Raw genomic sequence first — 72,089 nt, 5'->3', positions numbered from 1 at the left:
AGTCTAATAAAATACTAAAAGGATTTGTAACTTTGGAGTGCATCTTTGATGAACATGAAAAACTCAAGACTCACACCCATGTTTATAAGTAGAAACAAATTGAGAAAGTTAACCTTGGGAATGAGCATTCTCCCACGAAAGTTTTAATTGGAAAAAACATTCAAATAGAATTTAATCACAATTAATTTCTCTATTAAGGAAATATAGGCATGTGTTTACCTAGTCATATGATGATTTAAATGCATATAGAGAAAACTTGTTCCAACATGAAATACTTTTAAAACTAGATGCCAATTCTTTCAAGAAAAAGAAAAGACCAATAAACCCCATGCTAGCCCCTAAAATGAAATAACTAATTAAAATAATGGATGCTAGTATATTCAAACCCATATGATATTCCACATGGGTTTCTTATTTGGTTCATGTTAGAAAGAAGAATGGAGATATAAGATTGTGTGCTGATTTTAGACATCTGAATATATCATCATTAAAGGATAATCATTCTTTTCCAAAAATGGAGGTTTTATTGCAAAATTTTACTGGAAATGAACTCTTACCTATAATGGACAATTTTTTAGTTATAATCAAGTGGAAGTCAAAGAAATAGAACAATATAAAATGTTATTTATTACCCCATGGGAAATATATTTCTATGCCAGAATGTCATTTGGATTGACAAATGTTGGACCAAATTTTCAAAGAGCAATGGATGTCATATTCAAAGGACTTATTGATCACATCTTGGTGGTTTATCAGGATGACCTTATAAACTATTCAAAGAAAGCAGAAGATCATTGTAATCATTTGGATAAAAATCTTTAGGAGAGCCCTTGAATATGTGATATCACTTAATCCAAAAAACTGTCAATTTGGAGTCATGGAAGGAAAATTATTAGGACATATTGTATCCAAAGAAGGTGTAAGAATAGATCCCAATAGAGTTTCTACTATTGATAACATAAAAGTTCCTAAAACTATTACAGCTATTCAATCATTTTTTGGGAAAATTAAATTTTAAGGATATTGTATCAAATTTTGTAGAAATTATTAAACCCATGTTCAAGATTTAATGAAATGAGGGAATTTGATTTGGGATGATGAATCTTTATAGGCTTTGGCAAATATAAAGAAACCAATAATAGAATCCCCAATTCTTAAGGCATCGGATTTGAAGAAAACTCTTCAAATATTCTCATTTGCATCATACCATACAATTGTTGCAGTCATGCTCCAAAAAAATGAAGGACATGAACAACCAATTTCCTTTTTTAGTAGAAGTTTGCAAAGCTTGGAGTTGAACTATGACATCAATGAGAAACAAACATATGCTTTGGTAAAGGCAGTTAAATCTTTCAAACCATGCTTGGTAGGTGTTGATGCTATATAATATATCCCTAATTCTATAGTTAAAGATATCTTTAGATAGATGGAGACTACAAGAAGAAGATGCCAATGGATTAATTAAATCTAGGAATTAAAAATCAATATTCAAATAAAAAAGTTAGTAAGAGGTCAAGGATTAGCTAATCTCATGGTTGATTCTAATTTGGAAGCAACACAAATAAATCAAGTGGAAGAAGAATACTCTCAAGTAAGTTTGAAAGGATCCCTTGGTATTTTGGTATTGTATATAACCTGAGGTATATGAATTATCATGAGGGTTTGAATGAGAATTTGAAAAAAACTATAAAGTTGCAGGAAACAAATTACATCATTATCCAAGGATATATTTATTAGAAAAACAAAGATGATGTATTACATTTTTGCCTCGATACATGAAGTGGTCTGTGGAGAACATTTTTATGCCAAGACAATTGCTCACAAGATTCTATAAGTAGAATATTATTGGCTGCATCTTTTCAGTGACTACTATGCTTATATTAGAAAGTGTGAAGCATGCTAGACATTTTAAGAAAAATTGAGATACAATGGAGCTTTCCCTCTCAGAACCTTGCAAGCAAAAGAACCATTCCAAATGTGGGGCATTGACTTCATAGGTGAGTTTAATTATAAATCAAGCAATGGGCATAGTTTGATTTTAGCTACCAAAAATTATTTCACTAAATGGATAGAAGATATACCAACTAGATGATCCACTAGCATGGTTGTTATAGACTTTTTGATGAACAATATAATTACCATATTTGGAGTCCCTTAAAAGATTACTATTGATAATAGTATGTGCTTTAGATTAGAGGAGTTTTTAAAATTTTGTAGCAAATATGGTATATCTATCTCGTACTTTTCTCCTTCCCATCCTCAATAGAATGGCTATGTTGAATCTAGTAATAAGAGTATACTTAAGATTATCAAAAGGATGTTGGGTAGTAACAAAAGAGCCTAGAATTTAAAGTTTCATCTTATGGTATGGACAGATAGGATTACAAGAAAATAGACCACTTGATTCTCATCATTTGAACTTGTATATGAAAAAGAAGCTAGGCTTTTTGAGAATACCTTATTACTAGTCTACAAATTCATTAAGAAAGAGAAAATAGAGGACATTAACTTTATGGATGAAAGAAATAATGCATTGGTAGAATTAGACGAGAGCCAAAGAACAAAATAAGAGCGTAACATTGAGAAACAGAAAAGGGTAAAATATCTTCATGATAAAAGATCAATGGACATAAAATTTAATGTTGGTGATTGGGTACTAAGATAGAATGTAAAGGATCAAGATAAATGAAAGCATTAAAAATATGATGCTCTATGGTTGAGTCCTTTTATAATATCTATGAAGGTAGGAAAGTACTCATTATTTTTATAGGATATTGATGGGAACATACATGGGTTTCTTGTTCATAGCCAATATCTTAAACCCTTTTTCTTTTAATATGGCATGTTCATTATGTTAGAATGATTTAGAATAACTCAGGGGGGGGGGGGGGGGGGTGTGAATAAGTTATCCTCAGGTCTAGATGTACCAATTCAAATTTTAATTACTTCAAATACTTAAGATCTAATAATCAAGTAGCTCCCTCTCTATATGAAATAATCATAAACATAAAACTTGCAATCCATTGTCTCAGTAGTAACAAACTTTGCAGAATGTAAAAATTAACAATAAAACATCTCAAATAACATCCACATAAGTATGACACTAGGATTTGACATGAAAACCCAATTCAGAAAAAACCACCACCAGTAACATGCTACCAATTTTCACTCTTTTGAAGTGGTATCTGTGAGGAGCCAATCCTATTAAGAGTTACAAAATATATTGTTAAATGTGACTTTACTAAAGGATTTAATCATCTCATTAGAAGTGGCCTAGTTAGAGGGCTTTAGAACATTCTATTAGAATGTCACCTTGATTAAAGGATTTATAAATGAATGCTAGGTCAACCTTGATTAAACAATTTCAATATTGATACAATGGTTAAAAAGTAACAACAAGTTGTTCTGATAAATACAACTTACTTTGAAAATATAGATCACAATGTAGCACATATATTGATCCACTAACAGACCTCCATTGCCATCTCTATCTCTAATCTTCTTGGAAATCCTTGAAATGATCACACCTCACTTCTTCATAACTCTTCTCAGCATCCTGCTTAAGTTTTCCAGTCAATAAAATTAACAAGAATCTGTTGATATATGATTGAAAAGATTATTTGAGTTAGAAGTGTTTTCAATCATTGTTTTTTCACTGATGTCAAACATGCTATATGTTGGTAAGACAATTGCTTATATGTTTCAAGCACTATCACTTAGTTGATTGATGAAGAGGATTTGAGCAACAAGATGTAACAAAAGTACCTAGAGGAAAGGTTGAGTTATGATTATGTATTGAAGTGTAAGAATCAATTAAGATAGCGATAACATAATGTATCAATTATCTACTTGGGGTTACAAAATGTTTGGCTACACTTAGAAAGTTTAGATTAAAAAAGGTTGAACAAAGTTCATTAGCTTGACCAAGTTGATAGAAGGTGTTGAGAAAAGTTAGTGCAAGTCAAGCAAAAAGTCAATTGGAGCCGAGTGAAAGCGATTTCTAATGGATGACAAGAAAACTAATAGGTGTTGAGCAAGTTAGTAGATGTCGAGTGATTTTCAGTATGTACCAAACACCAATAAAATCTAGTTGATGCCGAGTGATTTTATAGTAGATGCTGATAACAGAGTATGTGCCGAGCATCAATAAATTGATAATACTGAGCTACTACATTATGAAAAAGATCAAAGGTTTTCCAAATAAAAGCTGACAAGTTTTTTTTCTTGGAACTTGTGAATTAGGAGGAAGATAAGATTGATAAGCTAGAGGCATAGAATTTTATGTAAACCATTTTGGAGGTAAATTCAAATGGATTCTCGGAGAAGTTTATAGAGAAGACAAGATATGGGGTAGATACATTGTATCCTACCTAATCCATCAAAAACTCTAATTTTTGAGATGGATATTGAGCAGGAAGAAGGCTTCTAATTCACTATATCTAGGGATGCCTAGTCATAAAGAAAAGGTTGAGAGGCCAGAGAGTTTTTGGATGTGAAAATCTGATAAGGTGAAGGAAGAAGGTTTGCTTCATCAAGTGACCTAAGTGAAGAAGTTTGCAATGGTGCGCTAAGCAATAACGCTAGAGAAGGATGAATGCTTGAAGGGTGAACAAGCTATCAAAATTGCAAAGATTAGAAGCCAAGCGGAGTTGATGATTGAATAGTGATCTATAATCTATAAGTAAGGTTGTAAGTTGTATCAAATCAAACTCCACTGTTACTCTCTAAAAATTGTATCAGATTAGGGTAAATCCTTTGTAGAAAAGTTGACTTAGCAGTCATTGGAAAATCCTTTAATAAGGTGGCATTCCAAGTGAATGGCCTAAAGTTCTCTAACAAGGCTCACTTTTAATAGGGTGATTGAAATCCATTAACCGGGTCACATTTAACAGTGTGTGTTATAACATTTAACAAGGTTGGTCTTTAACAGGGCATCACTTCAGAAGAGTAAGAAAGGAGTAGCATGTTACTAGTGGTTTTTTTCCAAATTGGGTTTCCACATTAAATCATTATGTCAAGTGTACTAATGGATGTGTTGTGTTTTATGTTTTACATTATTGGATGTTAGTTTAACAGTAACATATCAATTTTGGTTTACACACAATGAATGCGTACATGGTTAATAAAATTTTACGGGTTCACTGAATTGTAAAAGTTTTATTTGGACATCTGGACCTTGAATAATTGATTCAACCCCCCCCCCCCCTCCTCAGTTATTCTAAAGAATCCTAACAATTGGTATCAAAGCGCAATTGCTTAAGAGGATTATTTTCAAGGTACTAAAAGCATAAAGATCAAGATGTCAAAGAAAGAGGTACCCAAGTTGAACAAAGATAACTTTCCTACATGACAAAGCTTGATGAAGATACACCTTGGAGGACTTGGAGATTATGCATAAACTTGCATTACAGTAGAACATGTTGATCTAGTAGGAACCCTAATTGCGTAAGATTTGAAGAAAAAGAAAGAGCACAATCAAGCTATGTTGGAGATTGCCTCTGCCCTAAGCTATGCTAAGTTTGATGATATCAAAGACCTCAAAAGTGCAAAGAATATGTGGGATTTCTTAAACACCATGTATGGAGGAGACAAAAATGTTCAAAGAGCCAAGTCAGAGAACCTCATAGGTAAGTTTGATGACATGAGAATGGAAGAAGGTGAAAGCATTGCTTAATATTTTGCTAGAATAAAAGAGGTTATTAGTGTTATAAAATGTGCAACTGGTAAAATAAATGATGAAACTGTGATAAGTAAAGTCTTGAGAACATTGTTGCATGTGTATGCCATTAGAGTATCTGCAATTCAAGAGTTAAGATGTATACCAGGAAATGATCTAACCCTTGAAGGTATAGTGGGTAGACTCACTGCTTTTGAGTTATCTAATTTTAACAACTACAAACTAGAGAGTATTGAGTTAGCTTTCAAAGAAAAATTGTTACTGAAGAATTCTAAGAAAGTAAAGCCAAAGAAGTAGAAAAGAAAGATAAAGTATGCATCTAGTGATAGCAGTATAGATGAAGAAGAAATTGAACAATTAGAAGCATTGTTGGCTAGGAAATTCCACAGAGGAAAAGGTAAATTCAAAGGTAAGTTGCCTATAAATTGTTTTAATTGCAATGAATTTGGCCATAATTCAGCGAGATGTACACAAAAGAAGAACTTCAGAGAAGGGAACAAGTACAAAAATAGAAGAGAAGATGGTGGAAGAGACTATAGAGATAAAGGCAAGAAGTCATGTTACATTGCTAATGAAAATGATGATGATGTGGTCTATGTTGCAATGAAGGATGAATCAGATGAGGATGAAGCTACTGCATTTATGACTTGTGTGAACAAGAGTGACAAATAGATCATTGATAGTGGATGCTCACATCACATGACTGAAGACAAAATTAAGTTCATTACCTTAACTTGTTATGATGGAAATACTGTAAGATTTTGTAATGATGCACCATGTTCAATAAAAGGAAAAGGGTCTATTAAGCTTACATACAAGATCTTATGTGACAATGCTTATAATGTTGAAGGATTGAATTATAACTTGTTCTGTGTGTCACAATTGAATAATTTGGGGTGCAAAGTTGAGTTTGAAAAAAAATTAGCCAAGATATATGATACAAATAGAAATCTGATTGGAAAAGGTGATCAAACTAGGAGTAATATGTTCTATTTGAATATAGAAGATACTACTTTGTCTTATTGCAAAATTTGATGATGTATGACTTTGGCACAAGAGATTGTGTCATGTTAACTTTGATAATCTGATTAGTATAAGTAACATGAAAAGAGTTAGAGGTTTGCCTAAATTGAAGAAACCATAAAACATAATGTGCAAACAATGTCGGCTAGGCAAGATGACAAAGTCAAGCATTAAAAGTAAAGCTTACACCTCTAAGAAAATACTTGAAATTGTTCATACTAACTTGTGTGTACCTATTGAAGTGTAAAGCTAAAAAGGAGACAGGTATATAATGTTGCTTGCTTGTCATGCCTGACCACTACTTTGGTTTTTCTGCATATTAGGACTTTGTTGTTATAAGTTCCTTTCAGATGTTATGTTTTTATTTCTGTGGTTTTATTAATGTCCTTTGGACATATGATTATTGCTGGACAAACTTTTCTATTTTAGAAATACTCTATTTTGAGCTTTGGTAGAGGCACTTATGAATCTGACAAACTTTCTGTTGTATTTAGAATTAATGTCTGATGTTTCTAGTTTAACAATATTGCTGTGTATAGACTTCAGGTAAAATATGAGTGGTAAAACTATTGAAAAGTTTTTAAATTAAGCTCAGGTTTTATGGTTGTAGCTTTCATATTTTATTTCATGTTAGCATATTGTTTATGATTATCATGATTTATATTCAGTGTAATAGTATTAATGTTAATACGCTATATATTGGACATTTGCGGAGCTTTGGTATGATTTAATTGCGATTAATCCATTGGCATGTGTTGAATTTAATTTAGCTATGTTGCTTAAGGTTATGAGTTCATGTACTTGGTATTTTCCTAACCCTACGTTGGCATGTCATATATATATGTGTGTGTGTTGTTTATTTAAAAAGGGTCTATATATACCCTAAGTTTATTTTCTTAAATCAATTGCTATTAAAATGGGGTTTAAAAAAAAACCCGCAGTTGTTATAATATATGTGATTGTTATCTTAAGCATATATTATATTTACAAAAAGGTTTTATCATCCTAAAACCCTAATTGGTTTCGCATACAATATGCTTAAGAGATTTTGCATTGTTTTAAAACTAGGCCAAAATATGGCGGTGGCTATGAGGTAGCAGTATGCACTACACTATGTGAGTTGTAGATTCATTCATTGCATTTTAATGTGGCCTTAATAATATTGAAGGCCTTGGTCGGCCAATTCTGATGTGAATGGGATATTTTGCTGAGTATGGCCAAAAAATTTGGCCATTTTCCTCTGTTTTGTTATACACCTGTGAGCTGTTGCTAAAGTTTTGGCAACATGAAGGGTTTTGGTTGGAAGGAGATACTTTCTTATGAAGATGAGCATGGTTAAGCTGCTCACAGAAAGATTTTCTATTTCTTTTCTTTTAAGTTTCTTCTGCTATCTTCATTATCACAGTTGCATGCTAGTTGGTTGGTGTTCACAGTTGGGAAATGTGGTTTTGACTTGGCATTTGGGGCTTTCGCAATGAGCTTTATTGCAGAGCATTGTGTTGAGCATTTTGCATCTATCATATCTCACGTAGGGGTAATTTCTTACCCTACTCTCTCTCTATTTACAATTGCATTGTTATTTTGATAAGCATTGTTATTTCAATAAGCATGTTTGTAAATGGTTATCAGTTTTATATGATGTGTATTGACACTCAAGAATGGATATATGCAGAGCATGGCACTGTGTGCAATGCTTAGCCCTGTATATATCCACACTTGAATGTGAAGTATGGAGATATCATTTTGGGTTTTTCTATATATATATATTTGGGCTTTGCCCCAAACATGCATTTTTCTACGAGTTGAACCCGATCAGAAACACATGCTTGCGACAGTAACCATGCATGTGATTGTGTAAAACATATGGGTATTTGGCTTCCTTAGAGTCGAGCTCTGAGAGAACCCATATCTCAGAGTTCATGGGTATGCGTGGCTCGACCATAGTCACAAGCTTGCATTAGATTGCAGACTCATGACTGTGATCAAGGGCACAGTCACTCTGTTAAACATTTAACATGGACCAAGGGTTAAGCCATTATATTAAACAGTGCACTTGAAAACTAAGGCTCGGTCATTATATATTAAAAATAGTTTGAATGGAACTGGGGTTCGATTATTATACATTAAACAATTATCATGAACTAGAGCACGGTCATTATATCAAATAGTTTGCTTGAAATCAAGGCGGAGATATTGTGTTGAACTCTTAGCAAGATTTTGGGGTTTTGAGTTTGCAATGCACAACCAACCTTATAATGATTAGAAAGAGATTTATCTTTGTTTCTTGATAGGTTTTCGATGTGTAAAATATGAGCTTGTCTTATAAAAAAACATATACATGTAGTTGTGAAGTTGAGTTGAGCCTATAGTTATAGTTTTGGTATAACGGTCTTAAACAAGGTTTATATGGGTTGGTCGGAAATTCATCGGTGGTTTCACATCAGGTCACTTGTATGAATCTAGGTGCAAGCATTATGTCAAATAGTTAGAAGGAAACCTAAAACAAGGTTGGATTTTCATTTTGTCAGCATAGTTCTTATTACGATTATCGACATGGTGGAGGTTACATTAGAACAGTCAATACCTTGTTGATTGTGCATGATGTTTTGAATTCATATATAACTACATAAAGTTTTATTCGATATTTGTAACTTTAGTTATGTTGTTATCTAGAACTAGGAAGAGGCATTTTGTTAAACAGTTCTTGTAGATGAGTAAACTGGTATTTGGGGTTCTACGTGTGTCGCAGATTTAAATAGTAAGTGTGTTCATTTTGAATTAGAAATTGTAGTTGACAATATGGAAATTAGATATGTTGCGAGATTATAAGCAACTTTTATGTTGACTGTGGGTAGAACTTAAAATTTGGCAATTTGGGAATAAGTAGTTGAACAGACAACATCATTGTTAATGTTCTTCTATTTAAAACATTGACAGAGCTTGAACATTGTGGAGTCTGTCAGATATGATTAAATTTGTTTGGCTATGTTATGAAGCATTTCGATGGTATTTATATGATGTTTTTGAAATGAAGATTTTATGAATTAGAATCTATTATTCTAATGATGTTATTCAGTTCATTATTGAAATGGAAATTGTTTTCAATGGAAAAGATGGACTAATGATATATGTTTGATGAGAATTTTATATTGAACAAGAATATCATATACATTTTGATTTTTTATCTTGGTCATTTCGAAGTTAAATGTAGTTGATTATGTCAGCAGGAAATTGATTGTATAGTATTAAGATTAAGTATGTACCGTTAAGCTAAGATAACAGTTTAATTGTATTTGTGTGATCTTGATATTATAGGTTTTTTTTCTGTTGTTATAATTATCTAAATTTACCTTTGAAATTGGCTGAATAAGATGTGTTACAAATAGATGAAAGGATGTAGTATCATGTTGTATACTAATTTTATATCTGTTGCATGTACATTCTTTTGTAAATCTGTTTGATGTGTATTTTAAGAATAGCTGTGATGAACATATATCAGGGTGGCTGAATTTGGTTTATCCTATTCAGTTAATTAATTCAGTGATACTTTTAAAATGAATTGGGTGGGTTAATTACATATAAAAGATAATTGGCCTTACCTATGACTTAAACCAATAAGGTTAAGTACGGAGAACAAGGCAAATCTCTATTACGTTATTTCATGAGTACAATATAGAATCCCACTATGTGTTTTCTATGAGCTTACCATACATGTATGCAGTATTTCAGCACCATAGTGATGACACCTTAGTATATATATGATTCATTTACTGGTTATTCTTAGTGCAAGTTTAATTTTGCATTGTTAAGTAGATGTTTACTTCTTGCATATTAATTTTGGAATTGCACTATGTTAAGTGGATCAAATATCTACATTGTGGTTATGTATATATTTATTCTAACATGTATGCAGATGGATTACACTTTTCAACTCAGTGTGTACTGAGCCCTCCTTGTGTTATGTTGCATTTCTGTGTGTTTTCAGGTGCTTCAAGTTGATTAACAAGTAGCTAAGGATGACTATTGAAGTTACATCTAGAAATAGAATTTGCTACTTGTAGGGTCCATATGTTGGACATAGGTGTTTAAGAATGATATCATACTTATTATTGTATTGAACTCAATATGTATTAGCATTATAATGGAAATTTATTTTGATGATATCTTCTTTTATTTTGAGGTTTACAAATTGAGATTGGCTCAATCATTGTTCTTGTAGTTGTATTATGTTGAATAATAAAAATTTTTTTACGTACCTTGTACTTGTTCTTTGTTTCAAATTTATTTCTTATGTTTAGTGGTAGCATTACATTTGGTATCAGAGCCTAGTTAAAATAACCAGGACTCTTGGGTTATAGGGTTTAACCTGTCATCGATGCGTTATTAACAGTTAACTATTTTTAGGTTGCTATCATGCCTCCCGTCACTAGACGAGCTCGAGGACGCGGCATTCCTGAGGATAACTTTGCTGGCAGAGGTAGAGGTAGGGGCAGGGGCCGTGGTAGAGGTCCTACACACAAGAATATTTCTGGGGATGGTCAGTTTGATCAGAATGCTGAGGTTGGAAACAACCAGGATAACCAGGCAGATCAAGCTATGGTACTTCAGTGAATACTGGAACGTCTCGATAATATTGAGACTAACAACCAAATTCCTGGTGGGGGAGCGAATGTTAGGATACCTCTTGTGTAGAGTATTAACCTTCTTGTAGAGGATGATCCAATGGCAAGAGCTCAGCTCAAGGATCTTTCCAAGATGAAAGAGCCATTATTTTATGGTACGAAATAGGGTACAGCAGCAGAAGCTTGGCTGCTGAATATTGAGCGGTGCTTTATCTTACACCATTACTTGAGTAACGTGAAAGTAAGATGGACGGTTATGCATTTGAGGGGATTCAGTTCCTTGTGGTGGGAACAAGAGTTGGAGAAGCTTGGCATTGATATCTCTCTAGTTACTTAGAAGCTCTTTGTAGAGCATTTCAAGGAGAGGTTCATGTCTGAATATTGGCATCAGGCCCGTGCAGAGGAGTTCTTTCAGATTATGCAGTTTGGCTCTATAGTGGAAGCTTATGAACATAGGTTCTACGAGCTTAAATTTTTTTTTGGGTGGGCAAAAAATGATAAGGCCATGATACAACACTTCATCAAAGGGCTTATGCCCAAGATCGAGGAGGAAGTGAGAACTTTCAGACCTATGACTATGCAGTAAGCTTCGGAGTGAGCAAAGCTAATTGAGATGAAGTCTGGCTATCATGGGACTTCATACAAAACCAACATGAATCCACCTACCCCAAATGTTAGTAAGAATTAAAAGCCTCCACAGAGTAGTTCAAAATAAAGATTTTCAGGTGGGAGATTCAAGAAGAGGAAGTTTGATAAGAACTCCAAGGGTTAAGAGCAACCTAGACCATCTCAACCACCTCAAAGTGTGCAGAGTAATAATCTATCTCCTAGTCCTTTTGGTCAGAACATGGGATTCAGGAAATCTATTGAGTGTTATCATTGTGGACAGTTAGGTCATTACCAGTCTCAGTGCCCTAACTAGGACAAGCTGAAGGTTGGACCTAAGCTAGCTAGGTCTGAAGTGACAGTTGGTGATTCTGCCAGGAACCACAGTGTTTTTACTACCCTGGATCAGAAGCAGGCCAAACACTAGAACACGATTATTGAAGCTCAGGGTAATACTCAAGGTATGAAAGTATCTATCTTATTTGACTCTAGAGCTACAGACTCATTTATTTCTTCTGCTTTAGTTGCATATAGTGGAACTCCTGTGGTTAGGGCAAGGAATAGATGGCAAGTGGGGTTAGCGTCAGGTTCTAGGGTGAACGTTGATATTGTTGCTCTTGACTGTAAGATTTGAATGAAATCTTTTACTACTTCATCGAACCTTAGGGTTATACCTTTAGGATCGTATGACATAGTTTTGGGGATGGATTGGTTAGAACAACATCAAGCTATTATGGATTGCAAGGATAAGGCAATTAATTGTTTGGATGATTTTGGATCAGCTAGGTTTATTGCTGGAATCAAGAGACCCATCTCTTTGCAGACAATTTCTGCCAAACAATTGGCAAGGTGTGCTCGAAAAGGTTGCAGTTTATTTGCCATATCGATAAATGATGGAGAAGATTCCATAGTTAAAGGTTCTTCTCTCGATCATCCAGTCTTGCAGAGTTTCTCGAATGTTTTTGTTGAGAATATTCCTGGAATACCTCCGAGAAGAGAAATTGATTTTCGAATCGATTTAGTGCCAGGAATGCAACCAATTCCCAAAACTCCATACAGAATGACAGCTCAAGAGCTAGTTGAACTTAAATTTCAGTTGGAGGAGCTTTTGGAGAAAGGTTTGATTCCTCCTAGTGTATCACCATGGGGTGCTCCTTCTTAAATTAATGTCTGATGTTTCTAGTTTAATGATATTGCTGTGTATAGACTTCAGGTAAAATATGACTGATAAAACTATTGAAAAGTTTTTTAATTAAGCTCAGGTTTTATGGTTGTAGTTTTCATATTTTATTTCATGTCAACATATTGTTTATGATTATTATGATTTATATTTAGTGTAACAGTATTAATGTTAATACGCTATATATTGGACATTTGCGGAGCTTTGGTATGATTTAATTGCGATTAATCCATTGGCCTGTGTTGAATTTAATTTAGCTATGTTGCTTAAGGTTATGAGTTCATGTACTTGGTATTTTCCTAACCCTACGTTGGCATGTCATATATATATATATGTGTGTGTGTGTGTGTGTGTGTGTGTGTGTGTGTGTGTTGTTTATTTAAAAAGGGTCTATATATGCCCTAACTTTATTTTCTTAAATAAATTGCTATTAAAATGGGGTTTAAAAAAAACACGCGGTTGTTATAATATATGTGATTGTTATGTTAAGCATATATTATATTTACAAAAAGGTTTTATCATCCTAAAACACTAATGGGTTTCGCATACAATATGCTTAAGGGATTTTGCATTATTTTAAAACTAGGCCAAAATATGGCAGTGGCTATGACGTAGCCATATGCACGACACTATGTGAGTTGCAGATTTATTCATTGCATTTTAATGTGGCCTTAATAATTTTGAAGACCTTGGTTGGCCAGTTCTGATGTGAATGGGATATTTTGCTGATTATGGCCAGAAAATTTGGCCATTTTCCTCTGTTTTGTTATACACCTGTGAGATGTTGCTGAAGTTTTGGCAACATGAAGGGTTTTGGTTGGAAGGAGATACTTTCTTATGAAGATGAGCATGGTTAAGCTGCTGACAACAAGATTTTCTATTGCTTTTCTTTTAATTTTCTTCTGCTATCTTCATTATCACAGTTGCATGCTAGTTGGTCGGTGTTCACAGTTGGGAAGTGTGGTTTTGACTTGGCATTTGGGGCTTTGGCAACAAGCTTTATTGCAGAGAATTGTGTTGAGCATTTTCCATCTACTGTATCTCACGTAGGGGCAATTTTTTACCCTACTCTCTCTCTATTTATAATTGCATTGTTATTTCAATAAGCATGTTTGTAAATGGTTATCAGTTTTATATGATGTGTATTGACACTCAAGAATGGATATATGTAGAGCATGGCACTGTGTGCAATGCTTAGCCTTATATATATCCACACTTGAATGTGAAGTATGGAGATATCATTTTGGGTTTTGCTATATATATATTTGGGCATTGCCCCAAACATGCATTTTTCTACAAGTTGAACCCAGTCAGAAACACATGCTTTCGACAGTAAGCATGCATGTGATTGTGTAAAACATATGGGTATTTGGCTTCCTCAGAGATGAGCTTTGAGAGAACCCATATCTCAGAGTTCATGGGTATGCATGGCCCGACCATAGTTACGAGCTCGCATTAGATTGCAGACTGATGACTGTGATCAAGGGCACAATCACTTTGTTAAACATTTAACATGGACTGAGGGTTAAGTCATTATATTAAATAGTGCACTTAAAAACTAAGGCTTGGTCATTATATATTAAAAATAGTTTGAATGGAACTAGGGTTCGATTATTATACATTAAACAGTTATCATGAACTAGAGCACGGTCATTATATCAAACAGTTTTCTTGAAATCAAGGCATAGATATTGTGTTGAACTCTTAGCAAGATTTTGGGGTTTTGAGTTCGCAATGTACAACCAACCTTATAATGATTAGAAAGAGATTTATCTTTGTTTCTTGATAGGTTTTCTATGTGTAAAATCTGAGCTTGTCTTATAAAAAAAAAAAAATGTAGTTGTGAAGTTGAGTTGAGCCTACGGTTGAGTATGACATAGTTTTGGGGATGGATTGGTTAGAACAACATCAAGCTGTTATGGATTGCAAGGATAAGACAATTAATTGTTTGGATGATTTTGGATCAGCTAGCGTTATTGCTAGAATCAAGAGAAACATCTCTTTGCGAACAATTTTTGCCAAATAATTGGCAAGGTGTGCTTGAAAAGGCTGCAATTTATTTGCCATATCGGTAAACGACGTAGAAGATTTCGTAGTTAAAGGCTCTTCTCTCGATTATCCAGTCTTGCAGAGTTTCTCAAATGTTTTTGTTGAGAAGATTCCTAGAATACCTATGAGAAGAGAAATTGATTTTCGAATCGATTTAGTGCCATGAATGGAACCAATTTTCAAAACTCCGTGCAGAATGACAGCTCAAGAGCTGGTTGAACTTAAATTTTAGTTGGAGGAGCTTTTGGAGAAAGGTTTGATTCATCCTAGTGTATCACCATGGGGTGCTCCAGTAATCTTTTTCAAGAAGAAAGATGGCTCCTTAAGACTTTGCATAGATTATAGATAGTTAAACAAGGTCACTATTAAGAACAGGTATCCTTTGCCTAGAATTGATGACTTGTTTGACCAAGTCAAGGGTGCTTGAGTCTTTTCGAAGATTGATGTGAAATTCAGGTATCATCAACTTAGAATCTAGGAAGTTGATGTTCATAAGATAGCTTTTCGCACCAAGTATGGGCACTATGAATTCACAGTAGTACCCTTTGGGTTAACAAATGCACCTTCTGTCTTCATGAGCCTAATGAACAGTGTGTTTAGAACTTACCTAGACAGGTTCGTAGTGGTTTTTTTGGATGATATTTTGGTGTATTCTAACATTGTTGAGGAGCACAAGCAGCATTTAGAGCAGGTTTTGAAATGCCTTCGTAGGAACAGACTGTATGCCAATCCTAAGAAGTGTGAATTCTTCAAATCAGAGATTTGTTACTTAGGACATATCATTTGAGGGGATGGAATTTTTGTAGATCCATCCAAAATTCGGGCTATTGTAGATTGGCCAACACCTATGAATGTGTCTGAGGTTCGAGGTTTCATGGGCTTAGCAAGCTATTACCACAAATTTGTGTCAAACTTCTCCAGAATAGCACATCCTATCACATCTCTTCAGAGAAAAGGGAAGAGATTTGTGTGGATAGAGGAGTGCAAGGTAGCATTTCAGAAACTTAAGGAATGTTTAACCAGTGCACCAGTTCTTGCAGTCCCTGATTCAGCTAAGGAGTTCATGGTTTGCACTTATGCATCTTTGGATGGCATAGGGGCTATGTTGATGCAAGGACATGTTATAGCTTATGAGTCTAGAAAGCTAAAGAGTCATGAGGTGAATTACCCTACTCATGATCTCAAACTTGCTGCAATTATGCATGCTTTGACCAAGTGGCGGCATTTTCTTCTAGGTCAATGATTTGAGTTACATACTGATCATCGAAGCCTTCAATATCTTTTCACACAACCAGACCTCAACGCTAGGCAACGAAGATGGATGGAGTTCCTATATGAATATGACTTCGAGATTAGATATGTGCAAGGGAAGGAGAACGTGGTTGCTAATGCACTTAGCAGATGCACTTAGAAGTTGTAAGTATTGTAGTATACACTCTGAACCATGTGCAAGTAAAGAAAGGTACTCACTCAACACCTTTTGAACTATGGTATGGTCATCCACCTAATGTGAAATATTTTAAGATATTTAGAAGAAAATGCTATATTCTCAAAGATGTTAGGAGTGGAAAGTTTGATGCAGAGAGCAAAGAAGGTATATTCCTTAGTTACTCCACAAGAAGTAAAGCTAACAAGTGTTTGATTACTAACACGAACAAAATTGTGAAAAGTGAAAATGTGAATTTTGATTAGTTTACAGAAGCACATGAAGTTGAACCTACAAAAGAACTAGAAGACTACAAGATATTTGCATACTACTATGAAGGAATGCCTACTGAAGAAGATGCTACAATTCATGCAGCAAATTAGTAGCAAGTTTCAACAATTGCCGAGTCACATCCTGTGAATGTTAAGTTGCAAAATGAGGAGAATGCACAATCTAACTTTGAGATTGGCACACATGAAAAAGATGCTGATATACCTGACAGAGATGCACATAGTGATACTAAAGCTGAGAGACAAAATGCAACCACAAGAACGAAGCCTAGATTATCCAAATTTGTTAAAAGGCATCATCCTATAGATCAAATCATTGGAGACAAAGATATAAGGCTAATGCCAAGAAATAGATTGAGAGGTGAATTATATTTGCTAAGCATGAAGGAACCTAAGATAGTAAAAGATGCATTGGAAGATGATGATTGGTACAAGGCAATGGAAGAAAAAAATTAATAAATAGAAAAGAACAAGACTTGGAGCCTAGTTCCTAGACCAGAGGACAAGAATGTGATTGACACAAAATAGGTATTCAGGAACAAGCTAGATGAGAATGGTGAAGTAACAAGAAATAAAGAAAGACTAGTTTGTAAAGGGTATGCACAAGAAGAAGGAATTGACTATGGTGAAATATTTTTCCCTGTTGCAAGAATGGAATGAGTAATAATTTTGCTTGCTTATGCTGCCTACAAAGCTTTCAAAGTTTACTAGATAGATATCAAGTCTGCATTTTTGAATGGAATATTAGAAGAGAAGGTCTACATAGAATAGCTAGAGGGATTTGTGGATAAAAATAATAAGAATATGGTATGTAGACTACACAAAGCCCTATATGGATTGAAACAAGCACCAAGAGCATGGTATGAAAGACTTCATACTTATCTTGTTAAGATTGGATTTGAAAGAATAGATGATAACAACAATTTGTACATGAAGATAGATGAAGAAAAAGGTATACTATTATCTAAAATTTTTGTTAATGACATTATATTTGGAGGACAAGATGCATTGTGTAAAGATTTTGCAAATCAGATGAAGCAAGAGTTTGAGATGTCAATGTTTGGTGAGATCAAATTCTTCGTGGGACTATAAGTCTATCAAATGAAGTATGGTGTATATATTGCTTAGTCAAAATATGTCAAGGAGATATTGAAGACATTTAGACTAAAGGATTCAAAACTAGTAAGTACACTTATGGTAACAACACTAAAGCTATCAAAGAATGATGAATCAGCTGAGGTCAATCAAAAATTATACAGATCTATGATTAGAAAATTACAATATGTAGTATACAAAAAACCTAATATTGCATTAGCTATGGGAATAGTTGCTATATTCTCTACTAACCCTAGAGAGAATCACTTGATGGCAGTAAAGAAAATAATGAGATACTTGAAAGGAACATAAGAGTATGGTTTGTGCTATAAGAAGAATGAAAAGTTTGAGCTGAAAGCCTACATTGATGCTGATTGGACTAGAAATATTGATGATAGAAAAAGCACCAGTGGAGGAGCATTCTTCTTAGGCAAAAGACTTGTCACATGGACAAGCAAGAAGTAGAGTTGTACTTCACAATCTATTTCTGAAGCAAAGTATGTTGCCACTGCTATCAATTGCACAAACATTGTATGAATCAAATAGCTACTAAAGGGAATGAAGGAAGAGATCACTGAACTAGTGACACTTTATTGTGATAAAACAAATGCTATAAATATATCAAAGAATCTTTTTATGCATACAAAGACAAAGCACATTGAAATAAAGTATCCTTATGTAAGGGAGTTGGTTTAAGAGAAAGGGGTGAAGATGGAGTATATCAACACAGAGGACTAAATTTTTGATATCTTCACCAAAGCATTACCTAAGGATACTTACGAGTATCTAAGAGGTAAATTAGGGGTGATACCCCTATCAAAGGCATATAAAAAATAGAGGGAGTACCTTGCATCAAACAAGATGACATGCATTTCATACACATTGATGTAGTGGATCTTACTTTAGAAAATTTCCTAAAGTAATCACAAAACGGAAACTTCAAATTAGTCACAAGCAAGGTGACAGAGGGAGAAAATTAAAGAGCCTGCAAAATTCTATGTTTGCATATATTAAGATGCCAAGTGTTGAGTACATGTCTTTAGCATTGTTGTCAAAGAGGGAGAATGTTCAGTAAACTGATCAAGTGCATATTGATCAAGATGAAGATGATCAAAGCAAAAAATCAAGTTAGAGGGAGAAAGTAAGTATAGTTTAAAAGAAGAACAATGAAGTAAAGGTACATCATCAGAAGATCAATGGAAGCAAGAAAGAGGGAGAAAGAATAAAAATAAAAGAGGGAGATATTATGATATTTTGCTAATCAATGACAAAAGAGAATCAAATAAGTGAGATTTTATAACCTAAGAAGGAGTTTCTGATAGAGGGAGAAGTTTCATTAATAAGCTTTCCTTTTGGTATTGCCTTACTATTTTAACCTAGTTAGTTTATCATTTGATTGACCGGTTGATCAGTTTGGTTTGCCATCAATGCAAAAGAGGGAGATTGTTGATATATGATTGAAAAGATCATTTGAGTTAGAAGTGTTTTCAATCATTGTTTTGTCACTGATGTCAAACCTGCTATATGTTGGTAATACAATTTCTTATATGTTTCAAGCACTATCACTTAGTTGATTTATGAAGAGGATTTGATCAACAAGATGTAACAAAAGTACCTACAGGAAAGGTTGAGTTATGATTATGTATTGAACTATAAGAATCAATTAAGACAATGATAACATAATGTATTGATGATCTACTTGGGGTTAAAAAATATTTGGCTACACTTAGAAAGTTCAAATGAAAAAGGTTGAACAAAGTTCATTAGCTTCACCAGGTTGATAGAAGGTGCCGAGTAAAGTTAGTGCAAGTTGAGTAAAAAGTCAGTTGGAGCTGAGTGAGAGTAATTTTTAGTGGATGCCAAGAAAATTAATAGGTGTCAAGAAAGTTAGTAGATGATGAGCGATTTTTAGTATGTGCTGAGCACCAGTAAAATCCAGTTGATGCCAAGTGATTTTACAGTAAATGTTGAGTAACATAGTATGTGTCAAGCATTAGTAAATTGATAATGCTGAGTTGCTGCATTATGAAAAAGATCAAAGGTTCACCAAATAAAAGATGAAAAGTTTATTTTTTTAGAACTTTTGAATTAGGAGAAAGATAAGATTGATGAGCTTGGAACACAGAATCTTATGTAAATAGTTTTGGAGGTGAATTCAAATGGATTCTAGGAGAAGTTTCTAGAGAAGACAAGATATGGGGTAGATACATTATATCCTACCTAATCCATCAAAAACCCTAATTTTTGAGATGGATATAGAGCGGGAAGAAGAGTTCTAATTCTCTATATCTAGGGATGCATGTTCATGAAACAAAAATTGAGAGGTCAGAGAGTTTTTAGATGTGAAAACTTGACAAGGTGAAGGAAGAGGGTTTGCTTCATCAAGTGACCTAAGTGAAGAAGTTTGCAATGGAAAGCTAAGCAAGAAGGCTAGAGAAGGATTTATGTTTGAAGGGTGAACAAGCTGTCAGAACTACAAAGATTGGAAGCCAAGCAGAATTGAGGATTGAATAGTGATCTGTAATCCGCAAGTAAGGTTGTAAGTTATATCAGATCAACCTCTATTGTTACTCTCTAACAATTGTATCAGATTAGGGTAAATCTTTTGGAGAAAGGTTGACTTAGCAATCATTGGAAAATCCTTTAATAGGGTGGCATTCCAAGTGAATAGCCTAAAGTCCTCTAATAAGGCTCACTTTTAACAGGGTAATTGAAATTCCTTAACTGGGACACATTTAACAGTGTGTGTTGTTACCTTTAACAGGGTTGGCCTTTAATAGGGCATCACTTTAGAAGAGTGAGATAGGAGTAGCATGTTACTGGTGGTTTTTCCCAAATTGGGTTTTCACATTAAATCATTGCATCAAGTGTATTGATGGATGTGTTGTGTTTTATGTTTTATATTTCTGCATGTTATTTTAATAATAACATATTAGTTTTGGCTTACACACAATGAATGCATGCATGGTTAAGAAAGTTTTATGGGTTCACTAAATTGTAAAAGTTTTATTTGGACATCTAGACCTTGAATAACTAACTTAAACCCCCCCTGCCCCAGTTATTATAAAGAATCCCAACAAAATCTACTTGTTCACCTTCTTAAGGTTACCCTTATGACTCCTTAAATAGGAAATTCTAATATTTTACTACCTAAATACTAAAGTTGATCTTAGGGTTTGGTTAGATTCATCAAATCCTTCCATCTTTTCATTTCCTCCTTTCTTTTCTAGAAACTTCTCAAAACTTCTCTTTGAATCCATGCCTAGAATCTTCAAATACAATTTTTTATGTATTAAATGCTCTAGGTTATCCATCTTTATCTTCAACATGTCTTAAATACTCCAAGAATTCAATTATGTTAGCTGGAAATCAAGATTTCTTCACAAAATGTCAAATGTTGTCACTCCACCAACACAATCTTGTAACACTTGGTCATCACTAAATTACTCAGTCGATACTAAATGTTATGCTTGGCACACTTTCTGATACTTAGCTAATACTAATGCTCGATCGATACTATATTAAGTTTGACTTATAATGTCACTTGGTCAACACTAGCATCTCTCAACATATACTTCTAATTCCTTAATCTTCTACTCTTTTTCTTGGTCAAGCTTATGCATTTGGTCTTCCTTTGATCATTCTTTCTAAGCTTCAATACAACTATCTTATCCACTTAGGTTATGAATAAATAATCACATTATGTTGTTAATTTCTAACTAATTAAGTGTCCATTGTAGTTTAAATAACTCAACCTTTCCTCTAGGTCCTTTTGTTATCTCTTCTCTCAAATCCTCTTCATCAATCATCTTGATATGACACTCTACTTAGATATAAGTTTTCTTACTAATAAGGTTTAACATCAATGACAACATCAAATTTATTCCAGTTATAGTTCTAACAATCTCCCTCTTTGGAATTGATGGAAACACCTCTAGCTACCATGCAATCTAAAACATGTAATTGCTTCAAGAAAATCCCTTTTTGTTCAGTATCATATTTTCATTAATATCCTTAGTTTTATTCTAAGTTGCATCTTAGTTGGAGATATAAGAGGAGTAACTGAGAGGGGAGGGGTGAATCAGTTACTACAAAAAAAATCTCAGATCTCTTAGATGTCAGTACAAAATAATTATGTTAAAACTTTATTCTACCGATACTCGGCAAACAAAAAAATGTTGTAACTCGATAATTACTTAACATGAAAATCTTAAGATGTTATTTGTGATTATCATTACTTTAACTTAGTTGTAAGAACAAAAAAAAATAGCATGAACACATTTGACACTAAGATTTAACATAGAAGCCCAATTTGAGAAAAATCACCAATTGCAATTAGTTACTATTTTCACTCTTCTAAAGTGAGCTCTATTAGGAGCCAACCTTGTTAAAGGTTACAAAACACACTGTTAGGTGTGATCTTGTTAGAGGATTTAATCACCCTATTAGGAGTGGCCTTTTCAAAGGTCTTTAAACAATTCAATAGAACTGTCACCTTGTTTAAAGGAATTACAAATTTATATGCTACTTTAGTATGTTAGAAACACTAAATTAAAATAATCAAAAGCATTTGCATACTAATTTAACATAACTTCATGAGAGACAAATTGAAGTCCTCAAATGAGAATATGAGCCATGTATAGGCTGTCTCAATGAGGATGATCACTTGATGTAGAGGTGTGTCTAATATCTAACATGGCTTGATTATGTATGTATGCTCAAATGCTCAAATGGGCTTCAATGGAGGATTTTTGAAAGATTTTGGTGAATGGATTTGATGTAAAAATGGCTTCTCAAAATGGCATTATGACTTTACTTTCTAGATTGTGTTGTTTTTGCAAAGGGGAAGGATCCAATTTATAGGCAAGAGGCTTGAGGGATGGAGGGCTAAGATGGAAGAAAAGGAGAAAGCTTATGGAGGGTTTAGATTAAATGAGAGGAGAGCACATGGATTGTGCTTCCTTACAACCAATCAGAGAGTGACACATGTCATAGGGTCATTGGTTAGAACAAGAGGGGTTGAGGGGTCAACAAAGGAGGCTCAAAGCTCATAAAGACCCTCATAATGATTTGTAAGAGCAATGAATGAGCTTGTAAGAGTCATTTATGGCTTTGTGGGCTTCATAAAGTTTTATGGTTGGGATATTTGTGAGAGAGTTGAGATGTTTTGACTTAGGTTGCATTAAGAAAGTCTTAAGCTTGACTTAGGAATGTGCAAATGATTAAGGCTTGGATTAGGCTTGGGTTAAGATTAGATTAGGCTTGTTAGAGATAGGCAAGTGGATGGCATTTAATGAGGGTGGGTGAAGGAGGAGATATTTGTTGGCTTTGGCTTGGGTTAGCAAGTCTTAACTTATGTTTAGGGAATGTGACAAGGTTAGGGGGGGATTAGGATTAGGGTCAAAGATAAGGATTGACATCTTCTAGAAGGGTCTAGGCTTTGGATGAGGATGAAGACTTTCTAAAAGAGTCTAAAACTTCCTAGGATGAGGATAAAGACTTTCTAGAAGAGTCTAAAACTTCCTAGGATGAGGATAAATAAGGTTTTTAGGAAATAAATAAAGTTTTATGATATGGAAGATCATGGCAACCTTGAGGAGGGAGAAAAAAGATTGCTTGGAAAAGATACTTCAAGACCCAAAAGGGAAGATTCCAAATCAAAAGAAAGCAAAAATTCAAAAGAGAATCATTTTTCAATGAGATGGGTAGGATGAGGTACTAACGGACCAAGATTAGACAAGAGAAAACCTATATCCTACAAGGATCTATCGGAGAGCACCTAAGCTGATGGATCTGGATGAGTGATACGTCTGACAGGCTGAACTAAGAAGGATAACACTTTGGTGACAGGAGATCTAGCTAAAGGATGCATTGGAATAGCTAACCAAGATGTGCGATGTGTGCAAGATGTTGATCAAGGATAAAATGACACGAAAGCTAGATAGATACAATGGTACTAAGCTAAAGAGGTTGTACAAGCTGATGGACCAAGATATGGTACAAATGTACAAGTTGTTTTGAAAAAGATGGGATATACAAGCTATGATACAAGGTATGATACAAGCGTTGGATACAAGATTATTTACAAGTTGTACAGGAGCTCCGAATGACAAGATAGCAGGATGGCTTGAGTTGGTGCAAGATGCAGAAGCTAAGGATGAGGTGATAGCGAAAGATATGGATTTGGCAGGATGCATCCAATGATGATGATAAATGTGCGACCAAGGATGGGACAATGCTAAGGTTGGTGGTAGCTGAGCTGATAGATGGCGCTAGAGTGAATGGCTAATGAGAGGATGACATTGGATTTGCATGAGGATAGCCTAGAGAGAGATACCAATGACAAGGGAGGATGGAAAAGACAAGATCTCCAAGGAATACAGTGCCCCCAGTCAGAAGATGACATGCGGAAGGAGGTCTTACGATGGATGTGATAGGATTGAAGCTAGGATGGAAAAGCTGAAGGCGCTAGGGAGATGGATGATAGCTAGGATGATGGGGTGAGGTTGTAGAAGATAAGTGGATAATGGTAGATAAAAGCTGGAGGATGAAAGATAGGTGGATAAATTGGAAGATGGAGCTATATGGCAAGATGTGACCAAAAGCATGAGGATGATAGGCTAAGCTGGGGATGGCTAGATTACGCATGACGCTTGTTTGCCAAGTTTTCATCATGGTACTTGTCCACGATGCTTGAATTGCCAAGTTTTCACCAGTGGACGTGTTATTTTTCTTTATTTTTTTGACTTTTTGACTTTGGACTTAGCTGGAATGATTTTGGCTTTCTTCAACTATTTTTGGCTTTTTTTAGATTTTTCACTGGCTCTTGGAATGTTCAATTTTGTTGCTAGCTATTGGTACACCGGATGTGTGATTTATGCAATAGATCAGAGTAGATGGGATTGATGGTAGGAAATGGAGGGATGAAAAGGCTGGAAAGAAGCATGAGATGGGAATGCTTGCAGGATCAACATTGGCACATGTTGGGACAGGTGTGAAAAGAGCATATGGGGGATAGATGGTAGATGCGAGCTTGATGGAGGATTTGTGGAAGCGCGCTTGGGGATATAGGCACCCAAGATGTAGTTAGTAGATGGGGGACATGAGTCATTGGATGGGGGATTAGCAATGTCGGATGCCATTATGCATTGGGTTTCAACTTTTTTCTTTGGGATCCACATGGTTTTGGATTTTCTTTTCATAGGCTTTTGCATTGTTTTGCATTCTTTGATTGGATTTTGCCTTTTTGGAGTATGTCTTTTAGAATAGACATATGATTACCTAGGATGTGGATTTTTAGCTTTATGCATTTTGAAGTTGGCATTCACATTGATGTGGAAAGCTTTGGGAAGATGGTTAGGAGAAGCTTTGCGAGATGGAGAGGATAAGTAGGAGCTTATAGTGGGAGGATGATGGATGATAGGTAGAGAGATGTGCCTTTGTTGATCCTGAATAGGAATGAAAGGAGTGGGATTTTTATACTAGATGATAGGAGGATGGCTTATGGTAGATTTTGGTACATAGGGACCCAAAATGGATTTAGCGAATGAAGGGGGGATATGGTAGGTTGTTTTGGGTTGCAAAGATGGTGGGGGGGGATGACATAAGATTTTTTGAAGGAGTGATGGGAGGCTGGCATAGTGGGCCTAGAGATAGGCTTGGTTTGGGGGTGGCGTGTACCAACACTTTTAGATGGTGGGCCTTGGGATACATATCCAAGACCATGAAATCCTAGATTCTTTTGTGCAATAATAAGGTTTCTAATTCCTTGCTTTGTGGTCCTAAACCTTGACCTTGATAATGGCATCGATTGAGCATTTGAACGAGCTGAGAAAATTTTTTGCTTGTAGAAAATGATAGAAGTGCTTTATTAGATGTACTGCAACGGGGAGATACTGTTCTTAATTCTTTTGCTGAGAAGGGGGCACCATGGATGAATGTAAGTGAACCAAGAGGGTAGATTATAGATGGTTGAATAGCTTGGATAGGTGGTAATATGGAAGCATGGAGCGGAGGAGATGGTAGGATAGGATCTTGATTTAGCTGATGGGATGAAAAGAAATCCTGCAGTAGAGGAGGTATGGCTTGAGGTTTTGGAGATGGAGGGGATGGTGACTGCACTATGGATGGAAGACATGATACAATGATATATTCCTTTATGCTTTGGGGGATGTCAACATGCTTTTTGGCAGGATCTTGATAGGATTGGATTGGAGTGAATGGTGCGATAGGAGGTGAAGGGATGGATTCTTCAAAGGCAATGGATGGATAGATGGGAGATTTGATAGTGGAGATGGGTGAGTAGAAGATGGATGCATAAGGGTCATTACGAGAGATTTGGGAAATGCTTGGAGGTGATGTGGATAGGATTTGGAGGGATTTGACAGGTGGTGGGATTTTGATGCTTACAAAAAGTGGAAAGATTTTAAGCAATTTGATGGATGGTATGGGGATGATAGCTATGGGAGATGGAGGTGATATTATAGATGGGGAAGCTTCATCACTGACTACTTCACATGGTTGAATTAGATGACATGGATTATCGACTTTTGGAAGTGGTTTTTCTTGTATTTCCTCTAGGAGATTCCTGGGAGACTCGTGTGTCGAAGGTGGAGGTGGTGGATTGACAGGAATAGCTAGTGTGATGGGGGTGGAAGATTGGAAGCTTGGTTGATTGGGTGATGGAGGAGAAGCTGGGATATGAGATGGCATGACTAGATAGTTTGGAGGAATGCTTGGATTTTGGGGGATGGTTGGCAGAAGGCATCTAAGGCTCTGAAGATACCTGTCATAGTCAACAAGATTTTCATCATCATTGGAATAGGATGTAGTGGGAGAAAGGACAATGCGACCAAACTCATCATGATAGGGTTGGGATTTCATGTTTTGATGATGAGTTGGATGGGGATGGGGTCTTGCATATGGATGAACACAGAAGCTCATGGTTGGATTTGGATTAAGCATAGATTTTGGATTGGCTGATGAAAGATTTCCTAGGGAGAGTCAAAGCTGCATGACAGACCTAAGGAGGATTGGCTGGAGATTTTTGGCTTTCCTATGGATGGAAGACTTCAAGGGTATGCTGTCAAAAAGTGAGAGTTTTGCTTTCCTATGTGCAGGATTGGTGGCTTTTGGTTTCAACTTGAGGATAGACAAATGATCCTATAGGCATGACATGAGATTGACCACTTGTGGATCCCAACCTTTAGCTTAAGGTGATGACGGATGACAAGTGACAAGGCTAGATTACCCTAGACAAAGCTTTGTCAAAGGGATAACCTTGGGGAGATTGAGGGATTTGGATATATTGATTGGATAGCAAACTCTCGCAGAGTAACAACAATTCCTTAAAGGCTTGGGTGATTTTGGATTGGGTTGCTAGCTAGCTAGGAGGATGATTTGGATGGCCTTTGGATTTGGGATTGTTCTAAAGCAAAGAACTAGATAGATTCGGTTGCGGTGAGGGAGCTTGGATGATTTTTTGATGAGGCAGTGACTACGCTAAGTATGCCTTGAGCTGGGAGATTTTTTCTTTTCTAGAATTTTGACCAAAGTTGGCAAACATTCATTCAAAAGCTATGAACAAACAAGCAGACAAAATTTTGGAGCAAGAACGTCAAACACACCAACATCCTAGGAAGCTTTCTACAAAGATGAAATTTGGTTTAGCTAGGGAGTCCTCGATATACACAAGATATATGAGGCCCAAATCTGTAGATGAAACCAAAAAGAATGTCACACAGCCGAGAGGAGCGGTAACCCACTTCTCCTCTTCACTTCTCAAGGGTATAAAGTTCCTTGAGGCTTAGCCCAAGTGACAGAATTTTGATCCCAAGAGAGGTGTCTTTGGATTCACCTCCCGATCTTTATACTCTGCTGCAACGCTGGAGTTGAGGTCATCCCAAGGGGTGATGAAATCCCCAAGCAAGCCTCCTAAAAGCTAAGACAAGCTTTTGGATCCTAATCTTATGCACCCAAGATGGCCTCGAAAGACGACAAGGGGAGAGAAGACTTAGATGATCTTGGGCTAAAATACAGAGTTCTTTTCCAACTGACACTTTAAGTTTTCTGATTTAGTCCTTTTGAAAACACACATGATTTAAGATGCAAAGGTTAAATTCCAATTTGAAATGCGCCAACAAAGAGAAGTGATCGAAGAATGAATACACCAAGAAGATTTAGGGTCAACAAAAAGTAAACTCGCACGCCCGGAGGCCCTCCACGTCAAGTATCGATTGATTTTCTTTAAGGCATTCAAGATTGAGTGTGAGTTTGTTTTAAGCCCAAAATAAAGATGTGTGTAAAGCTCGATTTCAAGTGTGTGCCCAGAGGCCCTCCACATCAAGATTTGTTCAATTTTTATGCCCAAATGAAGTGTTAGCGAGATTAATGTGCATTCAAAAAAATTTCTATCTTAGAAAAACCAATAAAAACTCAAGTGGATGAAATTTTATTTTTGTGGAGCACTTAACACCTTCTTAGGTAGACCCATTCCCATATATGGTGCTGATATTGCAACCAATGGTTAGAATGATGGGTGATTAAAGAGGGTGAGTCCAACAACAAATTCACTCAAATTGTCTTTATTTGTTTTTATAACTTAGAAAGTTTCTAAAATGTGGATTCTTTTTATGCCCCAAAAGATGATTATTTGATCTATGGCATTCAAGATTGGATTTTTTGTTTTAATCATGCATTCATAAAAAATAAAAATAAATTGATTTTAATCCATGACACTCAAGAGTGATTTTAGCAACATGCATTCAAAAACAAGTGATTAAACATTCAAGTTTTTTCCTTTGAGCATTCAAGATTGAGATTTTGCGTGTTGTTTTAAGAACTTTGAAGTGCTTTGTTTGAACCTTAGATCATTCAAGATTGTTTTGGACTCAAAAGTGAAAATGACTCTTTGGACTTTGGTTTTCATTCAAGATTTTGTGTTCTAGTTTGCATGTTTTAAGCCTAAAAAAATGATATTCCTAGATTGTTTTGATACATGAAAAAATTTAGGAAACATTCAAGATTTTGCAACAAGACATTTGTTTGCAACAAATAACAAAGCTTTTAAGACAATTTTGGCAACCATTTAGGACTCTTAATTTTTATGAGATTTTTAAAAGAACTTTGAAATATTTGCAAATGAGGTTTATTTTATTCTTGATTGATGCTTTGAGTTTGATTTAGATTTTAGTGTGCACTTAGTGTTGATTTTGAACCTTTTGAAATGGAAACTTGAAGTTCTTTTTAAGCTTCCAAAAATGAAGTGTTCCTAACTTTGCATGAATGCATCTAAAACCTCTATGTTGCAATGATGCAAATGATTGGATTGATTTTTAGTTTTTTAATGGATTTAAGTATGATTTGGGGGTTCATTTTAAGCACTAAAAAAAGGTGTGTATGATTTTGCTTCCTTAAAAAAAAAGGCCAAGATCCCTCAAGAAGAAGAAGAAGAAGTAGACGAAATTAAAGAAGAATATAAACAAGAAGAGGAAGAAGAATTCTGCTATAAGCTTGAAAAATCTGCAAACACTATGAGATAGACTATGAGTTCCTTTGTCTTCTTCATGCTCATGTGGACCTACAAAACCAATTTATACAATCCTACCAATCACAAAAATAAGCAAAATTAGCCAAAATTAGCAAATGACATACAAAACTTGACTAAAAAAGCTAATGAAGATGACCCATGCGGGGTCCCACTGGGCGTGCCAGAATGTATATGCTACTTTAGTATGCTAGAAAAACTAAATTAAAACAATCAAAAGCATTTGCATACTAATTTAACGTAACTTTATGAGAGACAAAGTGAAGTCCTCAAATGAGAATATGAGCCATGGATAGGCTGTCTCAATGAGGATGATCACTTGATGTAGAGGTGTGTCTAATAGCTAAGATGGCTTGATTATGTATGTATGCTCAAATGTTCAAATGGGCTTCAATGAAAGATTTTTGATAGATTTTGGTGAATGGATTTGATGTAAAAATGGCTTCTCAAAACGGCATTATGGCTTTACTTTTTAAATTGTGTTGTTTTTGCAAAGGGGAAGGATCCAATTTATAGGCAAGAGGCTTGAGAGATGGAGGGCTAAGATGAAAGGAAAGGAGAAAGCTTATGGAGGGTTTAGATTGAATGAGAGGAGGGAAAATGGACTGTACTTCTTTACAACCAATTAGAGAGTGACACATGTCACAGGGTCATTAGTTAGAGCAAGAGGGGTTGAGGGGTCAACAAAGGAGGCTCAAAGCTCATAAAGACCCTCATAATGGCTTGTAAGAGCAATGAATGGGCTTGTAAGAGTCATTTATGACTTTGTGGGCTTCATAAAGTTTTATGGTTGGGATATTTGTGAGAGAGTTGAGATATTTTGACTTGGGTTGGATTAAAAAAGTCTTAAACTTGACTTAGAAATGTGCAAATGATTAAGACTTGGATTAGGCTTGGGTTAAGATTAGATTAGGCTTGTTAGAGATAGGCAAGTGGATGACATTTAATGAAGGTGGGTGAAGGAGGAGATATTTGTTGGCTTTGGCTTGGGTTAGCAAGTCTTAACCCATGTTTAGGGAATGTGACAAGGTTAGGGGGGGGATTAGGATTAGGGTCAAAGATAAGGATTGACATCTTCTAGAAGAGTCTAAGCTTTGGATGAGGATGAAGACTTTCTAGAAGAGTCTAAAACTTCTTAGGATGAGGATAAAGACTTTCTAGAAGAGTCTAGAACTTCTTAGGATGCGGATAAATAAGATTTTTAGGAAATAAATAGAGTTTTATTTATTTCAAAGGTTTGGATTGAGGAGATATTTATTAAAATAATTTTAATAAACATGAGGATTAATATTTAATCTTAATTAAATATTTTGAGTTGGGATTAGAGGTAGGAAATGATGGAATTAGCCTTTAATCAAAATTAAAGAAGGATTAGAAGATTTTGGAAGAGGTTAGTGGTCTTAAGGAAATTGGCCAAGTTTTGGGCAAAAAATAAATAAATAAATTATTTTAAAATTTTTGGTCAATTTATTAATTAAATAATTAATAAATAAGAAAATAATGTTTAAATAAGATTTAAACATTTTTGGGAGGGATTCCTTAATTAAATATTTTTAATTAAGATAAAGGGATTTAATAACATAAAAAATAAATAAATTAATTAATAAATGATGATGTCATCAGGAGCTTTTTCAGAAAATAAAAAATACTTTATTTTCTAAAGGATTTTTAGGTGTCTACAACAAATAGCTATTAAGCCAACTTTGTTAAGAGATTTAGATCATTGCTACAATGGTTGTAACAATGAGATGACCTGATTTGGATGCAACTAAATTACTAATTACAGATGTCAATTCTGGCTTGTACTTGATCCTTCTTGATCAAATGTATCCTTTCAGCTCCACAAGGATATTCTGCTAATCTTTTTTGATTCGCTTCCTCTTAGCATCATCAAATCACATATACACTCCTCACTTAAATCTCTTCAAATTCTCAACTTGACCTTTTATTTATAACTTTCATTTTGTCAAGTCAACTCATATACAACTTAGAATAATTAATATTCATCTTCTCAGTTGGCTAGAACTAATAAATAAATCAATTAAACTTAATATGCCAAAACAAGAAAATCCTTCGTTAGCCGACCCTTCTCGGTAGACACTAACTCAGAAATAATTTTCTTAGGTTAATTAAGTGAAGCTTGGTCAACACTGCATACTTGCAAAGTTTATTTGGTAACCAAATGAGCTTGGTTAACACTCATCTTCTGTAGAATTTCCTTTGACACCCGAGTGAACTAGGTAGATACTGTCTTCTGAATTAGGAAAACTCTGAATTTCTTAGTAGCCATAGAAAATTGTCTTCAATACTTGAGTGAGCTTGACATATACTGACCAATAATGATATGACATTTGTGTAATATCAAAAATAATAAAAATTAATCAATTGTATCTAACAATCTCCCTCTTTGGCATTGATGGCAACACAACATGTCATAATATAATGAAATTTATGGAGTAAGAATAAAATAAGGAATATATCCTTAGTTTCATTATGATTATCATCCATGAGAACTCCCTCTATCAGTGTGAACTCTTTCTACCTTTAGTTTTTCTCTCTATCAAAAAAACTTCTGTCTACAACAACTTCTTTTGATAGCAAACTCTGCCTTTGATATCAGACCAAGTTCAATCTCCCCTTTGACATCTTTTTACAATGACAACACACTTTTCCTTTTTTTTCAACAAAATTTCTACGAGAGATGATCGTATACTTCTCCCTCTTTGACAACACATGTCAAAGACAATGCTTAGTGAAAGTCAATGTGTGAGGCCTTGCCCCGACCCTTCATAGCCTTAGTTGTTACACTATTATTTTGATACTTATGACTCGATACGTCAAGACATTATTGAGTACTTGAACATATTATATTATTTCATGTTGTGTGATGTTTACTTTCAGATATTTGAGTTCGTCATTTAATGCTTTATGAATATATATGTTGACGAAATAAGTAAATGCAAGATTAACACTTTGATTAAGAGATTTTAATGATTAAGAATATGAGCAGGATGAGAGAAACCCTAATTGATTTATAGATGTATGTTTTAATTTATGTGATTCTCTAATATGTATATACATATGTGCATGTGATTTTATGGAAATATTGATGTGTGCAATGAGTGTGCAAGATATTTTAGCCGAAAAACCCGATGGAGGAACAGAACTGATCCCTAGGTGCCATTTGTGGAAACTTTGTTGTTCGTAACTTAATTCTATTATGAGATGTATGAATGTATCTTTTCCTGTTCCGTAAATGTTAATGTTCTTAACTGTGTTCTTATAGTGTCGCTTGACACTCGTGAATTTGCATATGCATTCCAACATGCTAGTTAGGGTTTACTGTTTAACATTTGGACCTAAGTCGGATTAAGTTAGTGTCTTTTTTGCTAATTTATTTCTTAATCGAGTTTAGTCACCCCTAATCCAAATTAGTGCTTAATCTGCATTTTGGAGTTGTTAGATGTTCCTAAATATTCCTAGCATTTGTTTGGTCCCTAATCTATTCCTAAGACCTTTAAAATATGAAATATTTATACCCAAAGGGTATGGGTATGGGTTGGGGGTATTTTTCACCCCCTAAGCCCCTTTTATTGACTTTTGAGGTTACTCAAAAAGTCTATTTTTGCCTTTGTGTGAAAATTGTAAGTGGTTACCATGAGTTGCATGACCTCAACTCCACCTAGTGGTTAACCTTAGGATTGGTAGAGTTAGAAACTTCTAGATTTGTAGGTGAGTGGGGGAACTTATTGTTTTTTTTTGGGTGGTTGAGTTTGGATATTATTTAGAGGCCCTTCTTGGAGTAGTTTTTGTTGTTACCCAATCTCTACTTTTAGAGAGGAGTCTTGGAAGATTTAAAGAAGGAAGGGAAAGCTCTTCTCAATTTGTTCATTTGCCATTACCTCTTTGTGAAGGTAGGAGTTCTTCATCTCCCTTGTTCAGATTCTTCATGCTTGTTTCATGCTTATGCTATTGTGTTGTTATTTGGATGCTTGTATGTATGTTGGGTATGTTGGGAAGGATTGAAACCATGTTTCTTGAATTCTTTTCTTGCTTGTTTCTATTTGAATTTCGAAGTTTTCTTGTATGGGTGTTTTGGCATTACTCACCCTTGGAGAGGGCAGAAGTGGCCAATTTCGAAAAATGTCTTTTTAATTGGACTCCAACAGTGTAGAGTCTCTTCTCAAGACAAGAAGAGGGAGAGAGGGTAGGGTGTTATGGGCCCCTACCTATCAGCACAAACCAAGTATGATTTTTGGCATGTAAGAATAGAAGAACAGAAGTTCTTGAGTTGAGCACCTGGTTTGGTGTTGTGTCTGACATCTCCTATTGGAAAAATCTACCTTTCCCTAGTTTTGATTCATTGTGAATCCTGTTGTGAAAACCTAGTATGAATATGCATGGTTGATTTGTCTCTTGGTCATGCTTGTTGACAATTGATCAGATTCTGTTCTCTCCACGATCTTAGCAAAGTATTGCAAAAAATTATATGGGTCCCTTGATAAGGGTCATGAAAGAAATTCCATTAAATTGTTGTAATTTTGGGATTGAAATCCTATGTTATTTGTATTTCAAAACTTTGTTGTAATGGCAACAACGCCAGGTTTTCTTCCTGGTTCTTTCCCGGCTGAGCCTTTGAATCAAGTTTGCCATTAAAATGGTGATTGAGTATTATTGTTTCTCATGAGATTTAATTTGTAATTTTTAGTTAATACGGATGCACATCAAAAATAGGATGAAAATGGGGTTGATTCAATTAGGCAAAATTTCAAGTTTTCTTATATGTTGAAAGCAAAAAAAATCATGTTATGAATGAAGATTCAATTTTCGTGATTATTGGAAATAAATCAATTTCAAAATTGTTGTTAAAATGGACTTTGCATTGTTTTCAATACTATTAAACTTTATGTTAAACCCATCAAAAATATAATACCCCTTTTGTTTAAAAAAAATAAAAAAATAGTTGCTTGAAAATCTATACTTAGCATAAAATAAGACTTCAAAAAAAAAATTGCCCAAAGAGTAAATACTCTTTGGTTTTTGTATGGGAAATAAATTTATTCTCCCTTTGATAATAGAGAATCTTTAAAGATTCTTCTAAATTATTCCTTGTTGAATAATATTAATAAATTAACAAATGAATGAATAAATCTAAAATTAATATAATCAACAAAACAAATATTTAACATGAAACCATCAAATATCTATATTCTACCAAAATAAATTTTTACATTAACTACTTCCTTCATGGGCGCCAGCTATTGAGATGGGCTTGAAAAGAATTTTTTTAACAAAGTCAAATAACATATGCCTTGGGGTGACGTCACCCCACCCACTTTCCTCTCCAACTTGGGCGCAGGACAACATTTATTGGGTTGGGCTTTGATAAGAAAGTTTCTTTATTTTGTTTGAAAAACAACAAATTCGACCTTCTTTCTTGGGTGCCAACTTGGGACTGCCCATGCATGGCAGGGAAGGGAGGGGGGACATACTGACATGAAGTACAGTTTAGGGCAGTGTGCCACTTTGGAAAGCACTAGAGTTGTGTTAGGGTATGGGGGTGGTTAGTATGGGTCTTAGGTTAGTGAATAGGGGTAAGTTAGTTTAGTTTGTTTGTTACGTAAGTTGTTAGTATATATTAATTTTATTTATTTATTTTGTGTTATGTTAGTATAGTAATGTTTATTAAAATAGGATGTTAGTTTTTAAGTTAGAATGTTAGTTACGTTTTTAGGTTAGTTTGTTTTGATATTTTAAAGTTTTTGTTTAAAAATTAGTTATTAATTATGTTTGTTTTGTTGTTATTTCTTTTAAAGATATTTGTTTTAATTTTTAAAATATATTTAGTAGTTTAGTTTAAGTTAATAAGGTTTTACTAATGAATTCTAGTTTAGATTTTGATTTATTCAACTTTCGTTATATTATTAATGTCATCATTATCTTAGAATGATTCTTAAATTTTTTAATGTATTTAGTTTTAGTAAGTATAATTAGTTTTAGTTTAGTTATGATTTATTAGTATTAAAGTATGTAGTTAATTTAGATTCTTATTAATATATTAGTGTTAGTATGTTTTATTGTGTTAAGTTTTAAATTTAAGATAGTTGAATTATTCAATGGTATTCATTTTAAGTGTTTAGATTGTAAGGTAAATTTGGAAATTAGTTTTAATTTAGTAGTAATTTTATACATTTAAAGTTTTAGTAAACTTATTGTGAGCTATTATCTTGTTTTATTTATGTGTACGGTTGGATGTGACACTTATTTTAATTAGTTCCTTGATTTAATATTTTTGAGTTAATTATACCCGCGTCCATTTAAATGGGCATTCAATTATTTTAGATGTATTGCGGTAAAATTAATGAAATATCGAAACAACTGTTGATATCAATTTAATAACGAGAGTACAAATCTTAACGATGTATTCCTCCACAAGATTATAAACTTAAGATGAAATGTAGAGAACCTTTACTTTAACTGTGATCACAAACATATCTACTTAATGAATTTTTAATTATTAACTTTAAAAAAAAAAAAATTGTATGTGTTTTTGCCCTCGTATTTTTGAGCATGACATTTTGGTATCAGAGCTCATGTTTCAACACTAGGAACCTAAAACCACTATGCTTATGATATAAATATAAGGTCAAGTTGAGATTCTAATGTATGTGAGAGAATGCAAGTGCATTGATTGATTGAGAAGGAAAGTGTGTGAGTGAACTTGAAGGAAGGTCAGATATCCTTGTGGAGCAGCAAAGTAATATTTAATCATCAAGATCTAGCATAAAGTAGAATAGAGATCTATAATCAAGAATTCAGTTGCATCTCATTCAGGTCATTTCATTGTTACTTTCTTACCATTGTAGCAGTGATTCCAAAATCTCTTAACAGAGTTGGTTTAACAGCCAGTTGTAAATCCTTTTACAAGATGACAATTCTATTGAATTGTTTTAAGACCTCTTCCAAGGCCACTCCTAATAGGGTGATTAAATCCTCTAACAAGGTCACACCTAACAGTGTGTTTTGTAACCTTTAACCAAGTTGACTCCTAATAGGGCTCACTTTAGAAGAGTGAAAATCAGTAACTAGTTATATTTGTGATTTTTTCCATATTGAGTTTTCACGTTAATTCCTAGTGTCTCATGTGTTCATGTTATTTCTTTTATGCTTTCAAGTTAATCACTATGAATATTTAAGATCAGTAATAAATAAATTACACTTCTTTTACCAAGTTACAATATTTTCTGTGTGTTTACCGAATGACAGTAGCAATCAATTTTATTGTTAATATCGAAGGGATCTGAAATATTCTTGTGGTAACTTATTCACCATCCCCCCCCCCCCCCCCTCTCAGTTACTCCATCTATATTTCCAATAATTGGTATTAGAGCTTTTGGTGCTTGCAGGAAAGGTTTCAAGGACGTAAGCTAAAGATCAGGATGTATTACAAGAGAGAAATTCCAAGGCTTAACAAAGATAACTTTTCAGCATGGCAAGGACTTGTCAGACTTCATCTGGCTTTCATTGGTGATTTAGAATTGAAATACCTTGATGAAGAATACACAACTCCCACTATTATACTATCTGTTGGAGACATTGCTGAGAAAAAGACTCATAACACCATGATGATAGATATTGCATTTGCTATAAGCTATGAAGAATTTGATGATATCAAGGACTGTAAAACCACCTTTGAAATGTGGAACAAGCTAAAGGACATCTATGGTGCTGATGAAAATGTGAGGAGAGCCAAAGCAAAAAACCTTAGAGGACAATTTGATCAAATGAGAATGAGAGAAGATGAAAACATTGTCAAATATGTTGAAAGGATCAACGCAAGTGTCAGTGCAATCAAAGCTTCTAGAGGAGAGATCAAGAAAGAAACTATTGTAAGTAAAGTTCTTAGAACATCGCTTCCTATCTATGCAATTAGAGTATCTGCTATTCAAGAAAGAAGGTGTGAGACAAATCATAAGATAACTTTGGATACCTTAGTAGGAAGATTGATAGCCTTTGAGCTAGATAACTATGACAATTATGTTCCAGCTTCTAAGAATATTGAATCTGCATTTGAGGCCAAGCTTTCACTTAAGGAAAAAGGCAAGAAAATAAAGGACACTTAGTCAAAAAGTGAAGAAGAATCAAAGGAAAGTTTTGACAGTGATCTTGAAGTTGTTGAAGCTCTACTTGCAAGGAATAATTCTAGAGGCAGAGAAAAATACAAAGGTGAAGTTTCCCTAATTTATTTTTTATGTGAAGAAATTGGTCATATTGCTGCCAAGTGCCCAAAAAAAGGAAGCAATGATGAGAAGAAAGGTCACAAGTGCAATGACAAGAAGGATTTCAAATTATCAAAGGACATAGGTAAGAAAACATGTTTTATGGCTAAAGATTCTAATAGCAGTGAAGATGAAATAGTTTACATTGCTATGAAAGATGAATATGATGATGATGAAGGAGATAAGATGGAACTTCTCTCTCATGTGAGCAAAAATGATACATGGATCATAGATAGTGGATGTTCACATCATATGACTAGTGACAAAACAAAGTTTGAATACTTTGAAGACTATGATGGTGGTAGTGTAAGGTTTGGAAACAATGAATCTTTTTGTATAAAAGGGAGAGGTCGAATCTCATTAACCAAAGAACTTGTATCTATTGGGTTGAAGGATTGAAACATAATCTGTTGAGTGTGGCACAACTAATCAACATTGGATTCAAGGTGGAATTCATGCATGGCAAGGCAAGACTGTTGGATGACAAAGAAAATGATTGGATCAAGCAAACAAACAAAAGGTAACATGTTTTATCTTGATCTTGGTGAGTGCTCATATTTTATTGCTCAAGTTGAAGAAAGTTGGTTATGGCACATAAGGTTATGTCATGTAAATTTTGATAATTCAAGAAAGTAAGAGGCATTCCTAGTTTGAAGAAATCAGATGTTGGTCTATGCAAGAATTGGGGAAAGACTAGTTTTAAAAGAAAAAACTATCAGTCTAAAGATATCTTGGAAATTGTGCATACTAATTTGTGTGGACCTATTGGAATAGAAAGCTATAGTGGAGAAAAAAATTTATTCTTTTTGTTGATGACTACTCTAGAATGATGATTGTTATGTATTTAAGAGAGAAGTCAGAAGTATCTGAGAAATTCAAATGGTATTTGGCAAGAGTAAAGAAGAAAATAGGGCAAATATTGAAATGTTTAAGGTTGGATAGAGGTGGTGAATTCATCTCCAATGAATTCAATGACTTTTGCATTGAAAGAGGAATCAAAAGACATGTATCAGCCCCTAGAACTCTCGAGCAAAATGGAATAGCTGAAAGGAGAAACAGACCTATCATGGATTGTGCAAGGACTCTAATGATTGAAAAGAACATTGGTATCAAATACTAGAAGGAAGCTATCAACACTACAGTTTATACCTTAAACTGAGTATAGTTGAAGAATGACTCATATAAAACTCCTTATGAGTTATGGTATGGCTATAAACCCAATGTAAGTTACCTAAAAGTATTTGGAAGTAAATGTTATATCTTGAAAGAATCTAGAAAAGAAAAATTTGATGTGAAAGGTGATGAAGGTATATTTTTAAGATATTCTTGCAAAAGTAAGACATATAGATGTTTGAATTTGTGTACTCACAAAATCAAGAAAGTGCACTTGTGAGAATTGATAAGTTTGTAGAAAGGACTAAAAAAAAAAGCAAAAAAGAACAAGAAGATTACAAGAAATTTTTTTACATCGAACTTGATACATTGCCAAACACATCTGTCAATAAGGAGACTTCTACTCTTAAGTCTTCCTTAGTCACCGAGTTGCAAGAAGTTCAAACTGAGTCACAGGGGCCCAAGTCACATTCTGAAGCTACTGAGACAATGCCTACCGAGTTTGAGCAACCAAAACTAATAGTTGAAGTTTAAGAGGATGATAATGCAATTCATTCAAAAGGCAAAGAACCTGTATTGGCCAAGTATGTCAGGAGGCATCATACACCAGATTAGATTATTGAAGATAAATTAGAAGGTAATATGACAAGAAGTAAGCTAAAAGGTACATGTTTATTTGCTAATTTTGAACCTAGAAATGTTAAAGATGCATTGGAAAATGAAAGTTGGATTGAGGCTATGAATGAAGAGATAGAGCAAATAGAGAAAAATAAAATTTGGACTCTTGTACCTAGGCCTAAAGATAAAAATGTGATTGGAACAAAATGAGTATTCATGAATAAGTTGAATGAAGATGGAAAGGTATCAAGAAAGAAAGCTAGATTGGTGTGTAAAGGATATTCTCAAGAAGAAGGCATTGATTATGGTGAAACTTTTGCTCCTCTTGCAAGATTGGAAGGTGTCGGGACTTTACTTGCATATGTAGCACATAAAGGATTTAAGGTATATTAGATGAATTTTAAATTTGCATTTCTCAATGGTATTCTTGATGAAGAAGTCTACATTGAACAACTAGAAGGTTTTGTTGATCCAAAAAAAAGGGACATGGTCTACAAATTGCACAAAGCATTGTATGGTCTGAAACAAGCTTCTAGAGCATGGTATGAGAGGTTACACAACTACCTTATACATATTGGTTTTAGAGAACTAATGATAACAATAGATTATACATCAAGGAAGGACCAAATAACAAGATTGTTTTGGTAGAAATATTTGTGGAAGATACTTTATTTACAGGGAATGATGAGCTATGCAAAGAATTTTTAGAGAAAATGAACAAAGAGTTTTAAATGTCTATGTTTGGTGAGATTAAGTTCTTTATTGGTATTTAGATACAGCAAAGCAAGAATGGTATCTACATCACTCAGTCTAAATATATCAAGGAGATACTAAAAAAGTATGGTATGGAAGATTCAAAACTAGTTGGAACCCCCATGTGTACTGGATTAAAGCTTACCAAAGATGATGACTCAAAAGAGGTAGATCAGACCTTATATAGATCAATGATTGGAAAATTACAGTATGTAGTTTATACAAGGCCTGATATTGCTCTTGATGTTGGTATAGTGGCAAGATTCTCTGCAAAACTTAGAGAAAATCATATGATGGCAATCAAAAAAATCTTGAGATACTTGAAAGGTACTGAAGATTATGACTTATGGTATAAACTCGAAGGAAATCTAGACTTAAAATTATTTACTAATGTTGACTGGGTAGGAAATATTGATGATAGAAAGAGTACAAGTGGTGGAGCATTCTTTCTTGGTAAAAGTTAGTATCTTGGACAAGCAAAAAATAAAATTGCACATCCCAAACTACAACAAAAGCAAAATATGTTACAACAACAGTGAACTATTCTAATATTGTTTGATTTAAATAATTGTTGGGAGGCATGAAGGTTGAGATCAAAGAACCAGTTGTCATGTTTTTTGATAATGCAAGTGCAATTAACATATCAAAGAATCCAGTGATGCATTCCAAAACTAAGCACATTGCTATAAAATACCACTTTGTCAGAGAATTGGTGCAGGATAAAGAAATCAAATTGAAATATGTCCATACAAAAGAACATATTGCAGACATATTTACCAAGCCATTACCTAAGGATGCATTCTTGTATCTAAGAGGTAAGTTAGGGGTCATTCCCCTATCTGAAGCTCACTAAAATAAAGTTTTAGTGATGCATCAACAGGAACCAAGTTGAAGATCTATCAGTTGATGCAGCATAGTCAAAGAGAACATTGCATATGAATTAGTACTCAAGGTATATTGATACTCATTTGGTATGTGTTGTCAAAGAGGGAGAATTTACTGTCATATCTTTCTGAAATTTGTTTTGAGGAAGAAGCTATGTAATTCCTTCATAGAGGGAGATTACTACATTAGAGAAGTTTGTAGTATAAAATCTAAGAGGGAAAAAAATTTTATCAGAGAAAGTCTTGTTTTCAAAATTCATTGTGCTATGACATGTTCTATTTCCATCAATGCAAAAGAGGGAGATTGTTGGATACAATTATCTAATTGTGTATTGTCTTTGATGTTACACAAATGCCATATCAGTTGTCACTTAGTGCTTACCGAACTCACTTGGTCAGCAAAGCAATTTTCCTTGTCTACCAAGTATTCTTAGAGATTACTCTATGTAGACACTATCTACTAAGATCACTTAGGCATCGAAAGAAATTATGGTAGAAAGTAGTGTTAATTGAGTTCTCATGGTTAATGAAGGAAAGTAAGTTAGAGTCAGTGTTCACTCAGTTCACTCAGTTGCCAAAGGATTTTGCAAGTTTGCAGTGTTAACCAAGTTTCTATTGGTTAACACAGAAAATCATTTTAGGATCACTATTTACCGAGCAGAGTTGGCCAATGAAGGATTTTTTTTTATTTAGGATATCAAGTTTAATTATTTCAAGAATTGATTCTAGCCAACTGTGGTAATAATTATTGGTCATCGTAATTTGTAATTGAGCTGACTTGATAATCTAAATGATATAAATATAAGGTCAAGATGAGATTCTAATGTATGTGAGAGAATGCAAGTGCATTAATTGATTGAGAAGGAAAGTGTGTGAGCGAACTTGAAGGAAGGTCAGATATCCTTGTAGAGCAGAAAAGTAATATTTGATCAAGAAGAATCTAGCATAATGTAGAACAGAGATCTATAATTAGTAATTCAGTTGCATCTCATTTAGGTCATTTCATTGTTACTTTCTTACCATTGTAGCAGTGATTCCAAAATCTCTTAACAGAGTTGGTTTAATAGCCAGTTGTAAATCCTCTAACAAGGTGATAGTTCTATTGAATTATTTTAAGACCTCTTGCAAGGCCACTCCTAACAAGGTGATTAAATCCTCTAACAAGGTCACACCTAATAGTGTGTTTTGTAACCTTTAACTAGGTTGGCTCCTAACAAGGCTCACTTCAAAAGAGTGAAAATCAGTAACTAGTTACATTGGTGATTGTTTCCATATTGGGTTTCCACGTTAAATCCTAGTGTCTTATGTGTTCATGTTATTTATTTTATGCTTTCAAGTTAATCACTATGAATATTTAAGATCAGTAATAAGTAAATCATACTACTTTTACTGAGTTACAACATTTTTTGTGTGTTTACCGAATGACGACAACAATCAGTTTTATTGTTAACATCCAAGAGATCTAAAATATTCTTGTGGTAATTGATTCAACCCCCCCCCCCCCCCCCCCCCCGCCTCCTCAATTACTCCATTTATATTTGTAACAAAATGTTCTATAATCCTCTAGCTCTTTGTTGCTTTCTTCTTCATTATTTTTTGCAAACTCATCAATTCTCACATGTGCACTTTCTATGATTTTATAAGTAGACAAATTCAAACATTTGTATACTTTACTTCTGCAAGAGTATTTTAGAAATATGCCTTCATCACCTTTGGCATCAAATTTGTCTTTTTAAAATTCTTTCAAGATATAACATCTTCTACCAAATACTTTCAAGTAACTGACATTAGGTTTGTAGCCATACCATAGTTCATAGGGAGTTTGATTTGAGTCTTTCTTCAATTGTACTCTATTTAAGGTATGAATTGTAGTGTTGATAGCTTCCTTCCAGTATTTGATTGCAACACTCTTTTCTATCATCAATGTTCTTGCACAATCCATGATGGATATGTTTTTTCTTTTAGCTATACCATTTTTTTGAAGTTTACCAGGGGCTAATACTTGTCTTTTAACCCCTCTTTCAGTGGAGAAATCATTGAATTCATTGGAGATGAATTTTCCACCTCTGTCTAACCTCAAACATTTCAATTTCTTTCCAATTTTTTTTCTACTCTTGTCGAGTACCACTTGAATTTTTGAAATGCTTCAAATTTTTCTTTTAGATACATTACATTGATCATTTTAGAATAATCATCAACAAAAAGAATGAAATTTTTTTTTTCCACTATAACTCTGTATTCCAATAGGTCTACATAAGTCTGTATGCACGAGCTCTAGGACTTCTTTAGAATGATAGTTTTTTCTTTTTAAACTAGTCTTTCCTATCTTACTAATTTGACAATTTTTCCATTGACCCATATCAGGTTTCTTCTAACTAGGAATACCTCTTACTCTTTTGTGTTTGCTTATCTTAACCAGATTATCAAAGTTTAAATGAAAAAATCTTTTGTGCCATAAATAATTTTCTTCTACTTGAGCAATAAAACGTGAATTTTCACTGAGATCAAAATAAAATAAATTACCTTTTGTTTGCTTGCCAGATTTAACTAGATTTCCTTTACCACACAACAGTTTGGCCTTTCCATCTATGAATTTTACCTTGAATCCAATGTTATTCAACTATGTCACACTTAGTAGATTATGCTTTAGTCCTTCAACCCAATAAGTATTATCACATACAAGTTCATTGGTTAATGAGATACAACCTTTTTCTTTTATCCAACAAAGTTCATTGTTTCCAAATCTTACACTACCTCCATTATAATATTCCATGTGTTCAAATTTTGTTTTATTTTCAATAATATGATGTGAACAACCACTATCAATAATTCATGTATCATTTTTGCTAACATGATAGATAAGTTTCATCTTATCTCCTTCATTATCAAATTCATCTTTTATAGCAATATATACCATTTCATCTTCACTACTATTAGAATCTTTAGCCATAAAAAAATATTTCTTACCTTTGTCCTGATAGGTCTTGTAATTTTTGAATTCCTTCTTGCCTTTGTACTTATTAATTTTCTTTTCATCCTTGATTTTTCTGTTTGGACGCCTAGCAGCAATATGACCAACTTCTTCACAAGAAAATCAGATTAGAAGAATTTTGCCTTTGTACTTTCCTTTGCCTTTGGAGTATTTCTTTGCAAGTAGGGATTCAACAATATCAAGATCACTGTCAAAACTTTCTTATGTTTCTCCTTCACTTCCTAATTGATTGGCCTTTGATTTCTTACTCTTTTCTTTGAGTGAGAGTTTGGCTTCAAATGCAGACTCAATATTTTTGGAACTAGGAACATAGTTATCATAGTTATCCAACTCAAAAGCTATCAATCTTCCAACTAGAGCATCCAAGGTTATTTTATTATATGTATCACATCTCATCTCTTAAATAACAGACACTCTAATTGCATAAATAAGAAGAAGAGTTTTGAGTACCTTGCTTACAACTATTTTTTCATCAGTGTCTCCTACAGATGCTTTGATTGCACTCACACTTGATTTGATTCTTTCCACATATTTTGTAATATTTTCATCTCCTCTCATTTTCATTTGATCAAAATGACTTCTGAGACTTTTGGCTTTGGCTTTTCTTACATTGTCATCTCCTCCATAGATGTCTTTCAGCATCAAGATATTTACAACATGAATCACTAATGGTAGCCATATGTAACCTAATAAGTCCTTGCCATGCTGCAAAATTGTCTCTATTCAACTTGAGAACCTCTCTTGTGCAAGACATCCTAATCTTTAACTTAGGTCCTTGAAACCTTCTCTGCAAGCACCAAGAGCTCTAATACCAATTGTTGGAAATATAAGAGTAACTGAGAGGGGAGGGGTGAATTAGTTACTACAAAAATAAATCTTAGATCCCTTAGATATCAGTACAAAATAATTCTGTCAAAACTTGATTCTACTAATATTCAAAAAATAAAGAAATGTTGTAACTCGGTAATTACTTAATGTGCAAATCTTAAGATGTTATCTATGATTATCATTACTTTAACTTAGTTTCAAGAACAAAAAAGAAATATCATGAAAACATTTAACACCAAAATTTAATGTAGAAACCCAATTTGAGAAAAAATATCAATTGTAACTAGTTATTATTTTCACTCTTATGAAGTGAGCCCTATTAGGAGCCAACTCTGTTAAAAGTTATAAAACACACTATTAGTGTGACCCTGTTAAAGGATTTAATCACCCTATTAGGAGTGGCCTTGTCAGAGGTCTTTAAACAATTCAAAAGAACTATCAACTTGTTTAGAGTATTTACAAATAGTTGTTAAGCCAACTCTATTAAGAGATTTAGATCACTGCTACAATGGTTAGGGAGCAACAATGAGATGACTTGATTTGGATGCAATTGAATTGCTAATTATAGATCTCAATTCTGGCTTGTACTTGATCCTTCGTGATTGAATGTATCCTTTCATCTCCACAAGGATATTCTGCTTATCCTTCTAATTCACTTCCTCTTAGCATCATCAAATCACACATACACTCATCACTTCTATCTCTTCAAATTCTCAACTTGACTTTTTTATTTATAACTTTCATTTTGTTAAGTCAGATCATATACAACTTAGAATAATTAATATTCATCTTCTCAATTAGCTAGAACTAATAGATAAATTAATTAAACTTAATATGCCAAAACAAGAAAATCCTTCGTTAGCTAACCCTGCTCGGTAGACACTAACTCAGAAATGATTTTCTTTTGTTAACCAAGTAAAGATCGGTCAACACTGCATACTTGCAAAGTTCCTTTGGTAATTGAGTGAACTTAGATAACATTGGTTCCATCCATCATTTCCTTCATTAGCAGAGTGAGCTTGGTTAACATTCATCTTCTACATACTTTCCTTTGATGCCCAAGTGAACTCGGTAGATACTGCCTTCTGAACTAGGAACACTCTAAATTATTTGGTAGCCATAGAAAACTGTCTTCGATTCCTAAGTGAGCTTGGAATATACTAACTAATAATGATATGACATTTGTGTAACATCAAAGACAATACAAAATTAATCAATTGTATCAAACACTCAGTGTCCAACAATCTCCCTTTTATTTTCATTATGATTCACATCCATGTAGTTGTGATATGCAACACAAACTCCTTCTATCATATCAACTCATGAAATCAATTAGCTCCCTCTTTTATATACAACTCTTAAACTTTTGAGTTCCTTGATTGCTAGAAACACCATTCACTGATTTGTCTTTGTTAATGCATTCTTTCCCTCTAGATAGCTAACTTCATACATCTCTCTCTTTGCAACATCTATTTTCTTCTTCATATCATATGATAATTGTATAATATATCCCTCTTTGACAAGAATACTAAAGACACTTTGTCTTTCTTATAAATCTTCACCATGTAGATATCTTTATGTCAGTGTTATGAATTTAGTTCTTCATCTATCTTTTTGTTTGCTATGTTAGGAATCTCCTAAGGGATGACTTATGCATCAACTTGTAAGATATTTTGATCAACACATTTGATGTAGAGCTCCAAATTTTCTTAAATAGACTCAGCTAGGGGAATTACTCCTAATTTACCTCTTAAATACTCATGTGCATCCTTACGTAAAACCTTAGTGAAAATATCATCTATTTTCTCCTTAGTGTTCACGTACTCCAATCTTATTTCTTTATCTTGAACTAGTTCCCTCAAGTAATGATACTTGATAGAAATATGCTTGGTCTTTGAGTGCATCATAGGGAAGTTTTATATATTTATAGCACTTGTATTATCACAATAGATAAAAATTGGATTAGTGACTCTTCCTTCATCCCTTTCAACAATTACTTGATCCACACAATTTCAAAACAATTAATTGTTGTTGCTACATATTTAGCTTTTGTTGTTGATTGTGAAATATAGTTTTGCTTCTTGCTTTTTCCATGAAACCAATCTCTTTCCTAGAACGAAATCACCACCACTTGTACTCTTGCTATCATCAACATTTCATACCCAATTAGCATTTGTCTATACTTTCAGTTAAAACTTATCATTCTTTTTGTAATATAGTCCATAATCCTTTGTTCCTTTTAAATATCTTAGTGTTATTTTAATTATCATCATATGATTCTTTTTAGGATTTGAAAAAGATCTTGTAACAATCCCAAATTCTAATGCAATATCTAGTCTACTATGAACAATATATTATAGTTTTCCAATCATTTATCTATACAATGTCTAGTTCATATCAGTAGAATCATCATTCTCAGAGAGCTTGTGTCTAGTAGCCATAGCCATGCTGACTGGTCTTGAATCTTCCATCCTAAAGGTTTTTAGTATCTCCTTAATATATTTGGATTGGGTGATGTAGATACCTTTCTTCATCTGATATACTTGCAAATCAAAAAAGAATTTGATTTCCCCAAACATAGACATTTCAAATTTCTTTTGCATCTCATTAGAAAATAATTTGCATAATGCATCTTGTCCTCTAAATATAATATCATCCATACATATTTGAGCTAACAGTATCCCTTTACCACCTTCAATTTTCAAGTACAGATTACTATTGTCATTGGTTCTTGCAAAACTAATCTTTACCAAATAGTTGTGCATGCTTTCATACCATGCTCTAAGAGCTTGTTTCAGCCTATGTAGTGCTTTATGTATTTTATTCTTATTTGGATCAATAAATCCGTTTGGTTGTTGAATATAAACCTCTTCTTCTAGTATTCCATTTAGAAATACAGATTTGACATCCATTTGATAAACTTTAAATCCTTAGTAAGAAGAATATGCAAGTGGAGTTCTAACTTTTTCCAATTTCGTAACTACAAAAAATGTTACTCCATATTCAATGCCTTCTTCTTGTGCATATTCTTTGCATACCAATCTAGCTTTTTTCCTTTTGGCTTCTCCTTTTCATTTAGCTTCTTCCTGAATACCCACTTTGTTCTAATAACAGTCATGTCCTTTGGTCTTGGTAATATTGAACATATTTTGTTCTTCTCTATTTGTTTAATTTCTTTATTCATTTTTTGAATCCAATATTCATTGTCCAAAGCATCCTTCATTATTTTAGGTTCAAAATCACAAAGTAAACATGTGTCACTTCTCAATATTTTCCTTGTCATAAGACTAGAGTCTTTGTTTCCTATGATTTGTTCAAGTGCATGATGTCTTCTCACATATTTTTCTAATGAAGGCTCATTTCTTCTTTCTTCGTATTTTTCAAGTTCATCTTGAAAATTTATTTTAAGTTCATTTTTTAATATCTTCTTCATTTTTTGGTTTCTCAACATTGGCTTCTTGGTGTTTGACAACCTCTTCTTGTACCTCAGCATCATTCTGTTGACACTTGTCACCTACAATCTATTGCTCGATAGCCTACTACTGTAAATCAACATTCACAATTTGATGTTTATCAATAACCTTGTTCTCTAACTTAAGTAAGGTATAAGAAATACATTTGTTGACATATATGGGTAAAAGTACAAAGATGTGTCACCTTTCAAGCCGACTTATCAGAACGATTGAATTTGATCATTTCTATCTAAAAAATATTTTTTCCAAACATATGATCTTAAACAATTATTCTAGCTAAGTTATATATGATCTCACACTTTTCCAATAAAAATGTCTATTAAATGCATGTTTTGTACTAGTTAGTATCCAATTACTTAAAAAATACAATTATTTTAGAAAACTGACATTTCAATAACTCTTACTATTTATTATGATTTTTTTTAATAACATATAAACTCCATTTTATAGAGCTCAAAGTCAAGAATATTCTCATATAGAGTTCATAGTGTTTTAATTAGATTTAGTATATTATAATTAAAAAGTTCTCCAAGTACGTATTTTAACACTTGAGAAGATATCAATTTTGAGAAAGAAAAAATATTAAATAATATCAAAAAAATTTAAAATTATATGACGTTCTAGAGGAGAGAGTCCTTTTCTAGAATCTATACTTTTTCTTTTGGTTAGAATAGATTTATTTTGAAAAATGTGGTGGGAGATGAAAACTATCAATTTGAATAAGTTAAAATTTGAATTGTTATAAAAGAGAAAATATAGGTCTAAAGCCCATTTTTATTTTTGATTGTTCTAGATACCTATATTATCAATAACATAATCTAAGATCAAAGAGAAATAAGTTTATTTCCATATAGTTTTGTGGTGGAAACTAGACCCCTAATTTCCAGCATTTTTCAGCAACTAAAATTTATCTTTAGAAAAAAAGAAAAATATATAATTTCTTATTCCAAATAATTATTAAAAATTACAATCCTAAAATTCATCCATTTCTACACATTTCATTAGTTTACTCCATTTTAAAATTTTAAATAATAATACTAGTTTTATATCATTGAATGTGAACACCTACACTTTTGTTAGCCTTTTCCTTTGTAAAATGGTGACACAAGTTTGTGCTTTTACCCATATGAATGTGCTGTAATTTTTAGGTTCTGTCTTGCATTCTACTTCATTCTTTTTTGCATATTCATTAAGTTTCACACTTGTACTTTCAAAAACTTTGTTAGTGTTAGAATGAAAAAACTTATAAGCTTTACTATTGGTGGAATATCCTAGGAATAGGCCTTCATTCATTCTAGCATCAAGTTTTCCATTTTTATTGTCCTTCAGTATATAACATTTTCTTCCAAAGACCACTTAAACAATTAAAAAGCATCACTTTTTTCTTTTAAAAATATTATAGACATTATTCTAGAGTATTTAAAAACAAATAGAATGATATATTTATCACCACATTAGATTTTCACCTGAATAGATCCACAATGGTCAGTATGAATCAATTCAAAAATATCATTCGATGAATGGGTCTTGCTCTTGAAACTAGACTTTGTCATTTTACCCAACAAGCATTGTTTGCACATAACATTGTCATGTTTTCTCAACTTTGGTAATCCTCTTACTCTTTTCATCTTACAAATGCTTACCAAATTGTCAAAGTTCACATGACATAACCTCTTATACCATAGTCATTTATCATCAAATTGTGCAAGCAACCAAGTCTCATCAATCAAATCTAGATAGAACAAGTTACCTCTTGTTTGTTCTCCACTTCCAATTAGTTCACCATTTTCATCAAATGTCTTGGCCTTCTTGTGATGAAATTCAACTCTATATCTTGATTTATTCAACTGTGTTGTGAGGCCACGCCCCGACCCATCCTAGCATCGATGATACATTATTATTTTGATACTCATGACTCGATATGTCAGAACATTATTTGATGCATTGAATATTATTATGCTATTTTATGATGTGTGATGCTTTATTTCAGTTATTTGATTTCGTCATTTAATGCTTTATGAACATGTATAATGATGAAGTAAATGAATGCAAAACTAACGCCTTGATTATGCAATTCTAATGGTCGGAAATATGAGTAGAATTAGATAAACAATTGATTATTAGAAGAATGGATGTTTTAATTTATATGATTTTTCTAATACGTAAATTACATAATGCATGTGATTTCTTGAACCTACTGATGTGTGCAATGAATGTGCAGGAAATTTAGCCGAAAAAACTCAATGGAAAGACGGAACTAAACCACTCGTTAATTTTGTGCTATCTTGCATTGTCCTCTTTGGAAGGTGGTAATTGGTCTTAAAATTCTCCTAGCTTTTGTTAGGTTCAATTAAGTCTTTAAGGCCTAAAAATATTAAATTAAAGTACCCTACAGGTAAGGATGTAGGTGGGGAGCACTTTCCACCCCCTTAGCCTTCTTGTTTGACTTTTAGGGTCACTCAAAGACCCTATTTTTGGTTGATTGCAAAAATTGATTGTCTCCTCCATGTGTTGGTGACTCAAACTCCATCTTGAATTTTCTTGAAGTCTAGTTGAGTTAAGGATCATACTTAGAAGATTTTGGGAGTAGTTTTGGGGTTGTTACCCAATCTCTAGATTTGGAGAAAGTTGGAAGATTGAGAGAAAAAAAGGAAAAGCTCTTCTCAACCCACCATTTTTGCCATAACTCTTTTGGTGAAGGTAGGAGTTCTTCACTTCTTTGAATTGTTTTCTTCATTTGGTCATGCTTGAATCTTGCTTGAATCATGCATAAGGCATTGTGTTGTTTTTGTATTTCTTGCTTGTGTGTTAGGGTTGATTTGGAGGGATCTTAACTTGTTTTCTTTTGATGTTATTCTCATGCTTGCTTTGATGTTTTGTGTTTTGAGGGGGATTTCATGGGGATTGTTTTGGCATTACTCACCCTTGGATAGGGAAGAGGTGGCCATGTACGGGGGAAGGGCCTTAGTTGGACCTCAATGGTGTAGAGTCTCCTCTCATGGTGAGAGGAGGGAAAGAGGGTAGGGTGTATGGGCCCCTACTTGTCATCACATGCCTTGTTTGATATTGTGAATTTTTGAATATGAAAAGGAATGAAAATCCTTGTGGTATTAGCCTCGAAAGGGCCTTGTAGAAGAACAAAAGTTCTTGAAGTTTTAGCCCTGAAAGGGCTATGTTATGGCATGGTGATTGATGTCTCCCATTGGAAAAATCCACCTTCCCCCTAGTCAGGTCCTATATTTGGATCTATTGTGTAAAATCGGGTTGGGGTGTATGCTTGTTGTGTTTTTGATGTTGTGATGTTTCGCCCGGGTCAGCTCTTGTCTTCTCTTTGTATTTCCTTGAAGTTTTGAAGGTATTGGAAGAGAGCACTTGTGAAGGATTTTGGAGAGATTTCATTTGAATTGTAATGTTATGTAAAATGTATTTGAATTCTGATGTATTGGCAAAGACATCGGGTTTTCTTACTAGTTCTTTTCAGATGGAACCTTGAACCAAGATGAATAATAGAGAAAGAAAAAGATTATGAAAACCTCCTTGTATTGACCTCATGTGATTTCAAATTTTTCATATGTATGTGAGAAAATAGAATGATAGATAATGTCTTTGAATTATGAATTTTCAAGTTTTCAATTATGTTAATGAAAAGCAAATTGATATGTTGAGGTTTCCAATTCGATATTTAACTGTTAAGATGAAATAAAAATCCTACATTGTGATCACAAAGTTATCTCTCTCCTTGTTAAATTTCATAATTTACACAATCAAATTTGATTAGGAATTATGCATCACCTTGAATTGTGAAATAAAGGAACATACACCTTGTATATGATGATTGATAAAATGTAAATTATAAGAGAAAAGAAAAGTATAACCCTATTCAATCCTTGTATCATTATATTGTTCGTAGGAAAATCTATGTTGTCAATGGGTTAGAGTTCACTCTTATATATATATATATATATATATATATACATATATGTATATACATATATATATATATATACATATATGTATATACATATATATATATATACATATATGTATATACATATATATATATATATATATATATATATGTATATATATATATATATGTATGTATGTATATATATGTATGTATATATATATATATATATGTATGTATGTATATATATGTATGTATATATATATATATATATACATGTATGTATATACATATATGTATATACATATATGTATATACATATATGTATATACATACATATATATATATGTATATATATATGTATGTATATATATGTACATATATATATGTATGTATATACATATATATATGTATGTGTATACATATATATATGTATGTGTATACATATATATGTATGTATATGTATACATATATATGTATGTATATACATATATATGTATATATATATGTATATATATATGTATATATATATATATATATGTATGTATATATATATATACATATATATATATATACATATATATATACATATATATGTATATACATACATATATATGTATACATATACATACATATATATGTATACACATACATATATATATATATACATACATACATATATATACATATACATATATATACATATATATACTTATATATACATATGTATATATATGTATATATATATATGTATATATATATATATATATATATATGGCAAGAAACAAGATATATCATCACTTAGACAAAATTGGCTTAAAAAAAAAAGAGTGCACCTCCAGGAGTTAAAAACCTCTCTGCAAAATGTATGGCCCCCCAAGTCACAAAGAATATTCTTCTAGATGCCTTTTAATAATCATTATTTTTTTTAAACAAATGCAATAACTTAATTGCAAAATTTAATAGATTACATATGAAAAATATCCTACCTCAACTATAAAACTTTAGTAATAACTACCTTAAAATATCCTATCTAGTCACTCTACTCTCCTCTCCTCATGACTACATCTTCCTAGGCGTCAGTTTGATTTGATTGAGAGTTGGAGTGTAAGCTAAACAAAAAGGGTAACAAGCAATAAAAATAGTAATTTCTAGGATAAATATCCTATGCCACCACCCCTTATCGCATGTCTCTACCATATTAAAATAAGAGACTCATCGGTTACTCTAAAACTTACAATCCACCTTCTTGACCAATGTACCCTGCACATATATCTTTCTTGGCGCTGGAACTATGTTCTCACTTGCCACTGTCTGTATTGTACCCGACTGCGTGAAGACCCATGTCCTATCGATGGGATGGAGAAGGGTGTTTTAGAACTATATTTTTTTCCCTTGCTAAAAAATAAACCCCCCCCACATGCTCCTCTCCCCCATGCGATTGACTTTGGGCATGAGCATCACTCATGCAAAGGGAAGTGGGCAGGTCTACGTTGACAGGCCTGTGTCAGTGTAAGGACATGGGGCAGCGTGAGTTCAGGGGTAGGGAAGCCAAGTGGTGGCTAGGCCACTTGGCTAGGTTGTTATATAAGTTAGGTTTAGGATGTAGTAGGTAGTCTAGGTTAGTTTAGAGGATGTTTGATTAGAGATTAGATTCATTGTTAGTTTAAATAAGATTAGCATTGATTTATGATTAGATTAGTAGTTATTTTCTTTTAGATATTAGAAAGTAGTGAGTGGGTGTTGCTAAGTTAGTATTATATAAGATAGTTCTTAATTAGTTTTGTGAGTTAGTTTTAGTATTGTTATTTAAAAGGTTTTAGGGTTAGTTATAAATTTAACTAAATGAATTTAGTTGGTTTTAGATTATTTTTATTAGTATTTATTTTAGTTTGGGTTTTAAGTTAATTAGTAAGTAGTATGTGTTGGTTGTTTAAAGTTAGTTAAGTTTTATGTTTAGGAAGTTAATTAGGATTTATTTTTTATGCAAACATTTATATTTTGTTTAAAATTGTAGTTAGTATTAATTTAATTCATTAAAAGTATTCTTAGATTAATCAATAGTTTTGAGTTAAACATTTGTAAGTTTTCTGAAATATTGGCAATTTAATGTTGAACTTGAATTTTATAATAGTCTAGAATAAAGTTTAGATTCGCTTAACGATTTAATTGAAATAAGTCTAGTCTTTAATTTGAATTGTAATCAATAAAGTAATTAATTAGATTGTTATGAGAACGTTGGAGATAATTTAGAATTAAAATGTAGATAGTATAATTGATAATAATGTTATCTCTATGGTATGTTTATTAAAGGCTAGTTAGATTTTTGAATTAATGTGGTAAGCATAGTTAGCATGGTAGAATAGTTAAATTTAATTGATCTTCTAGAATTCCAAATTTTTTTAATGTTAAATGATAAAAAAATGTAATATCGATCAAGTTATTAAGTTAATAAAATGGACTAGTTAATTTTTTCATTATAAAGTTAGTGGTACTTTGATTATTATTAAGTTGATGCTAAGCAAGTTATGTAATTAAGGATTAGAGGTTATTTTAGTTAGTAGGTCATTTTGACGTATTGAATAAGTTGTTGTGTTAATCTCTTGTCATCATTAGGGGGTAATATATTAATGAATCATTAAAACAATTGATGGATTAGGACTTTAGTTAAATGGATTAGTCATCTAATTTAATTAATTGACTTACTAGAAACTTTCAGCTCACTCAAATTACCCTTTTTATGAAATGTTCAAACCGAGTTGTAACCTTTTTATCATCGATGGTGAACTTGCATCTAGTCTCGGAGAACCTATGGCTATCTAAATTTTAAACTACTTGAACAATTAGTTCCATCATAGATTAAACATTTAGATCTCTGTCAACCATTTTACCTTATTAAATCTTAGTCAAAAAAAAATTGTGTGTGTTTTGCCCTAGATTTTGGGCATGACATGTGCAACACTCAACAAGTTATAGTTAAGTCCTTCGATCTAATAAATATTGTCACACCTGATCTTATTAGTCGATTTAATTGTTCATTTACCTTTCACAATACATGACGCATCATTACCAAACTTGACACAACTACCTTTATATTGTTCCAAGGTTTCAAACTTACTTTTATCACCAGTCACATGATGTGAGCAACCACTATAATTATTCATCTATCACCTTTACTCACATATGAATTTAATGCAAATTTTTAGATTCATGGGACTCTTTTTTCATAGAAACATAAACAAATTCTTCATCATTACTATCAAACTCATTTGCAACTTCTTTAGCAATATAACATAATTTCTTACATTTGTCTTTGTCATACTTAGTTCTTCTATTGCCTCTATCATCTCTTCTTCCTTTAGACTTGCTTTCCTTCCTTTCATCTTTGTCTTCTCTATCAAGACATCTTGCAGCAATGTGACCAACCTTATTACATGAAAAACATATTATAGGAAGTTTACCTTTGAATTTTCCTTTACCTCTTGGAAGTCTCCTAGCCATTAGTTCTTCATGCTCATAAAGATAATCATCAGAGATAGCACTATCACTATTCATAGATTTTAATTTTCCTTTTTTATTAAGAACCACTTAAGATTTGATAGTCTATCCAATAGTGGTAGGAATAAATTTATTAAAGTTTGACAATTCAAATGTAGTAAGTCTACCAACTAATCCTTCCAAAGATAGTTTGTTACCAAGAGTACATCTCAGTTCTTGTATCACAAAAACTCTAATTGCAAATAGAAAGTAAGCTTCTCGATACTTTCTAATCATAATCTCATCATCAATCTTTCCATTGGATCCCCTTATAGAATTTACTATCTCTTTGACTCATCCACAATATTGAGCAATGGTTTCTCCTTCTATCATTCTCATCTCATCAAACTTGCCTTTTAATATTTGTGATTTTGCTCTTAAAACATTTATGTCTCCTCCATAAATAGTTTGTAGTGTATTCCACATTTTCTTGGTAGTAGTGCACTCCTTTATATAATCAAACTCGATATAACTTAGGTTTGATGCTATCTCCAACATTGTCTGATTCTATTATGTGTTTCTTTCTGATGCAGGGTGCTCCCTTTAATACCATAAACTCATAACAGAAACAAAGAAACAACAACAAATATGAGAACGAAATATGGACTTCTTATTTGCACCACAAATGCGGAATTACAAAATTCATAAGTACAGTATGCTTACCCACATGGGCACCTTCAGTACAATAATTTGCAAGATAGGTTGCAAACTATCACCCAGAGCTGCTTTAGACAATGTTTGGGCCTTTCTTAAATAGGCAGCTTTATGTCACTTGAGAAGGTTCTAGATAGTCAAACTTAATACCTAGGGCTGAAAGACCCTAACAAAACATATAGAGTTGATCAAATACATCTTTGACAATTATTTTAAAAATTTCGTGTAGCCCAACTTCGGAAGACCATAACTCTCGAAGTGTTGCTCTAATTGGCTATTATAACCACTTTTCTGAAACCCTAGCTCCTGATCTATAGGCTTGGAATGGTGCTAGCACCTTTCCATCAAGTTTTTGAACCTCATTCAGGCACTCTAAGGCCTCCAATGGTGTGCCTAAAGATTTTTCTACAAAATTTCCCACCAAAATCTGCAATAACTTCTTTGATACTTAAGCTGGAGCAATGAGATTTTTATGGTAGGCTTATATCTCTAAAATGAACATTCTTGTAGAAAATGAGAACATTCTGAGCTCATATCAAAAACTTACTAAAAATAGCAAGTTCCCATAAATAGTAACCACCATGTCTACTAGCCCTTATAAAATAGAAAAGACTAAAAATAAAATATTTTTGGGCGATGCAAGATTGCCCTTACATCCAGGATGCTCCTACATCACTTTCATTTGTTGAGCTATCAAAGATCTTGGTATCTCTACATATGCATGTTCCACATAATGTATTTGATGCAGTGCAAGACAAGAGAATGCCCAAAGGAGATGTCCTAGCCCCTAGCAAATAACCACACAATGAAAGATAAACAATAACATTGATATTTAGATCCAAAATAATTCCAATTCTCATAATATAATCATAAGATTTACATCCAGCATGCTCGATGTTATATAGTCATCTAGGTTACGACCAAATAAATAAGAAATTACAATAGCAATTCTACAAGATCTTGTAAGATCCAAACCCTAGCTAGCCTAGATCCACAATTTGGTAAGAAATCCCAAGAAGAATCTAAACTTGTGCTTACAAGCCACCAAGCAACCTTCTTGTTTCCCAAACTATAGCTACTAGCTCTACTCAACTTTTCTCTTCTCAGCTACTCCTCTCTAGCTAACTTCCTCCATGCTAGATGATGAATAATGGAAATACAAGACCCTCTACTTATACCAAACTAAGCCACAAATAGACTTAGCAAGTTACATTAAATAAACCCTCAGGCCACAAGTTACATTTTTTTTTTCTTTTTTTTTTCCCTCTAATTTTCATCACTTTCTCTCTCCATTTTTAAAAATAATTTAAAAATAATTTTTTCTTCTCTTTTAATTATAAACTATGCCTCATTTTATTTTGTGATGCAAGATGCTCATGCATCAGACTCTCTAGGTAGATAGACAAGTATGTCTTGTACTTTGATGCCAAAAGAAATATTTGCAACCATCTTCATCTTCACTAAAGGTTTTCAATCCATTCTAGATAGAAGATCAAATCTCCACTCAAACATCAAAATCAAATGAATCCTAGTGACTCAATCAAGATGCTCACTCCCACGAACAAATTAAACATAGTGCTTCACCAACAGTCCATGTAACTCAAGAAATTAGGAACATATAGATCCACAATATCATGTAGATCCTCAACCATTTTGAAAACTAGTGAATCCACACTAGCAACATGTAAATACAACTTGAAGTTAGTAGCAACATCCATATCCTCAACAATAGAATGTCCAACAACATGTGAAACCAAAACTATATCCACATCAACAACAATATGGAAATCTATATCAGTCATATCAATAGTAACTAATACATCCTTAGTCAACTTAGCAACAACATATGAATGTACATCCATATCAACAACTATATGAAAATCTTCATAATCAACAATGTCATCTTCCATGATAAGATGCTCTACAATTTCCATGTCAGACACAACCAACTAATCATGAAAGCAAGTCTCCATCCTAGCATCAACAAGGTTAGGAATCTCTTCAACAATAACCACAAGTTGCTCTATAGGTTTTGCATCAAACTCCATAAACTGATCAACAAAATCAACTTCCACCTCAATCTTTCCATGCCCTCTTCTCTCTCAAACAAGTCCTTTAACAAGCCAAACAACTCACTTTCAGATTGGTAGACTCTAGCTTCATAAATTTCTACGAAACTAAACCATGCCTTCCTTAACTTGATTGGTCAAAATACCTTCCAACTGAGAAATCATCTTTGAAATCTTTTTTCTCCACCACATCACATAGATTTGGAATTATTCTAGGTTCCAATCCTCTCAAAGCTATCTTCCAAGATCTTTGCAAACCCTCTGCAACAAATCTCCAACTAGATAAAATCTTCACTCAATAAGAGCAACAAGCCATCTTCGCAACCATCTCTCCATATCAAGATTCATTTGTGATTCCTCTCCAATTGTAAGTTAGAAACATGATATGCCACCTTACAACAAAGATATATAGGACTTTAGAAGGAAAAATCCACCACAAGATTGAATTTTGCTTTGATATCACTTGATACAGTGCAAGGCAAGAGAATCTCCAAAAGAGATGTCTTAGCCCCCAATAAATAACCACACAATGGAAGATAAAAAATAACACAGATATTTAAATCCAAAATAATGTCAATTCTCATAATATAATCATAAGATTTACATCCAACATGTCTGGCTGTAAGGCCATCTAGGTTACGACCAAATACATAAGCAATTACAATTTGTAATTCTGTAAGGTCTCACAAGATCCAAACCCTAGCTAGCCTAGATCCACAATTTGGTAGGAAACCCCAATAAGAATCTAAACTTGTGCTCCCAAGCCACCAAGCGACCTTGTTTCCCAAGCTGCAACTACTAACTCTGCTCAACTTCTCTCTTGTCAGCTACTCCTCTCTAGTTAACTTCCTCCATGTTGGATGATGAATAATGGCAACACAAGACCCTCTCCTTATACCAAAACAAGCCACAAGTCAACCTAGCAAGTTACATTAAATAAACCCTCAAGCCACAAGCCACAAGTTTTTTTTTTCTTTTTTTCTTTTTTTCCTCTCTAGTTTTTGTCACTTTCTCTCTCCTCCATTTTTTTAAACAATTTTTTTTTTTTGTGTTTTTAAATCTTCTCTTTTAAATATAAAATATGCCCCATTTTATTTTATGATGCAAGATGCTCCTACATCAATATTGCTCCTTGTCCAATTCCTGTCAGATGCAACTTCATCAAACTCTGCCATGTAAGGAAGTTCTCCTTGTTCAGCCTTGGTAATTCCTTTTTGTATATCTTGATCTTTACCTTCAAGTACCTTCAAAATTTTATTTACAAGCACTAATTCTCTAATACCAATTTTTAGAATGATTTAATTTTTAGAAGAGGGGGGAGGGGGGTGAATCAATTACCTCAGGTCTAAATGTACCAATTCAACTCTTAATTACTTTAAATATTGTAGATCTAATTGTTAAGTAGCTTAGTCTTTATATAAAATAATCAACAACATATAACTTGTAGTCCACTATCCTAATAGTAACAAACTTTGCAAATTGTAAAACATTAACAGTAAAGTATCTCATATAACATCCACACAAGTATGACACCGGGATTTAATGCAAAAATCCAATTTGCAAAAAACCACCAGTAACATGTTGCAAATTTTCACTCTTTTGAAATGAGCTCTGTGAGGATCCAACCTTATTAAAGGTAACAATGTGATCTTGATAAAATATTTAATCACCCTATTAGGAGTGGCTTGGTTAGAAGGATTTATGACATTCCATTAGAATGCCACCTTGATTAAAGGATTTACAAATAACTGTTAGGTCAACCTTGATTAAAGGATTTCAATATGTCATGCCCAAATCTCCAAGCCAAACACAACCATTTTATTTATTTTAAAACCAAATAAATAATACAATGGAACATTACATTGATATAACGAGTTGGTTTGACATTACATTATACATGGAGTGGTGGCTTAAGTCACTGAATACACAATTTGAACTAGATGTTATGCTTTGCTCACTAAGCCAACCAAGCCCCAGATGTTATTGATTAATACTCTAGATCTATCCAACATCTCGTGACTTATATAAATATCAATATCTCAATAAGTTTTCATTATTAGTATCGGTAAGGAACTCCCAATATGATCTACAGGGCATGAGTCATGCTTAGAGTAGTAGGATGAATCATTTAATAAGTTTCTATATGCTTATACATAAGGTTGAGCTCATTACAGATTCAGGATGGAATATTCATTTAAATTTACTATTATGTATTTAGTATCAAATTTCTAACTACATGAAAACCCTGGTTAATATACATGCTGATGTAATTAATTTAGAATTTACTTAGGAGGCTATTTAGTTAGAATGATAAAACCTCATCACTTTCTCACGATCTCTAGGATCTCCCATATCCAACTAACATAAGTTCCGTGAACATAGGAATACCACTTGATCTACCTTTAAATTTTGCTTTAGACCGAGTACTACATAATGTCTTATGCTTGTTATGGTTTATTGAGGATGCTAGGATGTTACTTATTCGATCATTGAAATGAGAGGGAACCTACTAAACAACTCTAAGGATTACCCAATCACATTAGTGTCTTCTTACTAGGTGCTCCTAACAAGATATCATACTATCACTATAGAATTACGCACTACACAACATACTAGTTCACATCCTTATCCATACTTGTTAAGCTCTAGTGCTATATAACGATGATGACTATCAACTGGTAGTATTATCATTATTGACGTTACCAATCGATAATCTACTCTAAAACATTAATGCATGGCATGGTGAAGGTGAAGTAACATTCATTACTAATAGTCTATTTCTATTGTATTTTATTCATCAACTTAATATATATCAACTCACTACTTCACTAGTATGGAACCACTGCTAATTTTATTTTTTAACTCTTACTCAAACAAATTAACTAACTTACAAGTCTATTTCAATTCGATTAATCCTTCTATATTAATTTCTTAAAGAAGAATAGCTAAGTTTTATATTAGGACATGGCTCACATACTACCACTATAAGAAATTAAGATCCATTATTAACTATATTTACAAATAGAATAACACGATATATAGAATTTACATATTTATATATATTATATTTATGTATATTTACATATGGTGACATAAAGTAATATTACTCTTAAATATTCATATATATAACTAACTACTATTCAAATCCTCCTATTTATATTTTATGGATTAATTAGTCTTGCTACCTATTAAACTTCGCATTAGAGAGTAGTAATAATTTAATTATCTATGGCTATGCCTTTTACCTCCTTATGATATCAATATATTAATAAAATTATCCCATAAAATTTATGGACATTACACTATGCACTTAATTATCTACTAAACACTTCTATCTAGTTTCTACCCCATCCTACACTTCTCCAAAACCCAAGTCGATTTCCTGAACTTGTGATTACGTGCCCCTCATAAATGTCTTGCAGGGTGGTGTGGTTGGCAAGACCATCTCCTATAATGGTTTGCTGAAAATGAAGGTGGAAAGAGCATTAAATGACTCTTTTTTTCCATGCAATCTTTTCATATTTCAAACAAGCAGCTCCCCACCTTAAAATTCGCATGTACTTTCCTCTCTAATGCGATTTGTGATGTGAGAGGACAAGTTGACTTGAAGGTTGGGGCTGACATGATGCCAGATTTACACCTTTCCCCATACCCTTGTCACATGTCCACTTAAATTTCAATGGGAAAAGAAAATTAAAGCAGGCGCTTGGTGGGCAAGTTATATTTTTTTTTTGAAGGCTAATAAAGTCACTCCTAGCATGGTATAGGGTAGAGTACTCCATGTTAGTTTCTTTAATTTGAATTTTATTTTAGTTCTTTTAAAAACACTACTTAGCATTTATGCCTCTTCCAATTGTAAGGGCGACCTTGTCAAGGGAATTGACTTCAAATTTCTTTCTCACTACCTATTTAAATTGACATTGATATGCACATAAAATAATAATTACCTTGGGTTCTTTATTGTTATTATTATTATTTTTTGAATTGTTTCCTTTTTTAATAAGAGATACTTTGGTATATTCTCTTATTATTTTAATACTCTGTATTAGCTGGGTAGTACTCCCAATTCTCCATACAAATTCCAGAGAATATGTTGCACCTACAGCGAGTTTAAATCTAGAAGCTTACATATATTCTATGTCATCTATTTGTTGTTCAATTCCATCAATCTAAGTTATTTCTAATATATATAATGGTGATGAATAATTAAGAGTCCTTCATAATATTATTTATGCTCTAGGTTGGTATCTCAATTCACATGTATACTTGAGCTCATTACAATTTGCCCATACAAGTCATGACCAAATTATGAATAAAACTATCTGATTTTGTTTTCTTATCTACAACTTATGAAATATGAAGCCATTTACTTAAGGATTAATGATGCAGTGAATTTATATTTCTTGACAAGATTTTATGTGAAACTATCTGAACTATTCCCATTTATGCATTATGAAGTTTAGAAGCCTTTTTGCTCTGAGACAAGGATTATCATCATTTTCTCATGCAGACTTCAATTTGAGTGGACATTCACAACTATTATGCAATAGATCTTAAATGGTAATAACATACAACAAGGATAACTCTTTCTATCTAAACTATCTCTTGAGAGGATCGATTTGGATGTTTATGCATACCTATTATACAATAGAGTTGAACAGTAAGATAATACAAGAGATAATCTCCCAATGAATACAACTCTTCTATGATATCCTTATGATACACAAAGGTGGTGGAAAACAAAGTATCACAAATTTAGACAAATGAATACCTTCCACAATACATAGGTACTCTTAACCCTTCCATTGACAATTTAGAATGAAACAATGACATTACTCTTACAACACATTTAGATTCACAAATCAAGATATACTTGTGTTCTATCACGGCGGCAATGTCTATACAGCCACGAAAATGCACTTTCTTACGAAGAAGAGGACTTAGAAATTTTTTTTTTAAAGTTTGAAAAAGCAATGTAAAAGAAGTGCATTTTCGTGGCTGTATAGCCATGGGCTTCTATCACCACTTAAACACCCTTACATCTTTTCTCTTATGCACATGGAAAGGCAATAAGAGCTCCAAGTTTATGAGATCGTCCAACAGGACCTGCAAATGAGAGATAAAATGATGAACCATGGAGGCTCACCTCCCAACCTAGGCCTCAAGGAGGCCACCCCCGTGCTAGGGAAAACAAGGTTCAACCAGGCTACACTCAAACAACATCTCAACAACAAGAAGCAACAAGATTACCACATTCAAAAGCACATACACAATTATTTTTCCAACCAAGGCTTGCACAATGATTCACAAATGGAATCATGAACATTGGGTGAAGGTGGGCTTCCAATTAGGAGACTTGCCATATCATACCATCTCTGTAACAACACTTTTCATGCCCTTTCGGGGCTTTTACAAAACAAAAATTTTTATGCCCTTTTGGGACTATTCACAAACATTCTCCACACATATTACCATCAACTATAGCATCCGTGAAATCCCATACTTCATAAACCTCCTCTCCACACCATCATTTTCCTTATCATCCCAAAGCAATCTATGAATGCATATGGCATACAATGGAGCCCATACTCCAAGTTTTTCAACTATATTTCAAGCCCAACTAACCCCTTCACCCAAGGCTTGCTCTTCCCTTCCAAGGCTGAGTGAAGCCTTCACACCCAATACATCATTCAATCCACAACAAACAATTCAAAAACAAAATCAATGTAAATTCATCCAATCAACACACTCACATACCCAAACATTTACAATTTTCACACCTCATGCATCACATAAAACTTACAAGAATACTCTTACAAAATTCCATCTTTCAACTTCATGAGATGAGAGCAAAATATGGCATGAAGAACTAACCTCCTTACAAGTTATGGCCATGAGATGGTGATGAAGATCTCTTTTCTTCCTTGGCTCCCAAGCTTGTCTTCCATAACCTCTCTATCTCTACCATTAGAGAGTGGGTGAACAACCACTAAGTTTGGCACAAGCTCCCTAGAAAGACCTCGACTTCCATCCCACCTACCCTTCTTACACCCTTGTACCTTTCTACCAATAGGAACTTAACCAAGTGGTGGGGTGAGGAAGAGGTCATGTGACAATCTAATTTTCGAATTGGTTTGAAAATGACTAATTTAGAAGGTCTCCTAGGTCCCCTAGGCCAACTTATGGTTATATTTAGACTCCCATCCTATACTACTACCATGTGGGTGATTTATTTTCACCAAAATAACACTAGGGAACCACTTTAAGACTATCTAAAGTTCTCGTTCAAATTTTAATTTGGATACCATCATGAACGTGACTCATCCTAACACTCCCCAGGGTGAGTTAACTTAATTCCATAATGAGGATTAAATTTAGGTTAAGTGATTTCATGCCAAAGAATCCTATATGACATGTCATTTACACATAACAACACAAGTGTCAAATGACACACACATTAAAACACTCTACACATCACGATGACATGTCTCTAATTAATCATGATATCTAACTATAACATTCATGCACAATCACATTACGAAATAAACACAATACAACGAGGTTTTGAATCTTCCAAAGATTCACTTTGGCTTTATTGTGTTCGCATAAGATCGAACCTTGTTTCCTCCAATTATCTCCATGGTTCAACTTTTCTGCACTCAACTTAAACATTAGTAGCCCAATAAAATAATAGAAAAATACATACAAATAAGTGCAAAATAAATTCAATGTCTCATAATTCACGTTAACATAAACAATTAGCTTCATCTAATCATTTCCATTCTAAGTACTCTAAAAAGAAACATTACAATATCATATTCATTTAACTCTCATTTAAGTACACATATAATTAGCTTTCATTGATTCATATTCAAAACATTGCAATATTAATCATATGGGTATCAACATTTATCTTTCTTATCATAACGAAGTTACCGTTCTAAGTACTATCACCATACTTATAATCATTAAACTATTAAAACATATGAAATAGATTTCAATATATATGTCTTGAGAATTACTAATATGTAGACTTGTTAACTAATATCCTTTTAATCAAGTTAAACATATCGACATTCCTAGCAATATCCCTTAATCACATTACGAGGGGTTTGTGTGTGAGTTTCTAGGGTAAATTCCTCATCTTGTTACAATGTTTCCATAATGATGTCATCGTAATTTAAAACCAAAACTACAAGTGCAACTATTATGTTTTGTTATCATTTGATCTATATTCATTGTTATCTCCTATAAGGGTGAATGCTAATTCCTCTCCTCTAATTGTCTAGTAAATCATACCTTGAATCTCATGGCTAGGTTCTCAATTTAAACAATTTGAGCCTCATTTTCATGTGGTCTTATGTTATCATCCTAATGTTATTGGATGGGGTAACAACCCTATACTAATCAAAATCTACATTAGTCTCCTATAGGGTCTCATAAATTATTACTAGTAACAAAAATGTCAATCATAACCTAATTAACTCCTAATCATATTTATTTCATTAGAATCTAAAATAGGGTACCAGTGTGGACCTTACACAATACTAATACAATGATTAGAAAGTAAAAGTAGGTTGATCCAATAAATACAACTCACTTTGTAAATACATATCATAATGTAGCTCATATGTTGATCCACTGACTGATCTCCATTATCATATATGTCTCTGATATGCTTGACAATCCTTCAAGCAATCACACCTCACTTCTTCATAACTCTACTTAGCCTCATGCTTAAGTTGTCTAGTCAATAGCATCAACAACCATCTATGTGTTCACCTTCTTAAGGTTACACTTATGCCTCTTTAAATAGGTGGCTTTGATCTTTTATAGCTTAAATACCACCTTTGATATTAGGGTTTGGTGAGATTCATTGAATCCTTCCATCTTTTCCTTTCCCTTTTCTCTTCTAGAAACTTCTCAAAACTTCTTTTTGAATCTATGCCTAGAAATACTCAAACATAGTTTGTTATCTATTCATCCATTGTTATCTTCAACACATTTTACATACTCCAAGAATTTAATTATGTTGGCTGAAAATCAACATTTCCTCAAAAATTGTCAAATGTTGTTAGTCGACCAACATAGCCTTATGACGCTCAGTCATCATGTGAGGCCTCCCCCTGACCCATCATAAGCATAGTTGATACATTATTATTTTGATACTCGTGACTCAATATGTCGAGACACTATCAGATACACTGAACATTATTATGTTATTCTATGTTCTGTGATATTTTACCTTTAGATGTTTAAATTATGTTATTCAATGTTTTATGAACATATATACTGATGAAGTAGTGTAGAAAGTGAATGCAGAATTAACACTTTGATTATGCAATTTTAATGGTTAAGAATATGAGTAGAAACAGGATAAACAACTAGTTATTTGAAAGATGGATGTTTTAATTTATGTGATTTCCCTAATTATATATATATATATATATATATATATATATATATATATATATATATATATATATATATATATATATATATATATATATATATATATATATTCTTGAGCTAGCTACTGATGTGTGCAATGAGTGTGCAGGATATTTTAGCTGAGAAATCTAATGGAAAAATGAAATTGAACCCTATGTACCATTTGTAGAAATCAGGGTTAAATCTGATGAAAGATGAAAATCTCGTTGTTTGTATTTTATTTGTATCGTGGATTGAATGAATGTATCATTTTGTAATCTTTAAGTGTTAATGTTTTGTAACAGTGAATTTTCAATGTCGCTTGACACTCGTGAATTGTATATGCATTCTAGCATGATAGTTAGGGCTAAATGAGTAACCTAAAGATCTAAGTTGGACTAGGTTAGTGACCTTTTTGTTAATCAGTTAGTAATCAAGATTAATTACCCTAATCAAGATTAGTGAGTAATCTGCATTTTTGAAGGTTGTTAGAAAGTCCTAAAATTTCTTAGCTTTTCATAGGTCCCTAATTAGTTCTAAAGGCAAAAAATCATAAAATCTAAGTATCTAAGGGGTATGGGTATGGGTTGAGGGTATTTTCCACCCCCCTAACCCCTTTTCTTGACTTTTATAGTCACCCAAAAACCTCATTTTTGCTTTATTGTGAAAATTAAATGTTTCTATCATGAGTTGGATAAATTTAACTCCACCTTGAGGTTAGCCTTTTGACTAGTTGAGTTAGAAGACCCTAGAACTTTTAGGAAAGTGGGGGAGTTATTAGATTTTGAAGGTGGTTGAGTTTAGAATCTTATTTAGAGGCAATTTTGAGAGGGTTTGAGTGATCACCTAACCTCTAGTTTTAGAGAGTATTTTAAGGATTGAAGGAGAAGGAGAAGGAAGGGAAGCTCATCTCAAGTTTTCCAATTGCCATAACCTTATTATGAAGGTACAAATCCCTCAGCTCATGTTGTTCATGTTTTTTTTCATGCTTAAGTTATTTTGTTTGCATATGTATGTTTGTGTGTGTGTTGACTATGTTTGGGAGGGATTGAAATGGATCTTTTTTGAATGGTTTTCCTTTGTACTTTTTTTTGCTTTGTTTCTTCGAAGGGATTGTATGGTTGTATTGGCATTACTCACCCTCGGATAGGGTAGAAGTGGCCATGTATGGGAGGAGGTCTTTAGTCGGACTCTAACAGTGTAGAGTCTCTTCTCAGGACAAGAAGAGGGAAAGAGAGTAGGTTGTTATGGGCCGCTACTCGTCAGCACAAACCACATTTAGAGTTTTGAAATGTAAGAATGGAAGAACAGAAGTTCTTGAGTTAATAGCCTTGAAAGGGCACCTGTTATGGTGTTGTGTTTGACATCTCCTATTGGAAAAATCCACCTTCTCCCTAGTCTGGTTCAATGTCGAAGCTGTTGTGCAAACTAGGATGGGAGTGAATGTTTGATTTTGTCTCCATGTTATGGTTGGTTGTCTCCTGGTCAATTTTCATTCTCTCCGTGATCACCATGATGTATTGCATAATTTTTAATGGATCCCTTGTTAAGGGCCAAGAAGGAAATTCAGAATTGTTATTGAAATTCAGTTATGTTGGGAGTTTTCTCCTCGGGATTGAAATCCTGTGTAAAAAATGTTATTGTTAATTTATTGTGGAAATGACAACGATGTCAAGTTTTCTTCCTGGTTCTTTTCCGGTGGAGCCTTTAAATCGGGTAGCTCAATGAAAAAAATTGAGTAGTATTCTTACATATGAGTCTTATAGTATTTCAGTTTATGCTTGTGTGTATTGAAAAATAGATAAAATGGTGATATACAATTATGCAATTTTAAGTTCAAATATGTAAAGGAAAAATTTATGTTATGGCTGGAACTTCAATTTAATTTCGTGATTATTAGGAGATAAAATCAATCTTACATTGTTGTTAAAACAAATTATTCAACCCCTTTGTTTAACTAAGCATTTGGTAATTCCAATTAGAAAAGAAAAATATAAACCTCCTTGTTATAAATATAAATTGTTTGAAAAATCTATAATTAGAAGAAAAAAAATAGGCTTGAGAAAAAAAAATACCTCCTAGAGCAAAAAAGCCCTTGGAGTTTGTATGGGGAAAATTAAATCATCTCCTTTTTGCAATAGAGAATCTAAAGATTCTTCAAATATCCTTTTTGTTAACTTATTAAATATTATTTACTTTAAATAAAAAGAAAAAAGAAACAAAAATATATTTATTAAGTCCTAAAAATATCTTAAAAACCCAACAACTAAACTTTATCTTAACTTCTCTCTCTCTCTCTCCCCTAGGCGAAGTATCCCTAGAATCATGTGCCCCATGTCAGATGTCATAGTAGTCAAATCAAACTGAGTTTGGGGAAAATTTTGATTGGAGCAAGTTGTGTATAGTTGGGTATACCATACCTTTTACCTTTCTTCCCTCCTCTTATCCTAGGCATACCACCTTCCTTGGACTATGTGGGATAGCATGGGAAAGCACCCATGACCAAGGAAAGGGGGAATTAGACTTTTGCCATGTGGCCTAGGTGATATAGGGGTAGTTGGGTGGTATAGTGGTGAGTTAGTAATGTTTTTTTTTTAAATTATAATTTAGTTTAGGATTTGTTTGGGTTAGTTAGTAATAAAGTTGTAGTTAGTAATTTGTTTTTATTTAGAATTTAGTTTTAATTAAATTTAGTTGTAGTTTAGTGTTAGTTTTAATAAAGTGGTAATTAGTATATGTTAATATTAGAAATTATTTTAAGTGTTAGTTAGGGTAGTATTTGATTTATAGTTTTTTTTTATATGATTGAATACTTTAGTATCAACATGACTTAATATTGGATTGTAATTAGATAAGTTAGTTTTATTATTATTATTGGTTTAATATGTTGTTAAGTTAAGTTAGTTGATTTATTTATTTCATTTAAAGAAATAATATAGAATCATTATGTTAAGTAATTAGTGTTTGTTAATTTGAATTTTAGTTTTAATTAAAGTTAATAGTAGAGAGTAGTGAATTAGTTTATTTTAATGTTAGTGGTTATATTTTTCTTAAATTAAAAGTTAGTGGTATTGTATTTTAAAATGTTTTCGATTAGTACAAGTTATAAAATTGAGTTAGACTATTGGATTAAACTTTAAGTGTTGAATATATAACTAGATAGTTGTTTAGTATTACGTGTTTAGCATAATTTGATTTATTTATTGTATTTATGATATATTACTTTATAATTAAAGTAATAACAAAGTAAAAGTCAAAATCAATTTAATAACGAATGCTTAGATTTAACGATCTAGTCCTACACATTGATTTTAAACCTAAATGGAATGTCAAGGTATTCATAGGGGAACATTTATTTGTATTGCAACATCCCCATAGTTTAATTGGTAAATCAAACATAATAAACTTGATCAAAACCCCTTATCAACTTAGTGGTGTTATTAATCTTTATAAAAAAATATTGTGTGTGTTTTTGCCCTTGTATTTTTGGCATGACATTTTGGTATCAGAGCTCATGTTTCAACGCTAGGAAACTAAAACCATTATGTTCTGAAACTTAATCTAAAACTATAAATTGTGTAGGATGCCTTCCGTCACATGAAGCAACCAACAAGGCAGAGGTTGTAGGGCAAGAGGTGGTAGAGCGGAACAAGGGGATGGACCGCCGCCACCACCACCACAGAACCTAAACCAGTCCATCTTGGATGCCCTCTAGACACTGATTGGAGTGGTTCAGTAGAGACTACCACCCATAGTACAACCAATGTAGCAGATTCCTGAAGAGGAAGCACAGGGACCCGAAGGAAGCGGGACTGGTGGTAGAGAGAGGAGTAGGAGTCCCCCACCAAGGCAGGTAGAGGGACAGGGTGAGCATGAGGGTGAGTTGATACATCAGAGAGGACCACCACTCGATAGACTTCCTAGACATGTAGGAAATGATATCAGAGAGTTGATACGACTCCAACCACCATTCTATACTAGTTCCACTGAGGGAATAGTAGCAAAGGCCTGGTTACATAGTCTATAGCATTGCTTTGGATTACATCCTTATGTGAGCAATCTAAGGGCATGTCTAGAAATCCATTAGCTGAGGGGAGATGCCTCCAATTGGTGGCATCAAGAGGAGACTATAGGAGAAGTGAGGATGGATACCCTCACATGGGAGTCATTCGTGGAGAGATTCCAGGAGAGGTACCTATCCAAGCACTTCAAATAGAAGCAGATAGAGGAATTTTATTCTCTATATTAGAGGGGTTTCATAGTAGCTCAGTATGAGAGTAGGTTACTTGAGCTCCTTCCATATGTTGAATACATGAAGGATGAGAAACTGTGAATACATCGCTTCATCATGGGACTAAATTTCTCACTTCAAGGTCTAGTCTGTTTGGCCTTCCCTACCACCTTCAGATAAGTAGTTGAGATAGCACTAGTTGCTGAGGATACTCAGGGTAGATAGGAGTCACGAGATCGGTCTTAGAACTAAAACTCTACCCAATAGAAACCCCCTTGAAAAGGGAATTAGAACTATATATTAGGGTCCTCTAAGGGCCAATAGTCTCAGTAGCAGAAACCACAGCAGTAGCAACAGAAGCCCTCACAGGGTTACTAGGGCTCCAAGCCCAAACAGTGGCAATCACAAGGTCTCAAATAGGATCAGAAGGTACAAGCCCCACAGTCACAACTAGTGAAGACTCAGTAGTCTTCCAGGGATGGATATAGTGGATCTAGCAGATCAAAAGGCCCACAATAGTCTAGATCACAAGGTGTATGATCTTATACCCGAGGACCATGATACACTTGTGGTGGCATGGGTCATATAGCTAGGGAGTGTCTATAGGGACAATTATTTGATGGTCAAAGAGGGGCTTTTTTAGAGCCGACAGTTGGTGAAATGGGCAGATCCCGTAGAGTTTTTACAGCGGTTGACAACCACTAGGCTGAGCATCAAACCATAGTTGTCAAGGCTATAGGTATAATATAGGGTAGTATGGTTGTTGTTTTACTTGATTCTAGAGCTATTGACTCTTTTATATCTCCAT

This window comes from Cupressus sempervirens, chromosome 7 (assembly GCF_028749045.1).
Source record: "Cupressus sempervirens isolate cs-2001-9-10 chromosome 7, ASM2874904v1, whole genome shotgun sequence".
In the NCBI taxonomy this organism is placed as follows: domain Eukaryota; kingdom Viridiplantae; phylum Streptophyta; class Pinopsida; order Cupressales; family Cupressaceae; genus Cupressus; species Cupressus sempervirens.
Note: the sequence above shows the minus strand (reverse complement) of the source record.